The 72,089-nt window shown below is 43.2% G+C and overlaps 3 protein-coding genes across 4 annotated transcripts; 1 reads left to right on the top strand and 2 right to left on the bottom strand.

Annotated features, from left to right (window-relative positions):
* Positions 1–3,496: 3,496 nt before the first annotated feature.
* On the bottom strand, positions 3,497–4,069 carry LOC103061803 (olfactory receptor 2T35-like). The gene has a single exon (XM_007445337.2). It carries the CDS (start codon positions 4,067–4,069, stop codon positions 3,497–3,499), a length of 573 nt encoding a protein of 190 aa, XP_007445399.2.
* Positions 4,070–19,844: 15,775 nt separating this feature from the next.
* Positions 19,845–20,417, bottom strand: LOC148216777 (olfactory receptor 2T5-like). The gene has a single exon (XM_088134701.1). The coding sequence runs from the start codon at positions 20,415–20,417 to the stop codon at positions 19,845–19,847; it is 573 nt and encodes a 190-aa protein (XP_087990827.1).
* Positions 20,418–44,774: 24,357 nt separating this feature from the next.
* On the top strand, positions 44,775–61,995 carry LOC103060823 (uncharacterized). 2 transcript variants are annotated; one of them, XM_025174938.2, is made up of 6 exons: positions 44,775–45,345; positions 46,031–46,151; positions 47,849–47,986; positions 48,824–48,949; positions 50,561–51,514; positions 56,694–61,995. In XM_025174938.2, the coding sequence occupies exons 1-6, from the start codon at positions 44,803–44,805 to the stop codon at positions 56,801–56,803; spliced, it is 1,992 nt and encodes a 663-aa protein (XP_025030706.2). In that variant the 5' UTR covers positions 44,775–44,802; the 3' UTR covers positions 56,804–61,995. The 2 variants fall into 2 exon arrangements, with proteins under 2 accessions (XP_025030706.2, XP_087990683.1); XM_088134557.1 differs by having other exon boundaries at positions 50,561–61,986.
* Positions 61,996–72,089: the final 10,094 nt, after the last annotated feature.

Genomic DNA, 72,089 nt, shown 5'->3' with positions numbered 1-72,089 from the left:
CAATTAAGTTCCCTCTTTCCTAAAGAAGATGACAATCCTGATGCCTTTAGTGGCTACAGAATTCAAATGATTTTCTTTTCTGAGGCCAGAGACAGGATTCCAACCTTTGAGAAGATATTCTGACAATCCATTCCTCCTTTCCCCCTCTCTATCAGCCTCCCAGGCTGAACCTCTTTGAGGGAAGGGAATTCAAATCTAACCTTACAAAAGCGGTGGCGGGGGGAAGGTATCTTTGGGCACTCTAGCTCAGAAAAGGCTACATGCCCAAGATTTCAAGGATGCTAAGTGTTTCTCTTGTCTCCAGAATGTTAATCTAGGGTCCCATATGGCCCCAAAATCATTGTTTCAGCCTCTAAAAGCTCTTCTGACCACTAATGCTGAAAATCCATGGCAGAATTTCCTCCATTTTAAAACCACAAGTACCACAAAAACAATGTGGACTGCAGGGATAACCTCTGCCTGGGACAGAGGGGGCAAGCCTGAAGACCCCTCAGGTCTCCCAGGAAGGATGAGCCAGAGGTGCTCTCTGCCCACCTCCCTCTGGCACTAAATGGCCAAAACTCCAGAACAACAGGACCTGGGGAGCTCCCCTTCTGGTACCTGCTGCCAAAATGTGCTCTCCCAGAGGAGGGCTAACGTGTCCTCCTCTAGGATGTGCTGGCCAGAAGCTTTGGCTGCTATTTGTCAGAGGCGGTAGAGGTAGAGGAAGAAGACTTCCTGCCTACTCATCTCTTTCTAGTATGAGCTGTCCAAGAGCTTGGCTTCAGATGACAGGTAAGATACTGGTGGGAAGGTGGGAGATTCCTGCCTCCTTTGTAGCAGCAGCCAAAAGTCTCCTGGACTGGGTGGGAAACCCTGTTTCCCCTTTTGTACTTAGGTTTGTAGTAGCTTCAGACTGTTTTTCTCTCTCTCTGTTCTACTTACTGATAATAGCATTGGTAGGGGTGCTGAGAAACGGCAAAGAATAGGAAGAAAAGTCAAGATGGTAGCCATGATGGTGCCACTGAAGCTTCACCCTTCTTTTTTTTAAGGTGTGTGAGACTTTGCAGCATCTGTTTCCATTATTTAGACACAGTGGACACAAGAGCGCCCGTTGGAGGAACAAAGGAAGTAGATTAATAGGAAACTAAAGCGATCTTTTGAACCCATCTATCCAGCTCTCTTCTAATGGTCCCTGTGGCTTCCCAAGAATCACTTCGTGATCCCTTTAGCTCTCCGTTCCCATTGTATAATCTATATTTAAAGCAATTTCTTCCCCTCCAAGGGCAAACCCCAAATATAGTTTATTACAACATGCTTCCGCAAGGATCAGCTGTTCCAAATTTTGGAGTATTTTCTTGATGAAAGCCATTAATTATGTTGACAGCAGAACTCAAGATTTCCTACTTCATCGTCATTCACAGTTGTTTGCTGTTCATTTTTTTTATTCTGATAAGAAAGGTTTTCTGGTAACTTGTCCCTCTTTAAATATTTATTACTACCAAATATCATTTTATATTATTATTCTTATTACATTTAATAATTCAACACCTGTTTGAAGGATGAAACTAACTGATGCAGCTTATTGAATATAGATTTCAATAGATAAAAAAGCAATCTCCCCCTACAGAAGAATGTCAGTTTGAATTATTGTTTTAATAATAAAAAGGGTTGAACGTCCACAAAAATATGACACAAAGTACAGTATGAAGAGAGAGAATGCTAACCTTGCTCGACACGACTTCTGGCGTGGAGGACAGGAAGGCAGGTGGGGAGGCGGCTATTGCTTGGAGGGAGAGTCCCCCTCCCTACAGGAAACCACGACCACGTGTCATAGCAGGGAAAATGGCCATGGATCCTGTTCGTCACCCAATCCGGTGTTCGTGAACGGAAGCAAAATTTTGCGAACGGTGCTGTTCGTGACCCGAATTGGTTGTGAACAGAAGCGTTCATGACCAGAGGTACCACTGTATAAGTACAATTACAACATTATCTCTTACTCTATGATTACAAAAAAGCTCACTTTTTTCTGTGATCCAATTTTTTTTTCTAGCCATTGAAACCACAAGTCCTAAGGGCATTTGTTTTTTGTCTGTTTCATGCAAAAAGTCTATAAGGGGTTGCCAGTCAGATATTGCTTTTTCTCTAATCAAAGAAGTTAAGTTAGCCATCTCTGCAAGCTCCATCGTCTTCACCAACCATTCCTCCATTCTGGGTAGTGTTGCGGAATCACCCAGTTTCTGAATCGAAATCTAACCGAAGAGGTTAGATGTTTACAACATATTTTTAAAATACCAAAGTTGAAACAAAACAAAATAAAACCCCACATTTAGCATGTTATGTAATTATTAGCTATTATACATGACAAGGATAGCACCTGTAGAAAACATTTAGGCAATCAATTTTATTAAGATAAAAAGGAAAACATAAGGGAAGCTTGATTTAGTTTTGGCTGACTTTACTGGGCTCTCGGAAGAAAAATATACCTGTTCCATTGCAGATCCTTGTTGAGACAAGAGGTTCTAACATCTGAACTCTTCCTTGGAATTAATATTGTAACTGAAGTGCGAAACTCTGCCCTAGTCATTTTATTCAGGGATCATTATCTCGGCACTGGTTTGCAAATTAAATGCCTGGTTGTCACAATCCAAAGAAAAGACACTAGTACTGTAGGGATTCCCAAGGCTTTAACTGGGGTGGAGAAGCAACTTAACTTCGTACAGAAACAGACTCTGCATTTTTACAGATTCTTTTGTCTAAGAAGTTGGATTATCTTTCTCTAACATCTCAGGGTCAGGATCGCACATGGCCCGTGGCAGTCTTGCGTGAGCTCCCCCTCTGCCCAAAGCGGATTCTAACAAATCAGGGGATCTGCATCCTAGTTTGATTCCCAGACAGCGGAAGGAAGGAAGGAAGGAAGGAAGGAAGGAAGGAAGGAAGGAAGGAAGGAAGGAAGGAAGGAAGGAAGGAAGGAAGGAAGGAAGGAATGAATTTCCGTTATTCCTTGCCACTCCCTAAAAAGTACTGCTTTAGTAACCAAAACAAAGGACATATGCATACTGTTTCATTGCTATCAAACAAAAACATTTTATAATCGAAATATATTTGATTGTTTTATTTCCAAAACTGTTTTATTTATTTTTAAATCGATTCATATAGCCACCCATCTTAGTACTTGATGCTTACAACATTAAAACAAACGAAAACATATACGAATACAAAACAAACAAGAAATAAAACAAATAGCAGTTGGAGAATTTTAAAAAAGCCCTCAGTACAGCCAGGAAATGGGCTCCATCACACCTCCAGGGCCCCAGGCTTGGGCACATATTGTATGATGTTAGATCACCCAATAGTCCAAAGAAAGCGTCCTTGTTTGTCTATTTATAAAACTGGAGTTCAATTTAGTGCCCTCCTTAATTGCTTGAAGATTAAGCAAAATGAGCTATTTCAAAGGGGATTCCAGTCATTTTCATTTACTTTATAAATACATACATACATGTTATTTACCTTGGATCTATTTTGAAATGACTTTTCTCAATGCGGCCAAAACATCCCGGTTCCTCAGGCTATATATGAAAGGGTTAATCATGGCAGGGAAAACAGTTATAAACAGTGAGCTGATACTGGCCCTTTCTGCTGAATAGGAGGATGTGGGTATCATGAAGGTCGAAATAGCCGCTCCATAGAAGAACCCCACCACACACAAGTGGGACAAGCAGGTGCCCAAGGCTTTGTGGCTCCTTTCTGTGGACTTCATCCTCAGAACCTGCAAGAGAATGGCCAGATAGGAAGCAAGGATGACTGAGAGAGGGACGAGAAAAAATAGGAGATTCACAAAATACCTTGCCTTTTCTAATGCAGAATAGTCTGAACAAGACAATTGTATGAGGGCTGGAAGCTCACAAAGATAATGATTAATCACATTAGTCTTGCAGTAGGGAAGAGGCAGGACGTAGAAACAAGAAATCAGTGCCTGCACAGAAGTCCAAAACCAGACACCTACTGACATAATACAGCATAATTTGCTCCTTAGGAGGACTGGATACTGCAGAGGCCTACAGACAGCCACATATCTGTCATAGGCCATGATAGCCAGGATCAGGCATTCAGCTCCTCCCAGAGCCATGGTGACAAAAATTTGGACAACACACCCATAGAGTGAAATGGTGTACCTTTTGGTTGCAAAATTCACGGTCATCAGGGGAACAATGGCAAAAGTTTGGCAGAGGTCTATGACAGACAGCTGACTCAGGAAAAAGTACATTGGCATATGAAGACGAGGATCCACTTTAATAAGGAAAAGAAGAAGACTGTTTCCTACAAGAGCAATCACAAACATGGAATTAATCACGCCAACAAAAATGGTGGGTGATTTTTGATGGAGAAGTCCAGCAAGAACAAACTCTGTCCACAGCGTTATATTCTCTTCTCCCATCCTTCTTTCACTGTCTGGATTTCACCTAATAACAAAGAAATAGCTTGTGAAAATGGATTTTATATATTTTCCTCTTGGTTTATAGAATGAAGGAGGACACAGAAAAAAATGAAAGGAAGCTGGGTGGCCGAGGAGACACTACAAGACCAAAAAGAGGCTTACATATAATCTAGTAAAACATACAGCAGGAGGGTATACATGGCTGACTTTGCCTCTTCTCAAAAAGCTAAACAGATTTGGGCCGGCCAGTGGTTCAGTGAGGAAACACTTGGGAAGCCCTGGGCTGAAATAACGTGACATGGGTAGGAGGAGCACATGAAAGAGCCAGAGAAGGAGGACAGACTCCTGCAGCCAAATCAACTCCACTCCTGTTGCACTGCTGAAATGGCATTCTAACACTGACTGGGGATGTGATGAAGAGTCATTCCTTTTTCTTACGATGTGTTACATACCCAATAAGGGCTAATTTGGTACAGTGGCTGAAGACACTGGGCTAGAAACCAGAGAACTGTGAGTTCCAGTCAAGCCTCAGGTACGAAGTCAGCTTCCTCAGCCCTAGGAAGAAGGCACTGGCAAACCACTTCAGAGCATGTTGCCAAGAAAACTTCAAGGGCTTCTTCAGGAAGTCACCAGGTGTCAAGCATGACTTGGAGACAAAGCACACACACACACACACACACAGAAAGAGGACAGTGCTATCTGGCAAAAACTCAGAAGAGATACAATAGAGGTTGGGTAGGGGTTAGTAAATCACTTCCTTGTGACCCAAAATAGGTGTCAAGCGTTCCAATGCAGCAACTGAGAAAGGCCCTTTGTTGCAAGCCAGCTGCAGGATGGGAGAAGAGGCCTGCATGCATAACATCGGTTTGCCAGCAGCTCAGTAGCCAAAGCTCAGTCTACACTTCATAGGAAGCTTCTCTGTATTTGATTGCTGCTGAGGGTTTGCTTGTATTTTCAGTTCGATTGTTCAGTGAAAAGATTCTTTCTTCCTTGGAAAAATGCACTTCCATGCATTTAACCGAAAGACGACAAAGATGCTAGCTTACACATACAGTGTGATATATCTGTTATAGAAATGGCAGGGATGATTCCATATTGAATAGAAACATGATGTCTTGTATTCTGTGAATGATCCTAAAATACTTGTTCATCCATATTACATTTGAAAATGCCCCCAGAGCCAAGTACAGAATAAGATATAGCATTACCCTCAAAGGGATGAGATATCCCTTTACTTACCATTCAGTTGTTCTTTTCATTCTGTGAATCAACTAACAGGAGAAAAATCAAATTTCAGAGAAATATCCAATGCAAAACTTTAAAAAGTCATACCTGACTCTAAACCATATGCAGCAAAGCAATTTCAAAACATTTCCTTAATGCTTCTTTGCCCTTCAACAAGGTTATCCTGTAACTTCTACTTTCTTGAGATTTCTGGTCAAAGCAGTTCAAACATTGGGAAAGTTTGTATTTTGAAGAATAGTTCAAGATCTTATCTCATAAAAAGCAAAGCAGCTTTCTTCCCAAAGCAGCAGCCATCACACTGAAGGTGTGTATATGCAAGCGCACATGAATGTATTAACTTAGTGACAGTATCTTCATTCCTCCAAGGAGTATCCTTCACACCCTGGGGAAATTTTCTTTCAAGACTTTAATTAAGAAACCTCTTTCCTACTATCCTTTCTTTGGAGTGTTTAAAAGCAACTTCTCCCTGAAATAGAGCCTCAGGGCCATGGTGCATGGCTCAGACGTCTTCTCACCAGCTTCATCAGGTTCCTCCTCATGGTGACCTGCGAATCAGATCACTCACTCATTCTCTGATATGGAAGTCAGCTCCTGGGTTTTCATCACTTTGCTGAGTGCTGCTTAAGAGGATGGAGAAGCCCGCATTAGTTTTTCCTTATTAAATGTGACAAAAAGGGGAACAACACATGATTAATACAATATCTGGCCTTTCTGAAAGAAATATGGGGATGAGATTGGGGAAAAAGAATAAGCATTTCTGAGGTGGTAGTGAATGTCACTCTATCAGCTATGAAAAGAGAAATTGGGGGGAGAGTGAAAAAGAGAGAGAGAGAAAATCAATGTATCAATGGATTTAAGCCTAAAGCTGTCCTTGTAAACATGGTCGTATCACCAAAAAAGTGGACAAAATATTGCAATAAGTTGACAGTTACTAATTTATATCAATAACTGTAATATTTCAAATCATTTATCATGTAAATAAGAATGCAGTAAATCTCATCTGTAGAGTGGGGGGCTCTAAACAAGTGATCTATCTGACTATCCAATCTGCTGTCTACATGTTCACTGTGTGAGCTATTCCACACAAGCAGTGTTGTACACGTTCAGGGTCTTGGATTTAACAGTGTGAATGCAAGTAAGAAATGAAGGACACATCCAGACTAATTATTTTTAATATTTCTGTCCACTATCATAAACCATTTTGGCCAACAGTAGAGAAACAACATAACCCTATTATTTGAATATCAAGGAGGTTTCCCAATATAATCTTGTCTATTTTCCCTTGGAAGGATTCCCATTAAACAGTGGCAATTCTTTCAAGCAAATATTAACAGTTAAGTTCCCTCTTTCCTAAAGAAGAAGACAATCCTGATGCCTTTAGTGGCTACAGAATTCAAATGATTTTCTTTTCTGAGGCCAGAGACAAGATTCCAACCTTTGAGAAGATATGCTGACAATTCCTCCTTTCCTCCTCTCTATCAGCCTCCAAGGCTGACTCTCTTTGAGGGAAAGGAATTCAAATCTAACCTTACAAAGCCGGCGGGGGTGGGGGTGGGGGTGGGTGGGTGGGAGGTATCTTTGGGGCACTCTAGCTCAAAAAAGCCTACGTGCCCAGGATTTCAAGGATCCTAAGTGCTTTCTCTTTTCTCCAGAATGTGAATTTGGGGGCTCATGTAGCCCTAAGCCTGCTGTTTGAGCCTCTAAAAGCTCTTCTGACTACTAATGCTGAAAATCCAGGGCAGAGTTTCCTCCTTTTGAAAGCCACAAGCACCACAAAAACTGTGGTGCTGAGCCACTCATACTCTGGTTACTGAGACAATTGACATGACTTGATACCCAGATTATTTTTTCATTTAAACCCAAGCAAAGGGCCACAGACAGTCAAACAACTTGTGCTTTAATTATCCCTTGCTAGCAAAAACAGTCCAAGCAAGCTACGGTTGGTCCCCTTTCAGCCAGTTATTGGCAATTGCCATCAGAAAACAAGCTGACTGCCTGGTTTGTTTTTTGCTAGCAAGCAAGGGACAAGCTGCACTTCTGCAGTGTCTGAGCACATGCAGTGGCGTCGCTACGCCAGTCCCACCCCATGCAGTGTCACAACACAGGCCTGTGAAGAAGGAGTTTGCACAGTGATGTTGCTGCGGGGTGGGGCTTGCCATATCGCTTGTCCCCCTTTGTTGCACACACCCTTAGAAGGAGAGCTTGGTTTCAATGAAGTTTCAAAGGTAGCCCTGCTCTCACAGTGGTTTCAAAAGCAATAGAGCTCACCTGACTCCGAAGAAGAAAGTGATGCAACTGAAACATTCCATTTCAGTCTCCTTCAGAGATTTATTTTTTATTTATTTATCGTATTTATATAGCTGCTCATCTCATACGAGGTGACTCTGGGCAGTGTACAACAATTAAAAAAATAAATACATAAAGAAAATGTTGCAAACTGAATCAAGACACTGCTGCCATCGGTGGGAAGTCAGCAACAAGAGAGGAGCTTCCCTTATTGCTCCAGCATGAAAAACCAGAGTTTGATGGGCAGCCCCGCCAGGAAGGGTCACAGTTGCCATGTGGTGTCAGTGGCTTAGTTTATTTATAAGGGGCTAGTTTGAAGAGAAGGCCGGTGGTTGCAATGAACACTCCCATAATTTGGGTGTTCTAAAGGAATTCAGAGCTGACCTTGGGGATAAGGAAGAAACAAACAAGCCATTAAAGAAGGCCTTGCAGAAAAGATTACAAGTCCTGAGAAAGAAACTCAGAATAATCCCAGCTTAATTTTGTTTTGCCGTGGATGTTGAAAAATGGAGGGCAGCTCTGAGGAGGAAGATCACACAACTTTATTGAAGCAACAATCATTGGGTTCCAGCATACAGAAGAGGAATGGAACACAAAAGGAAGGTAAAAACCTTTTTAGGAATTTTGAACTGTGCAGGGGAAAAACCTCAGGGCTCTGATTCCTTGGCAGGAATTTGGGACTGCAGAAGGAAAACCAGATAAGTTCCGTCTATGAAAGGAGAGCCACTTTATTGTTAAGGAGGGAGGGAGGGAGGGAAGGAAGGGGAGGCAGGGAGGAAGACTTCTGCCAGCTTCCCACAAGCCAGGTCGCTCACACTCCCACTGCTTTTTTGCCCTTGGTCATTCTGTCTCTTTGTTTAGGTAAAGAAGTATCACTAAAACAATCCATTCCCACTGTATAATCTAGATTTCAAGCAATTTCCTCTCCTCCAAGGGCAAACCCCAAACATAGTTTACTACAAAATGCTTCCACAAGGATCAGCTGTTCCAAATTTTGGAGTATTTTCTTGATGAAAGCCATTACGTATGCTGACAACAGAACTCAAGATTTCTTACTTCATATTTATTCACACTTGTTTGCTCTTTATTTTTTTTATCCTGAGAAGAAAGGTTTTGTAGTAACTTGTCCCTTTTTAAAAATTTCTTACTAGCAAATATCATCATCATCATCATCATTATTATTACTATTATTATTATTATTCCATTCAATAATTCAACACTTGTTTGAAGAATGAACTGATTGATGCAGCTCCTAGTGTTGAGGATAGTTCATTAATGGGCTATTGTTGGATCACTCTCAGGATTCGGAAAAAAACTGTTAGCCACTCCTGACGAGAGAGAGCATAATAGCTCAGCAGCCCAGGATGAATGGCTGTGCAGGGCATGGATCAGCTGCTGGAAGGAGCTGAGCCGCTATGGAACGAAGAGCTGGAGTCTACCTGCTGTGGCCGATGGAGCTGGAAAACAACCATTTTGAACCAAAGGTGAAAAACCACAGGCACAGGGTGCATTTGCAATGGCCTGGGAGTTGGAAGAGGACAACGTCATCCACTCCGGAAGGAGTGGGTGGCCTGTACTGGCAATGGGCAAAGCACAGAGTCTTGATCTGCCCTTAGAAAAATCAACTTAGATTAGAACTGGGAAAACAGGAATCCTATTCCCTCCTGTATTTGCACCCAATCCTCCACAGCAGATTAGGGGAAATGCTGTAGGCTGTTCTGGGAGGGGTGGAAAAGCTATTCCAATTTGTTTTGCCTTTTGTAATGCCTTTAAAGTCATTGGCTGCATTCACATAACTTGTTTAACTAATTACTAGAATTGTCCATTTTTTAAAAATAAATCTTATTAAAAGTTTTCCAAAGAACAGAAAAACTAACACAAACTAATACAAGGTAGAGAGAATGGAAGAAGAAAGAAAAAATGGGGAAAAAGTACAGAAAGAAAGAATGAAAAAAAAATGGAAAGAAGGAGCTTCGAATTTCTTCTGCAACAAATATAAGTACAATTACAAAATTATCTCTTACTCTATCATTATAAAAAAAGCTCACTTTTTTCTATGATCCAATTTTTTTTTCTAGCCATTGAAACCACAAGTCCTAAGGGCATTTTTTTTTCTGTTTCATGCAAAAAGTCTGTAAGGGGTTTACAGTCAGCCATAAGATTGAACGTCGACATCGTGGGAATCAGCGAATTGAAATGGACGGGAATGGGTGAATTTAATTCAGGTGACCATTATATCTACTACTGTGGCCAAGAAACCCTTAGAAGAAATGGAGTTGCACTCATAGTCAATAAGAGAGTGGGAAAGGCAGTAATGGGGTACAACCTCAAAAATGACAGAATGATCTCAGTGCGTATCCAAGGCAAACCATTCAACATCACAGTAATCCAAGTCTATGCCCCAACCACTGATGCCGAAGAAGCTGAAGTTGACCGGTTCTATGAAGACCTACAACACCTTCTAGAACTAGCACCAAAAAAAGATGTCCTTTTCATCATAGGGGATTGGAATGCTAAAGTAGGAAGTCAAGGAGTAATCGGAATAACAGGCAAGTTTGGCCTTGGAGTACAAAATGAAGCAGGGCAAAGGCTAATAGAGTTCTGTCAAGAGAACAAGCTAGTCATAGCAAACACTCTTTTCCAACAACACAAGAGACGACTCTACACATGGACATCACAAGATGGTCAATACCGAAACCAGATTGATTATATGCTTTGCAGCCAAAGATGGAGAAGCTCTATACAGACAGCAAAAACAAGACCAGGAGCTGACTCTGGCTCAGATCATGAGCGTCTTACTGCAAAATTTAGGCTTAAATTGAAAAATGTAGGGAAAACCACTAGACCACTCAGGTCTGACTTAGACCATATTCCTTGTGAGTACACAGTGAAGGTGATGAATAGATTTAGAGGATTAGATTTGGTAGACAGAGTGCCTGAAGAACTATGGATGGAGGTCTGTAACATTGTACAGGAGGCAGCAACTAAAACCATCCCAAGGAAAAAGAAATGCAAGAAAGCAAAATGGCTGTCAGATGAGGCTTTACAAATAGCTGTGGAAAGAAGGAATGTGAAAAGCAAGGGTGAAAGGGAAGGATATAAGTAATTGAATGCAGATTTCCAGAGAATAGCAAGGAGAGATAAGAAGGCCTTCTTAAATGAACAATGCAAAGAAATCGAGGAAAACAATAGAATGGGGAAGACTAGAGATCTCTTCAAGAAAATTGGAGATATCAAAGGAACGTTTAGTGCAAAGATGGGCATGATAAAGGACAAAAAAGGCAGGAACCTAACAGAAGCAGAAGAGATTAAGAAGAGGTGGCAAGAATACACAGAAGAACTATACAAGAAAGATCTTAATGACCCTGATGTCCATGCTGGTGTGATCACTGACCTTGAGCCGGACATCCTAGAGAGTGAAGTCAAGTGGGCCTTTGGAAGCAGTACTAACAACAAAACTAGTGGAGATGACAGTATTCCAGCTGAGTTATTTAAAATACTAAAAGATGATGCTGTTAAAGTGCTGCACTCAATATGTCAGCAAGTTTGGAAAACGCAACAGTGGCCACCGGATTGGAAAAGGTCAGTTTACGTTCCAATTCCAAAGAAGGGCAATGCCAAAGAATGCTCAAACTATCGCACAATTGCACTCATTTCACATGCTAGCAAGGTTATGCTCAAAATCCTACAAGCTAGGCTTCAGCAGTACGTGAACTGAGAACTACCGGATGTACAAGCTGGGTTTTGAAGAGGCAGAGGAACTAGAGATCAAATTGCCAACATTCGCTGGATCATGGAGAAAGCATGAGAGTTCCAGAAAAACATCTACTTCTGCTTAACTGATTATGCAAAAGCCTTTGATTGTGTGGATCACAACAAACTGTGGCAAATTCTTAAAGAGATGGGGGTACCAGACCACCTTACCTGTCTCCTGAGAAATCTGTATGTGGGCCAAGAAGCAACAGTTAGAACCAGTCACGGAACAACTGATTGGTTCAAAATAGGGAAAGGAGTACGACAAGGCTGTATACTGTCACACTGCTTATTTTAACCTATATGCAGAGTACATCATGAGAAATGCCAGGCTGGAAGAATCACAAGCCGGAATTAAGATTGCAGGGAGAATCATCAATAACCTCAGATATGCAGACGATACCACCCTAATGGCAGAAAGTGAAGAAGAACTAAAGGGGCTCTTGATGAGGGTGAAAGAGGAGAGTGCGAAAGCTGGCTTGAAACTCAACATTAAAAAAACTAAGATCATGGCATCTGGACCCATCAATTCCTGGCAAATAGAAGGGGTAGAAATGGAAGCAGTAACAGACTTCATTTGTTGGGGCTCCAAGATCAACACAGATGGAGACTGCAGCCATGAAATTAAAAGATGCTTGCTCCTTGGGAGGAAAGCTATGGCAAACCTAGACAGCATATTAAAAAGCAGAGACATCACCTTGCTGACAAAGATCCACATAATCAAAGCTATAGTTTTCCCAGTGGTAATGTATGGCTGTGAGAGCTGGACCATAAAGAAGGCTGAGTGCCAAAGAATTGATGCCTTTGAGCTGTGATGCTGGAGAAGACTCTTAAGAGTCCCCTGGACTGCTAGGATGTCAAACCAGTCAATCTTAAAGGAAATCAACCCTGACTGCTCATTGGAAGGATTGATACTGAAGCTCAAGCTCAGATACTTTGGTCAGCTAATGCAAAGAGAAGACTCTTTGGAAAAGACCCTGATGCTGGGAAAAATTGAAGGAAAAAGGAGAAGGGGACGGCAGAGGATGAGATGGTTAGATAGCATCACTGAAGCAATGAGTGTGAAACTGAGCCAACTCAGGGAGGCAGTGAAGGACAGGAAGGCCTGGCACAATATGGTTCATGGGGTCACAAAGAGTTGGACACGACTTAACGACTGAACAACAACAACAACATTCTGTCAATGACCCTAAAATGTCTGGTGATCCAGATTACATTTGAAAATGCTTCCAGAGCCAAATACAGAATAAGATAGCATTACTCTCAAAGGGATAAGATATCCCTTTGCTTACCATTCAGTTGTTCTTTTCATTCTGTGAATCAACTAACAGTAGAAAAATCAGATTTCAGAAAAGTATCCAATGCAAAATTTTAAAAAGACATACCTGACGTTGAATTGGATGCTGCAAAGCAGTTACAAAGCATTTTCTTAATGCTTCTTTGCCCTTTAACAGGTTCATCCTATAACTCCGATTTTCTTCAGATTTCTAGTCAACACAGTTCAAACTTTGGGGAACTTAGCATTATGAAGAATTTAAAAACTTACCTCTTAAAAAGAAAAGCAGCTTCTTCCCAAAGCAGCAGCCATCCCACTGAAGGTGTGTCTATGCAAGCACAGATGAATGTATTAATGTAGTGACAGTATCTTCATTCCTCCAAGGAGTATCCTTCACACCCTGGGGAAATTTTCTTTCAAGACTTTAATTAAGATACCTCTTTCCTACTATCCTTTCTTTGGAGTGTTTACAAGCAGCTTCTGCCTGAAGTAGAGCCTCAGGGCCATGGTGCATGGCTCAGACGTCTTCTCACCAGCTTCATCAGGTTCCTCCTCATGGTGACCTCCGAATCAGATCACTCACTCATCCTTTGATATGAAAGTCCGCTCCTGGGTTTTCATCACTTTGCTGAGTGCTGCTTAAGAGGATGGAGAGACCCGCTATTAGATGTTGACATGGCATTGGTTTTTTCTTATTAAATGTGACAAAAAGGGGAACTACACATGATTAATACAATATCTGGCCTTTGTGAAAGAAATATGGGGATGAGATTGGGGAAAAAGAATAAGCACTTCTGAATTGGTAGTGAATGTCATCCTATCAGCTATGAAAAGAGAGGTTGGGGCAGAGAGAGACGGAAAAAATCAATGAATCAATGGATTTAAGCCTACAGCTGTCCTTGTAAACATGGTCATATCACCAAAAAATTGTTGCAATAAGTTGACAGTTACTAATTTATATCAATACCTGTAATTTTTGAAATCTTTTCTCATGTAAATCAGAATGCAGTACATCTCATCTGCAGAGCAGGGGGCTGTAAACAATGAATCTATCTGAGTGTCCAATCTGCTGTCTACATGTTCACTATATGTGAGCAATTCTACACTAGCTGTGTTGTATCATTTTAGAGTCTTTTGGATTTAACAGTGTGAATGCAACTGAGAAAACAAGGACACATCCAGACTAATTATTTTTAATATTTCTGTCCAGTATCAGCAACCATTTTGATCAACAGTAGAGAAGCAACACAGCCGTATTATTTGAATATCAAGCAGGTTTCCCAACATAATCTTATATATTTTCCCTTGGAAGGATTCCCATTAAACAGTGGCAATTCTTTCAAGCAAATATTACCAGTTAAGTTCCCTCTTTCCTAAAGAAGATGACAATCCTGATGCCTTTAGTGGCTACAGAATTCAAATGATTTTCTTTTCTGAGGCCAGAGACAGGATTCCAACCTTTGAGAAGATATGCTGACAATCAGTTCCTCCTTTCCTCCTCTCTATCAGCCTCCAAGGCTGACCCTCTTTGAGGGAAGGGAATTAAAATCTAACATTGCAAAGGCGGCAGGAGGGGGGGAGGTATCTTTGGGGCACTCTAGGTCAGAAAAGGCTACGTGCCCAGGATTTCAAGGATCATAACTGCTTTCTCTTCTCCTCACAAGGTGAATCTGGGGGCCCATGTGCCCCAAATCTGCTGTTTGAGCCTCTAAAAGCTCTTCTGACCACTAATATTGAAAATCCATGGCAGAGTTTCCTCCTTTTGAAAGCCACAAGCACCACAAAAACTGTGGTGCTGGGCCACTCATACTCTGCTTACTGAGACAATTGACATGACTTGATACCCAGATTATTTTTTCATTTAAACCCAAGCGGAGGGCCACAGACAGTCAAACAAGTTGTGCTTCCCTTGCTAGCAAAAACAGTCCAACCAAGCTACGGCTGGTCCCCTTTCAGCCAGTTATTGGCAATTGCCATCAGAAAACAAAGTTTCAAAGGTAGCCCTGCCCTCACAGTGGTTTCAAAAGTAAGAAATAGAGCTCACTTGACTTCTAACAAGAAAGTGACGCAACTGAAGCATTCCATTTCAGTCTCCTTCAGAGATTTATTTTTTATTTACTTATTTATCATATTTATACAGCTGCCCATCTCATATGAGATGACTCTGGATGGCATACAACAATTAAAAAAATAAATACATAAAAACAGCTGCATACATACATACATACATACATGCATGCATGCATACCCTTGGCCTTCTCTTGCACCACTTGCACTATGAAGGAAGGTGGCCAAGGGATCTCCTAAGCTAGGCTGTCCAGTGTGGACTGCAGGAATAACCTCTGCCTGGGCCAGAGAGGGCAAGCCTGAAGACCCCTCAGTTCTCCCTCAGTTCTCCCAGGAAGGATGAGCCAGAGGTGTTCTCTGCCCACCTCCCTCTGGCACTAATGGCCAAAACTCCTAACCAACGGGACCTGGAGATTTCCCCCTCTGGCACCTGCTGCCAAAATGTGTCCTCCCTTAGGATGTCTCATGTGTCCTCCTGTAGGATGTGCTGGCCAGGAGCTTTGGCTGGTGTTTGTCAGAGGAGGTAATGGGGTGGCACTGCTAGTCAGCATGTCCGGAAGAGTTCCTAGCCAACACTTCCTGCCTACTCATCTCTTTCGTGTATGAGCTCTCCAAGAGCTTGGCTTCAGATGACAGGTAAGATATTGATGAGAAGGGAGAGATTCCTGCCTCCATTGTAGCAGCAGCCAAAAGTCTCCTGGACTGGGTGGGAAACCCTGTTTCCTCTTTTGTACTTAGGTTTGTAGTAGCTTCAGACTGTTTTTCTCTGTCTCTGTTCTACGTAATGATAATAGCATTGGTAGGGGTGCTGAGAAATGGCAAAGAATAGGAAGAAAAGTCAAGATATTAGCCATGACGGTGCCATTGAAGCTTCACCCCTTTTTTTTTTTTTAAGGTGTGTGAGACTTTGCAGCATCTGTTTCTGTTATTTAGACACAGTGGACACAATCAACACAAGAGCGCCCGTTGGAGGAACAAAGGAAGCAAATTAATAGGAAACTAAAGTGATCTTTTGAACCCATCTATACCAGCTCTCTTCCAATGGTCCCTGTGGCTTCCCAAAAGTCACTTCGTGATCCCTTTAGCTCTCCGTTCCCATTGTATAATCTAGATTTCAAGCAATTTCCTCCCCTCCAAGGGCAAACCCCCAACATAGTTTATTACACAATGCTTCCACAAGGATCTGCTCTTCCAAATTTTGGAATATTTTCTTGATGAAAGCCATTAAGTATCTTGACAGCAGAACTCAAGATTTCTTACTTCATAGTAATTCACATTTGTTTGCGCTTTAATTTTTTTATCCTGAGAAGATTTTGTAGTAACTTGTCCCTTTTTAAATATTTATTACTAGCAAATATCATTTTGTATTATTATTACTGTTATTATTGTTATTATTATTCCATTTAATAATTCAACACTTGTTTGTTGGATGAAACTAATTGATGCAGCTTATTGAATATAGATGTCAATAGATAAAAAAGCAATCCCCCCTACAGAAGAATGTCAGTTTGGATTATTGTTTTAATAATAAAAAGGGTTGAACGTGCATGAACTCCTTAGGGTTGAGGATAGTTCATTAATGGGCTTGATTGTTGGATCACTCTCAGGATTCGGAAAAAAAACTGTTACCCCCTGCTGACCAGGGAGAGCATAATAGCTCAGCAGCCCAGGATGAATGGCTGTGCAGGGCATGGACCAGCTGCTTGAAGGAAAGGGGCCTTCAGCCATCTGGAGCCGAGCTGCTACAGAACAAAGAGCTGGAGTCTACCTGCTCTGACCGATGGAGCTGGAAAACAAACATTTTGAACCAAAGGTGAAAAACCACAGGCACAGGGTGCATTTGCAATGGCCTGGGACTTGGAAGTGGACAACGTCATCCACTCCGGAAGAAGTGGGTGGCCTGTACTGGCAATGGGCATAGCACAGAGTGTTGATCTGCCCTTAGAGAAATCAATTTAGACTAGAACTGGGAAAACAGAAATCCTATTCCCTCCTGTATTTGCACCCAATCCTCCACAGCAGATTAGGGAAAATGCTGTAGGCTGTTCTGGGAGGGGTGGAAAAGCTATTCCAATTTGGCTGGTGTGGGTCTTCCGGGCTGTGTGGTCGTGTTCTGGAAGTTTTGTTTCCTAACGTTTCGCCAGCACCTGTGACCGGCATCTTCAGAGTGCAGGAGCACAAATAGGAGCAGTTCTCTCTGTGCCCAGGGTGATGTGACCCTTTTTGTGGGTATTTATAGAGATCTGGGGGGAAGGGGGGGATTGGGGGTGTGGGGGGGTTAGGTTACTGAGTGGCTGCTTGTTTTGGTGTCAGAATCTGTGTGTATCTTCCTGGGGATTAGGAAGGGTTTTTTCTTCTATTGGATTGTTAACGAGGGGCTGCTGGGGGTGATTAGCAAGTTCATTGTGTGAACTGTTCACACGTCCTGGTGGTTGAGCTGAGTTCGTTGACCTTTTGCAGGCTGTATTTTTCAGGATTGGTAGCCAGGTTTTGTTGATTTTTAGACTCTCCTCTTTTTTATTGAAACTGTACTGGTGTTTGTGAATCTCAATGGCTTCCCAGTATAGCCTGGTATAGTGGCTGTTGGTGTTGTCCAGTATCTCTGTGTCTTCAAATAGGATTTTGTGTCCAGTGTGCTTGAGAGCATGTTCAGCTACTGCAGATTTTTCTGGTTGCTGTAGTCTGCAGTGTCTTTCGTGTTCTTTTATCCTGGTCTGGATGCTGCGTTTTGTGGTCCCGATGTATACTTGCCCACAACTGCATGGTATGCGGTATACTCCTGCGGCGGTGAGGGGATCCCTTTTGTCTTTTGCTGATTTTAGCACTTCTTGTACTTTTCTGGTGGGTCTGAAGATTGTTTGGAAATTGTGTTTTTCCATCAGTTTTCCCTTGCGGTCTGTGACCCCTTTGATATAGGGCAGAAATACTTTGTGGGTGGGTGGCTGTTTTTCTCCTTCAGTCGCATGTTGTTTTCTTGAAATGAAATAAAAAGAGCCATCAAACCAAGATTGATAATACATGGCTGTGAGAGCTGGAGCATAAAGAAGGCTGAGCGCCGAAGAATTGATACCTTTGGTGCTAGAAAAGACTCTTAAGAGTCCCCTGGACTGCTAGGACGTCAAACCAGTCAATCATAAAGGAAATCAACCCTGATTGCTCATTGGAAGGATTGATAATTAAGCTCAGGCTCAGATATGTTGGTCACCTACTGCGAAGAGAGGACTCTGGAAAAGACCCTGATGCTGGGAAAGATTGAAGGCAAAAGGAGAAGAGGACGGCAGAGGATGAGATGGTTAGATAGCATCACTGAAGCAATGAACATGAAACTGAGCAAACTCAGGGAGGCAGTGAAGGACAGGAAGGCCTGGTGCAATATGGTTCATGGGTTCACGAAGAGTCGGACACGACTTAACGACTGAACAACAAGAAATAAACGCAGATATTGCTTTTTCTCTAATCAAAGAAGTTAATTTAGCCATCTCTGCAAGCTCTATCTTCTTCACCAACCATTCCTCCATTCTGGGTAGTGTTGCGGAATCACCCAGTTTCTGAATCGAAATCTAACCGAAGAGGCTAGATGTTTACAACATATCTTTAAAAAAACAAAGTTAAAACAAAACAAAATAAAACCTCACATTTAGCATGCTATGTCATTATTAGCTATTATACATGATAAGGATTGCACTGGTAGAAAAAATTTAGGCAACCAATTTTATTAAGATAAAACAAAAGGGAAAACATAAGTGAAGCTTGATGTTGTTATGGCTGAGTTTACTGGGCTCTTGGAATAAAAATATACCTGTTCCATTGCAGATCCTTGTTGAGACAAGAGGTTCTAACATCTGAACTCTTCCTTGGAATTAATATTCTAACTCAACTGTGAAACTCTGCCCTAGTCATTTTATTCAGGGATCATTATCTCGGCACTGGTTTGCAAATTAAATGCCTGGTTGTCACAATCCAAAGAAAAGACACTAGTACTGTAGGGATTCCCAAGGCTTTAACTGGGGTGGAGAAGCAACTTAACTTCATACAGAAACAGACTCTGCATTTTTACAGATTCTTTTGTCTAAGAAGTTGGATTATCTTTCTCTAACATCTCAGGGTCAGGATCACACATGGCCCTCGGCAGTCTTGTGTGAGCTCCCCCTCTGCCCAAAGCGAATTCTAACAAATCAAGGGATCTGCATCCTAGTTTGATTCCGAGACAGGTGAAGGATGGGAGGGAGGGAGGGAGGGAGGGAGGGAGGGAGGGAGGAAGGAAGGAATCTCAGTTATTCCTTGCCACTCCCTAAAAAGTACTGCTTTAGTAACCAAAACAAGGGACATTTGCATACTGTTTCATTGCTATCAAACAAAAACATCTTATAATCGAAAAATACTTGATTGTTTTATTTTTCAAAATGTTTTTATTTATTTATTTTTAAATCAATTCAAGTAGCCACCCATCTCAGTAGCTGATGCTCACAACATTAAAACAAATAAAAACATATACAAATACAAATCGAACAAGAAACAAAACAAACAGCAGTTGGAGAATAAAAAAAAAAGCCCTCAGCACAGCCAGGAAACGGGCTGCATCACATGCCCAGGGCCCCAGGCTTCGGCCCATATTGTATGATGTTAGATCACCCAATAGTCCAAAGAAAGCGTCGTTATTTGTCTATTTATACAACTGGAGTTCAGGTTAGTGCCCTCCTTAATTGCTTGAAGATTAAGCAAAATGAGCTATTTCAAAGGGGATTCCAGTCATTTTCATTTACTTTATAAATACATACATACATATTATTTACCTTGGATCTATTTTGAAATGACTTTTCTGAATGCGGCGAAAACATCCCGGTTCCTCAGGCTATATATGAAAGGGTTAATCATGGCAGGGAAAACAGTTATAAACAGTGAGCTGATACTAGCCCTTTCTGCTGAATAGGAGGATGTGGGTATCATGAAGGTCGAAATAGCCGCTCCGTAGAAGAACCCCACCACGCACAAGTGGGACAAGCAGGTGCCCAAGGCTTTGTGGCTCCTTTCTGTGGACTTCATCCTCAGAACCTGCAAGAGAATGGCCAGATAGGAAGCAAGGATGACTGAGACAGGGATGAGAAAATATAGCAGATTGAGAAAATATCTTGTCTTTTCCAATGCAGAATAGTCTGAACAAGACAATTGTATGAGGGCTGGAAGCTCACAATCATAATGAATAATCACATTAGTCTTGCAGTAGGGAAGAGGCAGGACGTAGAGACAAGAAATCAATGCCTGTACAAAAGTCCAAAACCAGACACCTACTGACATAATACAGCATACTTTGCTCCTCATGAGGATGGGATACTGCAGAGGCCTACAGACAGCCACATATCTGTCATAGGCCATGATAGCCAGGATCAGGCATTCCGCTCCTCCCAGAGCCATGGTGACAAAAATTTGGAGAGCACACCCATAGAGTGAAATGGTGTACCTTTTGGTTGCAAAATTCACGGTCATCAGGGGAACAATGGCAAAAGTTTGGCAGAGGTCTATGACAGACAGCTGACTCAGAAAAAAGTACATTGGCCTATGAAGACGAGGATCCACTTTAATAAGGAAAAGAAGAAGACTGTTTCCTACCAGAGCAATCACAAACATGGAATTAATCACACCAACAAAAATGGTGGGTGATTTTTGATGGAGGAGTCCAGCAAGAACAAACTCTGTCCATAGAGTTATATTCTCTTCTCCCATCCCTGTTTCACTGTCTGGATTTCACCTAATAACAAAGGAACCGCTTGTGAGAATGGATTTTATATATTTTCCCCTTGGTTACAGAATGATAGGCAAGTTTCTCTCCCTCAAGAGATCAAAGCAGATGAAACAAATATAGCTATTTCTTGTGTCTTATACTAAATAAAACCATCTGTCTACTAGCTGCTAAAACCAAAACCCCGTGATCATTATTGGATTATGGCTTTAGTCTTCATGATGCAAGGTTAGCCTGGAAGCAAAAAAGAGAGGAGGTTTTGACCATATGGAATGAAATGCAGCAGGTCCACGGTGGTAGAGCCACAACTTATTTTTAGTCCTGAGCATGTGATACAGGTATATAAGTGCACAGATGTGATTGCTTGAGTTCTGTGAATGACACTTTAACCGGTTCACGCTGTAACTTCTACTTTCTGCAGATTTCTGGTCAACACGCTTCAAACTTTGGGGAAGTTAGCATTTTGAAGAATAATTTTAAAATTTACCTCTTAAAAACCAAAGCAGCTTCTTCCCAAAGCAGCAGCCATCCCACTTAAGGTGTGTATGTGCAAGTGCAGATGAATGTATTAATGTAGTGATAGTATCTTCATTCCTCCAAGGAGTATCCTTCACACCCTGGGGAAATTTTCTTTCAAGACTTTAATTAAGATACCTCTTTCCTACCATCCTTTCTTTAGAGTGTTTACAAGCAACTTCTGCCTGAAGTAGAGCCTTAGGGCCATATTGCATTGTTCAGATGTCCTCTCCCCAGCTTCATTAGGATCCTCCTCATGGTGACCTGCGAATCAGATCACTCACTCATTCTCTGAAATGGAAGTCCACTCCTGGGTTTTCATCTCTTTGCTGAGTACTGCTTAAGAGGATGGAGAAGCCCGCCATTTGATGTTGACATGGTACAGGCTTTTCTTTATTGAATATGACAAAAAAGGGAGCAACACATGATTGATTGACTGATTGATTGATTGATTATGTGCCATCAAGTCATTGTCAACTCTTAGCAACCACAAAGATAGATTTTCTCAATGACAATCTGTCCTTAACCTGGTCTTTCAGATCTTCCAACAGTGTACCCATCACCACTGTAACTGAGTCCATCCACCTTGCTGCTGGTCATCCTGTTCTTCTCTGTCCTTCTACCTTTCCCAACATTAGGGACTTTTCCAGAGACCAAGGTCTTGGCATAATGTGCCCACAGTAGGGTAATTTAAGCCTGGCCATCTGTGCCTGGAGTGAGAACTTTGGGTTGATTTATTTGATTATCCATTTGTTTGTTTTCTTGGCTGTCCATGGTATTTGCAGAAGTCTTCCCCAACACCAAAGTTCAGAAGTGTCAATACTCTTCCTATCCAGCTTCTCCAAAGTTCAACTTCTGCTTCCACAGAGTGTCCTAGGGAATACCATGGCTTGCACAATTCTGTAAGTATAGACATATCAAAGCATTTGAATATCTTTTCCAAGGCCTTCATGGCTGCTCTACCAGTGCTAGTCTGCAGCAGATTTCTTGACTGCTTATTCCTTTGCTGTTCATGGTTGATCCTAAAAGGCAGAAGGTATCCACCACTTCAATATCTTCATTGCCAGTTCTAAGGCTGGTTGTTCTACCTGTTGTCATTCATCTGGTTTTCTTTAATTTTAGTCCCATTTTTCACTGTACTCCTTGACTTTGATTACTAGAGCTTGCAGATCCCTTGCATTTTCAGCTATCAGGGTAGTGTCATCAGCATAATGCAGGTGACAGGTAATCCTCATTTAGCAACTGCCTTATTTAGCAAACATTTGCAGTTATGACAGTAATGAAAAAGTAACTTTACAACCAATCCTTATGTTTATGTCCTTTTCAGGTCTGTAAAACAAAGGAAAGCTGAAGTAAGATCACAAGTACAGGCACGGTTTTACTTAGCAACCACTTTGCTTAATGACCAAGTTGCTGGTCCAATTATGGTCACTAAACAAGGACTACCTGTATTGATATCTCTTCCTCCAATTTTAAAACCATGCTCATCTTCTTCCAATCCAGCTTCCTTTAATATATATTCAGCACACAAGTAGTCCTCTTAGCAACCACAATTGGGACCAACAACTCAGTCATTAGACAAACTGATCACTAAATGAAACATCATGATTGTATAATCTTACTTCAGCTTTCCTTTGCTTTACAGACCTGCAAAGGTTGTAAATGCAAGGACTGGTCGCAAAGTTACTTTTTCATTACTGTCATAACTGCAAATAGTCACTAAACGAGGCAGTCACTAAATGAGGACTACCTATATAGATTGAAAAAATAAGGAGAGAGTATTCAGCCTCATTGCACACATTTGCCAACCTGAAGCAATTTGCTTCATCATGTTTTGTCTGTACTGTGGCTTTGTGACCTATATATAAGTTTCTCATGAGGATAATGAGATGTTCTAGGATTCCCATTTTTCTAAACATATTCTACATCTTGACGTGATACACACAATTGAAGGCCTTTCTATAATTAGTGAAGCACATACTGATTTCTTCTGGTATTCTTTGGCTTTCTCAATTATCCAACTTGCATCAGAAATGATGTCTTATGTTCCTCGGCCTTTTCTAAAGCCAGCTTGGATATCTGGCATCTTTTTTTCCATGTAAAGCTCTAATCTGTGTTGCATGATCCTAAGCATTATTTTGCTAGCATGTAAAATTAAGGATATTGCACAATAGTTTGCACACTCTGTTAAGTCTCCTTTTTTTTGGTATTGGAATGTAGATTGACCTCTTCCAATTAGCTGGCCGCTTTGTTGTTCTCCAGATATGCTGGTATAGCTTGGTTACAACCTTGACTGATTCTTCTTCTGTTGTTTGCCATATTTCAGTGGATATTCCATCAGTTCCTATGGCCTTTCGAGGTCTTTTGAAAGACTTTCCTTGTTTTTCCATGCTTGTTTCCATCTTCAGTGTCTTTACAGATGATGTAATACTCCTTCTTGTCTCTTCTAACAGCGGTCTGAAACTCTTTGTTAAGTCCCTTTCTGAGATTTTTGTCTTTCTTGGCTTTGGCTTCTCTTCTCTTCTTGGCAATTTCCATGGTTTGTTCTGACATCTAGTTTGCTTTCTTCTATTACTTCATTTTTGGCAGCATCTTTTCACATTCATCCTTAACAACTTTTTAAAGTTCATTCCATAATTCCATTGGTTCTCTATCAATGAAGTTCAGGACTTCAAAGTGATTCCTGATGTCCTCCTTGTAAATAGTGGGTATATGTACAAGATCATATCATGGAAGCTGACTGGCTTCCTCCTTCTTCTTTAGCTTAATTTGGAGCTTGTACATGAGCAGAACATCCCAAAGAAAAAGAAATGCAAGAAAGCAAAATGGCTGTCAGATGAGGCTTTACAAATAGCTGTGGAAAGAAGGAATGCGAAAAGCAAGGGTGAAAGGGAAAGATATAAGCAACTGAATGCAGATTTCCAGAGAATAGCCAGGAGAGGCCTTCTTAAATGAACAATGCAAAGAAATCGAGGAAAACAATAAAATGGGGAAGACTAGAGATCTCTTCAAGAAAGTTGGATATACCGTATTTTTCCATCAATAAGACGCCCCCATGTACAAGACGACCCCCACTTTTCCAACCCAAAATTAAGAAATCAATATTTTAAAGATAGTGCAGAACACATTTTTATTTAGTAATTAGTTAACATTTACCTGATACACTCAGTGGGAGGAGGTCCAAACCGTCTCTCTGCAGCTCTATTTCCATGCTCCTTTGCATAACTGATTACATCCAATCACGAGTGAAACTGCCAATAGCTTGTCTCTGCAAACAGACTTCCTCTAATTGGTTTGTTCAGCATCAGCTGACGTCAGTTACATAAGGCTCGTGATTGGAGGAAGTCTGTTTGGGAGACAAGCTATTTCACTCGTGATTGGAGGCTAGCAATAGGAGGAAGCCTGACTGCAGAGACAAAGTATGGGCAGTTTTGCAACCGCACGGTTCTCTCCTTGGCTGACTTCCTTGAATAAGACGCACTTCAATTTTTAGCGTAAGGATTTTAGAAAAAAGTATTGTCTTATAGTCGGAAAAATACGGTATCAAAGGAATGTTTAGTGCAAAGATGGGCATGATAAAGGACAAAAAAGGCAGGGATCTAACAGAAGCAGAAGAGATTAAGAAGAGGTGGCAAGAATACACAGAAGAACTATACAAGAAAGATCTTAATGTCCCTGATGTCCACGCTGGTGTGATCACTGACCTTGAGCCGGACATCCCAGAGAGCAAAGTCAAGTGGGCCTTAGGAAGCAGTACTAACAACAAAGCTAGCGGAGATGACAGTATTCCAGCTGAGTTATTTAAAATACTAAAAGATGATGCTGTTAAAGTGCTGCACTCAATATGCCAGCAAGTTTGGAAAATGCAACAGTGGCCACCGGATTGGAAAAGGTCAGTTTATGTTCCAATTCCAAAGAAGGGCAATGCCAAAGAATACTTTGGTCACCTAATGCAAAGAGAGGATTCTTTGGAAAAGACCCTGATGCTGGGAAAGATTGAAGGCAAAAGGAGAAGAGGACGGCAGAGGATGAGATGGTTAGATAGCATCACTGAAGCAATGAGCATGAAACTGAGCCAACTCAGGGAGGCAGTGAAGGACAGGAAGGCCTGGCGCAATATGGTTCATGGGGTCACGAAGAGTCGGACATGACTTAACGACTGAACAACAACAACATGAGCAGTTTGTGATCTGTTCCACAGTCAGCACCTGTCCATGTCTGATGCTATAATTGAGCTCCCTTTAGCAACAATATAGTCAATTTGATTCCTATATACTCCATCTGGTGATGTCTATGCATAGAGGTGTCATTTTGGTTTTATGAAGAAATAATTGGAGTGGTAGAAATAGGTAAGTTAGTCTTCTGCTTCATTTCAGTTTCCTAAGCCATACAATCCAACTACATTTTCCTCTTTAATATGTCCAACTTTGGCATTCCAATCTGCAATCACAAGCAGCACATCTTGCTTGCACGTTCTGTTGATTTCAAATTGAACTTGATCATAGAACTCATCAACCTTCTCTTCTTCTGCATTAGTGATTGGATCATAAATTTCAATGATCATCATATTAACAGATTGCCCACAAAGTCTAATTGATGGTATCTGGTCATTGACTGCATTGCAGCCAAGTACGGTTCTTGCTATACCCTTCCTAACTATAAAAGCGACATCATTTCTTGTTTTTCATGTCCTGAGTAATAAACAGTGCGATCTTCTGACTGAAAGCGTCTGATCCCAGTCCATCTCAATTTGCTGATGCCTAAGACATCAATTTGTAGTAGTTTCATTTCATCTTTCACTGTGTTGAGTTTTCCCGTGTTCATGCTTCTTACATTCCATATTCCCATTGTAATTGTCTTTGTAGCTTTAGATTTTCTTTTTTCTGTATGGCAACATCAACAACTAGACAACCTGAAGGCTTTACTCTAACTAGGTCATAAACATTAGTACTCTGAAAGATCCTCAGGTCTTCCTTGAGTGCCAGCTGACCTGAGGGGCCCATCATCTGGCACTATATCGTCAATTATTTTATATTTTCTATCCATGTGTTTTTCTTGGTAAAAATATAGGAGTGGTTTACCATTATCTTCTCCCATGCAGTATGAATTGATGCCTTTGTCATTATCACTAAAGTGATCATCTGCCTTCAGCATCTTCTTATATTGCTGCTGCCCAAAATAGGTCCCTGCTTGCTTTAGCTGGGCAGCTGGGATGACTTTCATGCTTTGGCTGAGAATATATACTTTTGGCACACATTCCCAATGTTCCCTCCCAGGAACACACACACACACACACATCACAATGAGGCAGCACAGCAGGACTTGGTGGTGGTGGTGGTGGTGGTGGTATTGAGTTAGGACCTAAAATATGCAAGGATCTGAGCCTTCACCTGAGCATAGCTGGCACTGCTCAGCAAATTTTTAGTTGTAGGCTATTCCCATGTAGACTTGACTGTGCCAGATAATTCCCTGGGCAGCTGAGCATCTCTTCCTTGCTCTCTGCCTCTCACATAGCAATGGTGCTCTTCCCATGGAGTGGGGTGGCTGGATAGTTCAAAATCTGAAGCACAACCACCAAGAACGGGCATGGAATGATGGGATTGATACTACCTCTCTAGTGTTGTTTCATCCAGGATCACTATAGCTACTTGCCTGCAGCCTTATCTTGGCCCTCCTTCTCTTCTGAGGAAGATTGTTTAATCACAGGCATTGACAGCCTAGTTGATATGTAGAGGTAGTCTTGGTAATGAAAGCAAAGTTCATCTATCTGCTTGGAGCCATGTATGGTTTTTTTTTTTCCAGATACACACATTACCTTTCCAGGAGTGAAATTATTGTTAGGAAGAATCGATGGATGTGCCACCTATGAGAGGAATTTACTATTAAAAAGGACACAGCTTTGATGGATGGAACTTGATATATTTGAACATTTATCTATTGCAGGTTCTAACTTAGATCTGTATAAAGTATGGGCCACAAGCTGATCATTGCATCCATCTTTTTCACTATCCTTAGTCTACTGTAGAAATTCCACATGTTGCTTCTTGTCTTCCCTCATTTCAGGAGATACAGCCTCTGCTCACTGCATTCCAAATAAACTGAAGTTGTTGGGAAGCATAATTATAGTCACATTATTGTTCTGGATTCTAAACAAAGGACAATGTGTAAGAGTTCAGTGTTGTCACTGACAATAAATTATGCTTCATAATCAATCCCCATCCAAGTGTTTAAATTGCTGGGAAAATTGAAGCCATATGTGCAGCTGTCACCAAACATTGGGTGTTTTTAGATTGACAGCTCTTAACTCGATCAGTCAAAAGGTCTTACACAGCTATTCTGTCTTTCCCTTCTTAAAATGTGTATGTGTGAGTGTGCAGTGCAGCCAAACAAATTGGAAATGGCAATGGAAAAATATACAATGTCCACAAGTGGACAATGGCACTGTTCTCTTCCTTATGAATTGGGAATACACCGTGTGCACAATTATTAGGCAAGTGAGTATTTTGACCATATCATCATTTTTATGCATATTTTCCACCTCCAAGCTGTAGAAACCTGAATGCTTATTGGATATAAGCATATCAGGTGATGTGTATTTGTGTAACGAGGGAGGGTGTGGCCTAAGGAGATCAACACCCTATATCAAGGTGTGCATAATTATTAGGTAGCTTCTTTTCCTCAGGCAAAATGGGCCAAAAAGGAGGTTTAACTGATTCTGAAAAGTCAAAAATTGTAAAAAGTCTTTCAGAGGGATGCAGCACTCCTGAAATTGCTAAGATATTGGGGCGTGACCACAGAACCATCAAACGTTTTGTTGCAAATAGTCAACAGGGTCGCAAGAAACGTGTTGAGAAAAAAAGACGCAAATTAACTGCCAAAGATTTGAGAAGAATCAAACATGAAGCTACCAGGAACCCATTATCCTCCAGTGCCATCATATTCCAGAACTGCAACCTACCTGGAGTTGTTACACACACTGCTCCCAGGTTCAGCTTATGGTCACTCACTCACACACTCACAGCCTGTCGAGGCACGTGGATCTCGTCAGCCCCCCTTGCTTTCTACCTTGGTTTTGTAAGGTTTGCCCCGTTCGACAGAGAAACTCTCGTGACACGTGTGGTTCACAAAGAGGGTTTACTCATGCGTAACGTAGTAGTCACAAGCAAAGCCAGGACTGGCTTGGTACAATTGCATCACTTGTTATATTCCCCCCTTCCCGCGCTTTTTTCCCGCCCCGCGATCACGTTGCAGCTGCGGATTATTGGCCCCCAATAATCCCCCTTGATTGTTCATGATGGCAGGATCGGTCAGGGTCTATTGTCCTTGATTGCCAGTCCCCCTCCGGCTGGGTTGGTTCCTCCCCGTTACGTGCAAGCCCGCGGGTTCTGTGCTGCGTTGCAATCTTGTTTCGCTGCCTGCGGCCCCGTTCATTGCTGGCTCGCGCCGTTATCAGTTTATAGTTAAAAGCTTCCGCTGCGGTTTTCCTGTTTGGCTGGGCGCAGGTGGCCCGTTAATTAGCGGCGCTTTCAGTTCCTCTTTTCCCCGCTAGCTACCGCCGGTGGAATCCGCGTGGTCTGGCTGCGAGCTTCCCTGAAGCCCCGTGCTACCCTGAAACCCCGTGCTGACCGAACCTGACATACCGCCCCCCTGAAGACAATTCCCCCCCCCGGCTCTATTTCGGCTTCCCGGGGTATTTCTTGTAAAAGTCCCGCACTAGGTCCGGTGCCCTTATGTGGGTTTTACTCACCCATTCGCTGTGGGACTTGGGAAAATGTTTCCATTGCACTAGGAGCTGGGTCTGCCCCTTGTGCCTCCGGGCGTCCAGTATCTGGTTGATCTCGAAATGCTGCTCCCCCCCGACCATGATGGGCGGTGGCACTCCCTCTGTCTTGTGCCAGGCGTTCCCCGGCTGGTGCAGCTTTAGCAGGCTGCAATGGAACACCGGGTGGATCTTCCCGAGGCTTTTCGGGAGCGTCAGCCGGACAGTTACTGGATTGATGACCTCTGCAATGGGGAACGGCCCCACAAACCTCGGGCTGAGTTTTTTCGATGCCTGGTGCGTCTTTAGGTTTTTGGTTGACAGATACACCTGGTCCCCCACTTTCCACTGCTCCTCGGGGAGCCTCTTGCGGTCCGCGTGTTTCTTGTAGTCGGCTTTGGCTCTTTGCAATGCCGCGTGCGCCGCTCGCCGGGTCGCGTCGATTTGGGCGAACCAGGCGTCCAGGGAGTTGATCTGGGATTCCGGCTGAGGCAACTCTGGCATGGGGACGAAGTCTCTCCCGGTGGCTACTTTGAACGGAGAGAACCCGGTACTCTTGTGGACGGCGTTGTTGTATGCCACTTCCGCGAATGGTAGTAGCTCCGCCCAATCGTCCTGTTGGTGCCCCACGTAGCAGCGCAGGTACTGTTCGAGCCCCCCGTTCAGGCGTTCCGTGGCTCCGTCCGTCTGCGGATGCGTCGCGGAAGAAAGGGCTTGTTTCGTCCCCACCCGCTTCAGGAACTCCCTCCAGAACCGCGCGATGAAGTTGCCACCCCGATCGCTGACGACCCGTCGGGGCGCGCCATGGAGCCGGTAAACATGTTGCACGAACAGTTTCGCCAACCCCTCTGCCGTGGGGACTCGCCGGCACGCTACAAAGTGCGCTTGTTTAGAGAATAAGTCCGTAACCACCCAAATGGCGGTCTTCCCCTTACTCTCCGGGAGCTCTACTATGAAGTCCATGGCGACCTCTTGCCATGGGCCGTCGGGTTCCGCTACCGACTGGAGTAGCCCTCTAGGTTTGCCTTTGGCCCCTTTCGCCGTCGCGCACACTGGGCAACCCCCCGAGTACGCCTCCACGTCCTTACGGAGCGTGGGCCACCAAAACTGCCGCCGGATTAAGTGGAGCGTCTTTACGAAGCCGTAATGCCCCGCGCTCCGGCTGTCGTGGGCTCTTTCCATGACCTCCCGTCGGCAACCCTCGGGCACGTACAGCTTTCCTTCGTGCCACAACCCCTCTTGGCTGGTTAGCGCCTCTCGGTTCTGCTTGAGCCAAGCGTCCCACTCCGCCGCCTCCGCGAACCCTTGCCTTACTTCAGGCGCCGCATCCCGTCGCTCCCCCTTGGTCTGGCTTCGGGTCACCGCCTTTGCAGCCAGTCTGCTGGCAGGGATGATGGAGTCCACGATCTCCTCCCGTAGGCTGGCGTGCTGGGGCATGCGAGACAGTCCATCTGCTAGGAAGTTGCGCTTCCCGGGGATGTGTTTTAGGGTGAACCTGAACCTCCCGAAGTATTGGGACCACCGCGCCTGTTTGGGGGATAGCTTACGCGGGGTCTTCAGGGCCTCGAGGTTCTTATGGTCCGTCCACACCTCGAACGGTTCAGCTACCCCCTCCAGTAGATGCCTCCACGTCGCCAGTGCCCACTTGACTGCGTACGCCTCTTTCTCCCACACCATCCACCTTCTCTCCGTCTCGGTGAATTTGCGGGAGGCGTAGGCGCATGGGTGGATGGCCCCTTCCGGGCTGGGCTGGAGCAGGACTGCCCCCGTTGCCACGTCTGACGCATCTACTTGGATTATAAACCGCCGATCTGGGTCGGGATGGCGCAGGATCGGCTCCGCGGTGAACCGCCGTTTTAGCTCCTCAAACGCCCCCTGGCATTCTGCAGTCCACGCAAGTGCCATGCTGGGCTTGGGGGGTTTCCCAGTGCCCTTGGTCTTTAGCAGGTCGGTTAGGGGAAGGGCGATTTGGGCGAAGTTCGGGATAAACTGTCTATAGAAGTTCGCAAACCCTAGGAAGCTTTGGAGTTGCCTCCGGGTTCGCGGTGCTTCCCAGCCCAGGACATCCTTTACTTTCGCCGGGTCCATCTCAATTCCCCGGCTGGATATTCGGTAGCCGAGGTAGTCTAGTTGCTCTCGATGGAACTCGCATTTCGATAGCTTCGCGTACAGCTGTGCCTTCAGCAGTCTCTGGAGCACCGTGCGCACCAGGCTCACGTGCTCCGCCAGGGTTTCGGTGTAGATGAGGATGTCGTCCAGGTAGACCAGGATGCCCCGGTAGAGTAGGTCATGCAGCACCTCATTTATTAGCTGCATAAATACCCCCGGGGCCCCTTTTAATCCGAACGGCATCACGGAAAACTGGTAGCTTCCGAGCGGCGTGTTGAACGCCGTCTTCCACTCATCTTTTCCGTGGATCCTGACTCTGAAGTAAGCTTCGCGCAAGTCCAGTTTTGTGAACACCCTCCCCTTAGACAGATGCGACATCAAGTCCTTCATCAGGGGGAGGGGGTATTTGTACTCCGTGCTGATTGCGTTCAGCCCCCAGTAGTCCATGCACATTCGAAGCGAGCCATCCTTCTTCTCCCGGAATAGTACCGGGGCCGCTAATGGTGACTTCGCGGGTTGGATGAATCCCCGCGCCAGGTTCTTGTCTATGAACTCCCGCAGAGCCCCCATCTCTCTCCTTGACAGGGAGTACATTTTCGGCTTAGGCAGGGTCGCCCCTGGCTCTAACCCGATGGCGCAATCACTGGGCCGGTGTGGTGGGAGCTGGTCGGACTCCTTCTCCCCGAACGCTGCCGCCAGGTCTCGATACTGCCTCGGGATTCTGCCGCCTGTTGTGGGTTCCCCGGGCCCGGCCTCTCTCTTTGCGGTTGTCTTGCCAGTCGCCGCTGCCTCCCCATGCCTCGGGATCGTTGCGGGTCTCCGGGGTCCCGGCGCTGCTGCTGCTGCTGTTGCCGGCCGGGTCTCAGGCTCCGTCTGCTCTCGCCCCGTCTCCCGGTGTCCCGGACCCTCCACTTGCCCGTCTGTGGTTGCGGTCGCACCCGTCTCCACGGCTCGGTCCCCTCTGCTTTCGCACTTCGCCGGCCTGTCGACCCCGAACCGCACTGCCTCCGCCGTCCAGTCGACCCGTGGGTTCCGTCGTCGCAGCCACGCCAAGCCGAGTACCACCGCATAGTCGGCCACCGGGACCACCACAAATCTCAGTTCTTCCCGGTGACTCCCGATCGTCATCTGGACCGGCTCGGTGTAATACTGAGCTGCCCCCCCCCTGCCAGCGTGCCGTCTAGCTGGCTGAATGCAATGGGCTCCCGGAGGCGCCTCAGCTGTAGTCCGAGCCCCGAGACCACAGCTGGGTGCATCAAGCAGTGGGTGCAGCCTGAATCCAGTAGCGCCCGCAGCTGTGCCTCCCCTCCGGATCTCACCCCCCGGATGTGTATTCTCACCCGGAACGGAGGGCAGTCCTCATTTCCTATTGGGTCCGCGCGCCTCGACTCCCCTGCTCGCACTGGGATGCCGTTCAGTGAGAGCGCGCCTCGTTTCCCGCCGGCTCCGAGTCCTCTCCGGAGGACGCCGTCTCCGGGGTCGACCGCCCCCCGCGTCCTTTCTCGGTCACCGCCGCCACTGCCCCCTTCCGCGGTCGGTCGCCGGCCCTTTTCCCGGTCGCACGCGGGGGCTTGACTTCAGGCCGTGGTGAGGCTCCTTCCCGCTCCGTCGGGCACTGCGCCGCTCGGTGGCCTCTGCCTCCGCACCGGAAGCACAGGTTCGGGGCTCTGGTCACCTCTCGCACCCTGGTGGACTGCCGCCGACTGCTCCGCCTTTCCTCGGGGGTTCTCTCCCTCGGCTGGTCCCTCGTCTGGTCCCGTCGCCTCGCGCTCTGTTGGATCTGCCGCCATGCCGATTCCGCCGTTCCGGCCAGCCAGATCCAATCTTTCACTGTGGACGGGTCGTCCCGCCCCAGTGCCCGCTCCAGGATCTCTGGATTGAGCCCCCTCTTAAAATACTTTACCCTCAGGGACTCCGGCCAGTCCGTGAGCTTCTCTGCCAACCTCCGGAACTCCAGGGCGTTCTCTGATACCAACTTGCCCCGCTGTCTGAACTGCAGGATGTCGTCCTCCGCCCGCTTGGCGCTCAATGTGTCCTCGAATCTGTCCCGGAGCCCCTGCATGAAGTCCGGGAAACTCCGTAGTTCCGCCGCGTTGGCATCGTATAGTCCGATCACCCAGCTAGCTGCTTGACCATCTAGCAGCTCGGCCACATAGGATACTCTATCCTTGTCCCTAGCGAATAGGTGACCACCCCTCTGCATGAACCCCCTAACTTGCGTCAAAAAGTGCGGCAGCTGTTCAGGGTCCCCTGAGAACTTCCCAGTGATACCTCGAAGTCTCAGGGCGTCTGCCGCCCGTCGGTCCACCGACCGGGGCATCGTGGGCGGTGCCGGCTGAGGTGCCGGACCGCCACCCCTGTTGCTCGCCCCCTCGCTCACCGCCGGTGGTCCCACTCTCTGTAGCAGGGTCTGGAGCATCGCCTCCATGGCGTCTAGGCGCCGCTCGACTCTCTCCTCTAGTCGGGCGAACTTCTCGTCCCACTCGCGGTTCCGGGACCCTGAACCTCGGGTCATCGTGACGCCTGAACCGTCTGGCCCTTGGTTCACGCCCATCGACCACCGCTCAGCTGGAGGGCGCCCGGTCCTGGCCGCTGTCCCGTCGCTCCCGGGTGGCTCCGACCGTCCCTCCTCGAACCTGGGTTCCTCGTGCTCCAGCTGACCCACGGATTCCTCGTCGCTGGTCATGCCTGTATTGGAAAAGGAAACGCTCCTCGGTGGTACCGGGTAGTGCTAACGGTGAGTCCTGGCTTTATGTAAGGTTTGCCCCGTTCGACAGAGAAACTCTCGTGACACGTGTGGTTCACAAAGAAGGTTTACTCATGCGTAACGTAGTAGTCACAAGCAAAGCCAGGACTGGCTTGGTACAATTGCATCACTTGTTATATTCCCCCCTTCCCGCGCTTTTTTCCCGCCCCGCGATCACGTTGCAGCTGCGGATTATTGGCCCCCAATAATCCCCCTTGATTGTTCATGATGGCAGGATCGGTCAGGGTCTATTGTCCTTGATTGCCAGTCCCCCTCCGGCTGGGTTGGTTCCTCCCCGTTACGTGCAAGCCCGCGGGTTCTGTGCTGCGTTGTGATCTTGTTTCGCTGCCTGCGGCCCCGTTCATTGCTGGCTCGCGCCATTATCAGTTTATAGTGAAAAGCTTCCGCTGCGGTTTTCCTGTTTGGCTGGGCGCAGGTGGCCCGTTAATTAGCGGCGCTTTCAGTTCCTCTTTTCCCCGCTAGCTACCGCCGGTGGAATCCGCGTGGTCTGGCTGCGAGCTTCCCTGAAGCCCCGTGCTACCCTGAAACCCCGTGCTGACCGAACCTGACAGGTTTTCCAGACAGACACACAGCCCTGGTCAACAGCGGGGAAATAATTTAGGATACACACAAATCACTTCCAACCGAACACTGAGGCACAAGAGGTTCTTTGTAATACATGGAGACCCAGCGAATTTAAAGTAACAGCAAAACTTTACTGGTTGCAAGGTACATTTGCTCTCTCATACACACACACACACACACACATGCTCATCCACACTTATCCACGTCCTTCCCAACTAGGCTGCCAGGCACTAGCTAGAGGGATGGAAGCCACCAAGTCTGGATCCAAAGGTAGCTCAGATGACTCAGCTCAGACAACTCAGAAGACTCAGAGTGGGCAGGCTTTGGGACCCCTTTTATCCCCAAAAGTCCTTGCTGGGTTGATTTACAAGTTGATGGGATTGGAGTGAGGGCTTCCATGTGCTCAGGCCCAACTTCCTCTTTCTGGTTCAGGTCCTTTGTTTTTTCCTTAACAACTTGCTTCCTTCTTATCTACCTCCCTGAAGGGATCTCATAGACAAGATTCCTGGCTTTTGTCCTCTCTGCTTACGTGCCTGCTTCATCTTTAGGTTATGGCAGCTTCAGCCTAGTCTCACAGAGTGCCCAGAAGCACAAGGTGCTCAGAGTGCTCAGTGCTCAGAGATGTGCTGAGATGTGCTCAGAGTGCTGAGTGCTCAGTGCTCAGAGATGTGGCCAAGGTAAGGAAGGCTGAAACTCCACCACCACTGAACAAGACGCATAAGTTGAAACGGCAAGACTGGGCCAAGAAATATCTGAAGACAGATTTTTCAAGGGTTTTACGGACTGATGAGATGAGAGTGACTCTTGACGGACCAGATGGATGGGCCCGTGGCTGGATCAGTAACGGGCATAGAGCTCCACTTCGACTCAGACGCCAGCAAGGTGGAGGCAGGGTACTGGTATGGGCTGGTATTATTACAGATGAGCTAGTTGGACCTTTTCGGGTTGAAGATAGACTCAAAATCAACTCCCAAACCTACTACCAGTTTTTAGAAGACACTTCCTTCAAGCAGTGGTACAGGAAAAAGTCTGCATCTTTCAAGAAGACCATGATGTTTATGCAGGACAATGCTTCATCGCATGCTTCGAAGTACTCCACTGCGTGGCTAGCCAGTAAAGGCCAAAAGGTGAAAGAATAATGACATGGCCTTCCTCACCTGACCTAAACCTTATTGAGAACTTGTGGGCCCTTCTCAAACGGGAGATTTACAGTGAAGGAAAACAGTACACCTCTCTGAACAGTGTCTGGGAGGCTGTGGTTGCTGCTGCACAAAAAGTTGATCGTCAACAGATCAAGAAAATGACAGACTCCATGAATGGAAGGCTTATGACTATTATTGCAAAGAAGGGGGCTATATTGGTTACTGATTTTTTGTTTGAAATGTCAGAAATCTTTATTTGTAAATTTTGAGTTGTTTGTTGATTATTCTCACTTCAACAGATGAATATAAACGAGATGGGGGAATTTTCATTTTTCATTTAGTTGCATAATAATTCTGCACACTAATAGTTGCCTAATAATTGTGCACATATAGATATGCTCCTAAGAAAGCCAAAACCTAACTTTTACTTTCTTAAATATTGTTTGAGGTTTATTAACATTTTGGATTGACCGAGAGCACTGTAGTTGTTCAATAATGAAATTCATCCTCAAAAATACAACTTGCCTAATAATTGTGCACGCATCACTATTTATAGTGATTACACTATAAGCTCCTTATTTGGCAGCATCTTCAGTGTTGGAGAGTTAAGAAGTAATACAGAAAGGACTTCTGGGGGAGGTATGGTGAACTGAAAATGGCTCTGCAAAAGTGGAACTGACAACCATGGCAAAGACCAAGGACCCGCTGAGTAGACCAGTTCTTGGAACCTCTCTGGATAAGGAGAGGATGGGAGATCACTCACATGTGCTCCAGATGATTGCTCCTGCAAGGAGAATGCAGGACGGTGGTTTTCCATGGATTTGAATGCTGGTAACATTAGCCATCTTGCTCACAACTGTGACGCAGACTTTTAAAGGACATTAAGTTTGCAAACCTCACTTTCTAATCACTTTTGGAAATTGCTCATTAACTATTTCTAAGCTATAGACACCTTCGGACTGACAAGTCTGAAAATGCCTGGTGAGTCTGCCTTCAATCCTGAATGAAAGAAAATGTTGATCATAAGCTTAAGAATGTAAAGAATCTGAAATAAACAGCAAAAAGCTAAGATTTTGATCTTATAAAGTTATACATGGACTAAGGGTCCAGATAAAATTGGAATATTAAAACTTTTACAATAAGATTTTGGAATTAATTATCAAGAACAGCTTCTTGTGGGAAATAGATTCTGTTTTGGTTTTAACAAGACAAAACAAAGACAAGCAATTTCATGATTTCAAAAACTGGACCCTAGAGGGGACTAAAGTTTTCAGGTAGAGGAAAGATTTACAAACCTACAAAATGTTGCAAAACATTCTAACAATGAAAATACTGAAGATTTTTGAAGAATGGAATCAAAAAATCATAACCACAATATCATCAATGTCAGTAATGGTGTTCTATGGACAGACTATGTCCCATAGATGTTATTGAAGAAATGACAGATGTAGAACAAATTTTGGCTAACAAGATAGAGGTGGTATTGAAAGTGGATTTACAACTGACAGACCAAGAGTATGACTTAGAAAAGGATGTTTCACTGGATCTACAAAAGAAATTGGCTGAGACTTTAAAACAAAAAGACAAAATGACAAACCAAAAGAGTGACCAGGATAATTTTTTCCTACTGGATTTACAAAAGAGGCTTGTTAAACTCTTGAAGAATAGTGTGCGATGAGACAAAGAAGAAATGAAATCAAATCCTATGACAATATTTGAATGAACTGAAGATTAAGACTGTTAGAAGTAAAAGGAAGGAATATAAAGTTGGTTTATTTGATCAAGGTTAAAACAAGGTACTGTATGTTGTTACCTCTGGCAATCCTTTACGGAGTTTCTGCTGACACTAGGACTGAAAAGATATGTTTTATGGATTTGTTTATAGATAAGAAATGGGATATGGGATGAAAAGATTTGTAACCTCACAGGGGGTGAAGAGTCACTAAATTTGTTTATACTTGTGATGAAGGTTGGAAGTCACTTCTTTATATATTTTTCTCTTTCCTTGTTATATTCTTTTCTCTTTCTTCTTGTGCTTTTTACTCCTTTCTATTTTCTTTTCTTTCTTTACGTTTAGTTTGTATTAGATTTTACTATAATCAAAATGTTTAATAAAAATTATATAGATAGACGTAGACATAGACATAAATAAAGAGGTAACACAGAGAGATAGGCTATAGAGCAAAATAAAGAGACCAAGGACAAGTGAGACATAGTAAGGGCAAAAGACTATGGTGATAGTCTTGTTCTTCCCATCTGCATTTGGTTGGCAACTGCAAGAACAGTTAGGTAGACTAGAAAGTTGTAAAATCCAACATGAGTTTATTAAGTTTGCAAAGTTTTATAAAATTTGAACATTAAGATTTTTCTTTCCATAAGTTTATAAACCCCCAGTTTCTGCCTACAAATGGCTGGGTGAACAGATAAGAACCTTTGAATTCAGTCTCAGGAGAGACAGTAACACAAGTTAGAAAAAATTCTGCCCACGCATTCCCTCCTCAGCACCCTGTCTCTTCAGACAGGGCCTATTTTACTACACCATTAATCTGGCAGTCTCCAGGTGTGCTGTGGGGACTAAACTCTCAGAATTCTCAACCACCCTAACCATGGGCCACACTGAATTGAAATCAAGAAAGCTGCTGTCCTCAAACTTTTGGAGGAGAGCAGGTCATGGTTTCTGAGTGTTGCTGATGGCATTAGGAGTATATTTCAAATACCCTACATTCCAGTATAATGAAAGCTAGCTTTGCTTTGTGAGCTCAGGTACATCAGTTAATATGACAACGCATTTCTCCTTAGAATTGTAGCAGATGCTATGAGAGCATCCCAGGAAGCACATCTTTTCCTTGAATCCAAAGCATTACACAGCCCTTATGTTTAGTAAGATCTTTCACAGATGACCGTGCCTTCATTTTATTGCATACATATTCAGGATATTTATTTTTACCAGGAGAAATTTGTCTGAGGTTTTACATTACTATAGGACTGTAATTAGAAAGAGATAGACAATGCCCAGGGTAGCATACTTCTAATTAGTAACATTTAGGCTTCAGTACAAGAATTTGGCCAAGACTCAAGTCAACAGAATAGAAACTAATTGCATCAGCTGTGAGTTTCATCTCTTTAATTTTCTGCAGTGCCTGAACTTCTCAAAATTAAGTAATTCTCCAAGGCCAAAACGTCAAATAAATAAAGTTAACAGTTAATTGTGTCTCCTTTAAATCAGAAGTGGCCAATCTGCCTGTCCCCTGAAACAGGTGTGTGCATGTGTGTGTGTGTCCCAGAGCCACCACTGACTACAGTTGCTGAAAACTGGTGCCACAATGTCCATGTACCATTCTGAGGTGGGAAACCCTCCAGTCATGTTTTAGATGCATTCTGCTGAATCCTAATCCTATTTCGACCCGCCCTAAGTACTCTTAAAGGAGGCCTGCACAATGAGATTCCCCAGTAGTACATTTTTAATGCCTTCAAGTCAGTCTTAACTCCTGGCAACTGCAATTGTCTTCTTGGCAACATTTTTTCCCAGAAGTGGTTTGCCACTGCCTCCTTTCTAGGGCTGACTGGCCCAAAGTCCCCCGGATGGTTTTGTGGCTGGGGCAGGCCAGGTATTCACATTCCTAGTTGCTAACCCAGAGTCTCTAACCACTACATCAAACTGGCTTTCAGAGGTATATTAACCTAACCCTAATCCACTGAAATCTTGGAGGAAACAAAACAATTTGTTTGACTTAGTACAATGCACCTTGCCTAGAGAGGGAAAGTCAGCAGCCCTGCCACACCAGAAAGTCTTGAGCCAAGCCAGCCCTCTGCTTTTACCCATTGTCAAAACCACAGTCAGTAAGAAAGAGTATTACAAAACAAAAGAGTGAGTCCAGGTTCAAACTTTAACTCCCACTTTTGCATCTACACTTTAATTAAACTCACGGGACCATTTCCCTAAAGATGAAGAGGACCAAGTCCAAGATGCTTCCCTAAGAGACTTTAGCTACTGGGATGTCCAGGCAAGGAAAGTGAGATTCTTAAATTGATTGAATAAAAGGAAAATTAAAAGAAGCATTGTTATTGTTCTGCCAAAAACAGTGAGCCAAGGAAGTTGAGTATAGATTTCAGAGTTAGAAATGGTTTTGGATAGCTAGGGAAGTCTTTTTTTTCAACAAGTGACCTCAAATTAAAAAGCTTAGACTTTCTCATTCAAAATACTTTACTTTCAAAAGGAATCGATCAAATCATGTTTTGTTCCCTCCGTCCCATCTACCCAACATTGATCACAATATATATACTGAGTATTACTAAGAAAAAGTTCCATTCAGTCAAAATGTAATTATTTTTCATTAGCTCTGAATGACAGATCTCTGGCTTTGTTTTGTTTTTAAGCTAACCATTTTTTGCATTAGAAAGCAGGGTTTCAAAGCCTGCTAACAATTAGAGCGGACTGCTCAGTTGGGAAGCTAAAACAGAAGATGTGGAGATTTAATCAGATTAGTAGAAGCAGCTACAAGCTTTTTGATAGAGAATTTGCACCCCAAACCTATGCAGATTTTTGGCCACAAATCATAAGGGGTTCACTATAGCTTGCTACTCTGATTTCCAATCCTGCCTTTTTGCCGGGGGGGGGGGGGGGGAGAAGGAAGGAGGGCAGGATTTCATGCCTCTTCTTTTCATTTTCTTAAACATAAATCTCCCCAAACCTTGGATTTTAAAAATTATCATTGACTTTGGATACTCATGGATCACATTTCAGCTTTTTGAGTGGACCAGAAATGCCTTTGGATATATTTCTTCTTTTCTGTTCCTACAAACAAGGGATTCAACGTGACAGAAATTGTACATCTCAACACTAAAATTGAATGTTTTATGTCAGTATGCATGGGAGGCTTTAGAAAGTCCCACAGGCCCTGAAGTCCAAAGCAGTGAAGGTCAACCTTCTGTTTGTGATACCTGGTATAATATTTAAGAGGTTCTCATGGGCATTCGGTCTTGATTTGACCCATTACATATCCCTACTGGTTTCCATTCAGAAATAGATAAACCATGCCCAGCAATTTGATTTCCAGTTATGGCTGCAACTGGTCTTGTGCTCTTAATACTGCATGGAAACCAACCCTCTTGCTCCCTGTTTCCACAGACAAGGATTTTAACATGCTTGATTCTGGGATTCAGTGAAATCATTATATAGCTTGACACTGAATATTCTGCATCAATACATGCAGTGTGCTTTGGAGAATAAAGAAAAGACTGGATTCAAATGTAAAGAAGGCTAACACTGAATTTGAGATCGCTGGTAGAAAATTCAAGAGGTTCTCTTTGTGGTGAATTTGGTCTTGATTTTATTGCTTACGTAATCATGTTATTAATATCATTTGGAAAAATAATCTGAAAATTAATATTAGGTTCTAAGGAAAAGAATAGACAAAGCATATCTAGGATACAAGTAGTCCTTGATTTATTGCCATTCGTTTAACGACTGTTCAAAGTTATGACAGCACTGAAAAAGTGACTTAAAACTGGTCCTCACACTTATGGCTGTGGCAGCATCCCCACAGTCAAATAAAAATTTGGGCCCGTGGCAACTGGCATGTATTTACAACAGTTGCAGCATCCCAGGGTCATGTGATTGCCATTTGCAACCTTCCTGGGGGGCTTCCAACAAGCAAAGTCAATGGGGGAAGCTGGATTCACTTAATGACTGTGCGATTCACTTAACAACCATGGCAAAAAAATGTCATAAAATGGGGCATGACTCGCTTAACAACCTCATCACTTAACAACAGAAGTTCCGGTCCCAATTGTGGTGTCAAGGTACATAAGTCAAGGACTACCTGTATTTTATTTCTAATTAGTAAGACTACTGTTTTAGTGAAAGAATGTTGTTGGAGCTAAAGTCAACAGAATGAAAACTAACTGCTGTTTTGTTCTTAATTCACTTAGGTACATGAACTTTTCAAAGTTAAACAACTTTCTGAGCTTAATTACTATACTAAATGACGTTAGCACTTAGTTGTCATGACTTGAAATAAGGGTAGATTGGCCAACATGTGATCCTTGCCTAATTTCAAAAGTTTCTTTTCTCCCAGCCTAGCAGCTGCCAAGGCAGGGGCAAATCATGCTTCCTTGCAGAGATAGAGTCCAGCAGAGATAGACTTGGTGCCCATGATGTCAGCTGATAAAGGCCTCTTCTTTACCTAAGCTCTAGATGCATACCTAAGCATCCACACACTCTAAAAACTCTTTCAACACAGTGCAGAGATTTAGCCCTGGGGCAATAATGCAATGGTCGTTGCATTGGTTACCAGTCTGCTTCTGAGTTCAGTTCAGTTAGAAATTCCTACATGGCTCAGCTCCTGGATACCTACAGTACTGTCTCTCCTGGCAAGATTTGGCTTGCCCTGTGTATTCTTTTAGGGAGGGTGTGTAAAATGTGCTCATCCTGTGACTGCCCCACACTTTGGAACTGTTGCAGAATTACTGTAATTTCCCATTTAGTTTGGCCCCGGCACCCTCCCAGTCAATTCCTGTATCCAGATCAGAACAAGCACAAGTGTTCTCAGATCAGCTAGCAGAAGAATAGTTTGATGTTTAACAAGCATCAGTAAACACCCAAACTGTTAACTGGTGAAATAGGATAACAGGCAGGCAAAACCAGGCAAGAATTAACATTATATTCAGCAAAAAGTACAAAACTTTCCAAAACCCCTAGAAACAATATTGCGAGTAATTAGCATGGCCAGTCCCCAAGGGAGGGGCCTTTGGTTACTCCAGTTTTACTCTCTTCTGTAATAAGAGGCATAACAATGGAGATGGAAAACAGACTGCCAGGTGATTCCCTCCTTTATTCCACACCTGGAAGGAAAGAATTTAGTGGGTAGAGATAAGGTATCCAACGGGAACCACTTGCATCCCTGAAATACAGGGTCTACAGGCTTTGATGCATTCATGAAAATGACCAGACCAGCACCACACCATAAGCTCTGGTTTTTCTTAGGGGCACGTGACTCCCAACAAAGGTACAGAAGGGGCGAAGCTTCGGTGGGGACACTGCTTTTCTCATCTACCTCCATCTGACACACAAACACCCTGGAGCATAGATGGCCACAAGATTGAACAGTTCTCCTGTTCCAAATATCTGGGGTTAGTCCTTCACTTTGCCAGCAGCAGGAAAGCCCACAGGGACTACGTTGCTAAAAATACAGAGGAGCTCATCTGCCATCCTTAAATTCCTTAAGACAAGAGGTGGCCACTATATACATGCAGCACTCAAATTATTTGAAGCCAAACCAATAACATAACTTCTCTGTGATACCTAGTTGAGCCCCTTCTCCAATTTTCCACCATTAGAACTTAACTTGTATGATCCAGATTTCTAAGATCAGCCCCTCAAGTCCCTAACTGTGTCTCTAATGCCACCCTGAGAGGGGCCTCATGAAAATGGAGGCTAGAGTGTGGTGACCACTCAACTATTGGCTGTTTTCCCCCTTGGCCCTGCCCCCTTAATAATGCTGCCCGACTTCCAGCAACTCTGGGCAGTTTACAATTGTTAAAAACATTTAAAAACAAAGAACAATACAAAAAACACAAAAACAGCACAAGACAAAGGAACAACAATGGCAAAGAAACAAACCCAGAAGGGAAGAAAAAGGAAGAAAGGGTCCTGCTCTCCCTCACCAAAGGCCTGGGTGAAGAGCCAGATCTTCAGAGCTCTTCGAAGTATCAGTAGGGTGGGAGCCGCTCAAATCTCGGGGGGAACCTCATTCCAGAGGGCAGGCACTGCTACAGAGAAGGTGTGCTTCAGGGATCCCTATAGGGATTATTTAATTGATTGTTTAATCAATGGAACCTGGAGTGCCAAATTCTTCCAAATCGAACTGGCTGGGCAGATGCTATGGGAGACAGGCGGTCCCTCAAGGAACCAGGCCTATGCCATGTAGGGATTTATAGGTGGTGATCAGCACCTTGAATAGCACCTGGAAGCAAACTGGCAACCAGGGCAACTCACAAAGCAGAGGTGTTACATGGGCATACCAAGGCATGCCCATCGTGGTCTGTGCTGCTGCATTCTGGACAGCTGAAGCTTCTGGATGGTCTTCCAGGTCAGCTCCACGTAGAGTGTGTGCCAGTAGCCAAGCCACGAAGTGACCAGGGCATGTGACTGTCTGAAGGGCCCCCGATCCAGGAAAGGGTGCAACTGGCGCACAAGATGAAGCTGTGCAAAACCCTTCCTGGCCACAGCGGCCACCTATGAATGATGATTATCAATCCACACGGAAACAGGCACATCCTGTTTTCAATCCACATGGAAACTCAGAAAGGCAACACGAGGAAACGCTTTTCTTTCCTTCGCCCACGAGAGGGCTCTCGGGTTTTTCTTTGCTAGGCCCGAGGAAGCTGCCAGCTCTCCTCTTCGCTGCCAACGGCGTGCAAGATTCCTGCTTCGTTTTCCGGGTTACGGGGAGGCTGCTGCGGCTGCTCCACCACGTGGCCGTCCCATTTCGATGCAAGGAGGTCTAGCGGGGAAAAGACCTTCCTCGCTCCTTTCGGGCTTGCCCGCAAAGTGGGAACGCTGTTCCTTCTCCATTCGGCCCAGAGGGCTTCTTGACGCACGGCTGAACCTGGGCAGGTAGAAAGCGCGGGGGGGGGGGTCCCCGTCCGCCCATCCAGCTGCACTTCCCGCTGCGTCCAGGCACTCCTCAACCCCGGGAAGTCTCTCCCGGGGAGAACAGAGGAAGCGGAAGAGGGTTGCGAGGGCTCGCGCACGCGCGCACGCCGGTCGCTCGTGGGAGCCGCGGCTTCGCAGCGTCGCTCTTTTCTCCACCTGCCAGGAGGGAACCGGACGAAGGCTGTTTCGGAGCACAGGGAGAAAAGACCTTCTGCTCTGCGAAGTCGGTTCCCTCCTCTCTGCAGGACAAGTCCTAAGGGCGTTTGAGCAGCAGGCAGCCTCGGATGGCACGCCAGCGGGTCTTCTGCTAGGCAGGGAAAGCGACTGCGTAGAGCCGAAGTTAGAAGCAGCCGGTGGCGCCGTTTGTCTTGGGTCAGGGGCGGAACAGGCAGAGCAAGCAGCGTCCCACCCCCCTCTGCCACACGGAAAGTGTTTTAGATGGTTCGTATGCGGCTTTCGCTCTTCTTAGGTGCAGTTTTTATTTCGTTCTGCCATTTTTGTTTCCAGTATGGCTCGTTGCCCAATAACTAAGATGTATTTTCCCTTTCCTCCTGAAATTAGTCGCAAGGTTTTCTTAGCGATGGCGTCCCACAAGTTTCTGCTTTCCCGAGTCCAAGCAGAAGCAGCGATCGGTTGGGCCCCAGGGGATCAGCTCGGGGCCTGGTCTAGAAGAAGGTGTGTTTGGTCAGCCTCCATGAAAGTTCCAGAAGACTATCGCTTTGGAAAAGAGGAGCGGGCCGGCACCCGTGGGGAGGTCATGGCGGACATGAACACCCTGTTCCAAGACATGGAGGAGTACAACAGAGAGAGGTTTCGCTCCGATGCTCTCCCTTTGGGAGAAACTCCCTGGCAGACTCTGTTCCGGCTGGGAGAGACAGCTCAGAGATGGCTAAGGCCGCAGGACCGCACCAAAGGACAGATTGTGGATGTGGTCATCCTGGAGCAGTTTCTGCATGTGCTTCCTTTGGGAATGCAGGCCTGGGTGAGAGCCAGGAAACCAAGTAGCAGCCAGGAGGCAGCTCAGCTGGCTGAAGCTTACCTGGAGCAACAGGTATTCTTGCTAATAAGAAATGGAAATCCTGATTCCTGGCCTAATGCTAGGAAAGTTGCTGTTCCGCTGGCCGCAAGCCCTGACCAAGCCAGATTGGATGTTGGGCCCTATTGGATCTGTCCTACAATAGGGTACAAAGGGAGTGGGCAGTGGAAAGAAGAAGGCTAAAAACTGCATCTCCCTTGATAACAGTTCCCATCTTTCTAGGAAAGCCTGTTCTTACTTGGAGAGCTACAGAACTAACATGAAGACATACAACCCAGTAGAGCTAGGTTCACACAACTTGCTAATTACAAATCCCAGTTTGGTGTCCCAGGTTCACCTAACATCTAATACCCAAACCATATTGTCACTTAACCCAATGGCCTAGTTCACATAAGTCAGTGGCTGGGCCAACAACAGACCACAACCACAAGTCAAAATTGTGAGTTGTATTCCGACTCTGGTTATACGGTTAAGCCTCTAGTCTCCATCCTTCTGCCTTAACCTAAGTTAGGAAAGGCCCTTCTTCAACATTATGTTTACCATTCTACCATCAGGGAGCTTTATATAAACTTGAATAAAGAATTACCAATTCAAGATTCAGCAGGCTTCATTATATTTTTGGTAAATGGCATGGTTCACAGTTATCAGAATAGTGGCCAGATCAAATGCATTAATTTATTCAATTTTCTTCCTCTTCTAGTGCCCTGTGTCTTTCCAGGAAGTGGCTGTATATTTCACCCAAGAGGAGTGGGACCTTCTAGATGAGGAACAAAGAGTCTTGTATTACACTGTTATGCAAGAAAATTCTGAGAACATGACAGGTAAGATTGCCCTTCCTGCAAGACCATGCAAACCTTTCAGAAGGTGTCAGCCCCACTCAGTAGACCAGACCAGAATAATAAGTGTCCTTGCCTATTTCTGCAAAAGGTCATCTCCCTTACTCTCTACAAAAGGGCTTTTAGGCAAGTTCTGTTGAAATCTCTCCATATCCCAAAGGGCTGTTTCTACCTCATGCTACGTGAAACTCATCATATTTCTAAAAATTAGGACTGCCGTTGACTACCCAATATCAGTGAAGGAGGCCAGCAGTTGAAAACTAGAATGCCCAGGACTAGCTCAACCAACAGTGGCTGGAAATTAGCATAGGCTGGTTGAAAAGGGTGGATGTCAGGAACACAAGGAGTGGATTAAATAGCCTGGAAATGAAAGTGTCTGTTATATCAGATTTCAGGCCTGTTTCCAAATAGTGGTATTTTTTCCACAGTGAATATTAAGGAATAATTCTAAGGTTTGGGGAAAGGAAACCTGGCTTGAGTTAGATCCTTGAAGTAGACCTTAGGTTCAGCCTCTGGCATCTCAGTTAAAAAAAATTATTCAGCAGCAGAGAATGGGAAAGACCTCTGTTGGAGAATCTGGAATGCCTTCCACCAATCAGAGTACTTTTTAATTTGTGGTTTGTTAGATTTCTGTCCCAGGACCAAAAGACAGCTTACTTGGGAATCTCCATTTTATCTCTACAACAGCAACAACCCTGTGTGGTGTATTGAGCTGAGAGAGGGGTCTGATGCAGGGTCACCCAGAGTTTCCATGGCTTAGGGTGGACTTTAACCTGATTCTCCCCAAGTCTAGTCCAGCACTTCAACTACTACTACACCAATAGACAGTTCTAAGCTGTTTGGTCCTTGGTGTTCTCTGAGCTTGGTTGTTTTCCTGCAAACATTTCTGAGACGATCAACAGGCTTGGTATCACTGTTGCGCACTGCAGGAAACAGCACCTGGTAAACAATTAAGAAAGACCATTATCAAGAACTATCAAGAAAGAAACTGACCCCTAATCAATCATTTATAAACAACCAGCAGACTTCACACTTCCATGCACTGATGATGTTATCTTGCCTGGTAAATGAAATATCTTGCAGACAAACAACTAAGTTAAGAGAACTCCAAGAAATCAACAGTTCAACCCTGAGCTACATATATTTTCTACTACAGGTTGTCCTCACTTAGCAACCAGCAATTCTGTCACTAAGCAGCACAATCACTAAGCAAAACATCATATGACTGCAACAGACTTAGTATGTCAATTCCCATTTGGTTATTAAGCAAGTCACCACAGGTCATTAAGTGAGACATCATATGGCTGTGACTTGTGGTTTTACTGCTGGCTTCTCCATTGACTCTGCTTGTTGGAAGCCAGTTGTGAAGTGCACAAATAGTGATCACGTGACTGTGGACACTGTGATGGTTGTAAACAGCCGCTGGTTGCAGTGTGCCCAAATATCAGTCATATGACCACAGGGACACTGCGGTCGTAATACGAGGACTGGTCGTAAAGTTACTTTTTTAGTGCCATCGTAACTTCGAATGGTTGCTGAACTTGGCAGTTGTTAAGTGAGGCCTGCCTGTACTAGAATTCTGAGCTAGCTAAGTAACCAGCTTGGCCCAGGATAAAACACTTTACTGTGTTAGATAGCCACAATCTTCTTCCCTTTTATTGTGTTTCTTTCTCTTGATCTAGAGCTCTTGATTTCCAAATCTGACCCAAGTCTCCAGCCCAAGTGGGAAGAAGAGCCACAAGTGGCTGATCTCCAGACATTCAAAGGAAAAGACTCTATCGTTCAAGGGGTTGTGAATTGTGAGGACATAGCTATGTTTGGTGAGAAGATATTTCTTTTTGTGAGAAAAAAATCCTATTTTATGTTTTATTGGGTTATGTAGTTTACTTTTTTTAATTCAAGCACTTTTGAATCACCTGTGTGCCATCCAAATGCAAGGCAGTTAGAAGATACAACATTTAGTTGATCAGAACGTCCACAATGTTAGGTTGTATTCCTTTAGTACGCAGGTGACGTATTCTTTTTCTTCTGTTAACATAGCTATACCTACTGCCCTAATGATTTCATTACCTCCACTGTCAGGGAGCTGGCTTGGCTGTAGTAAATAAGAGACATCTTTCAGAGGCTCACATTAACCACTCAGCCATTCCAGCAGATAGCCCAGCCCTCAGCATGATCAGGGGAACATCCAGTAAGAGCCATTCCAATCCATCAGCCCTCTGGCAATGACTGTTTTAATTGGCCCACTGCAGCTGCAGTAACTCTTAAGTCCCAGTAAGTCTAAACCCCACCCAATAATGTAGTCTCTTCGTGCCTGCAGAACCACAGAATGTTCCACATCTTTGGATCACTCACCAAAAATGTATTTGAGGTGCGCCTGCTAATCAATGAGGAAACATCTCAATTGGACAGACCATTGAGAGTATGATGGACAGCACAACCATCCATGGGGACTTGGGTGTTGCCCCTAAGCCCACTTTAGCCAGTTCCGGCATGGTAATATTTTGAATTAAAGCCTACCAAAAACTTTCTGGCTGGTCACCACTCAAGGTAGAGCTTTAGATCTTGAAGGCTTTTAGAAAGGGCTTATAGAAAAGGGCTATTTTCCTGCATTGTTTCTGATATTTCTTCTGGCTTCACTTCTTTCCTTAATCCAGAATTACCACTCCAATATGCATATGACAGTTCTCATAACGGTGAACCTGACATGATCTTCCAGATCGGAGCAGAGGGAAAGGTTCAGGAGTCTGAAGAAAGGAATAATCTGAGGCATTCTTCTCCAGGTGAGGTGTTAGATCAGCTCTTTTTGAAGCAAACCTGTGAAGATAGGAGTGGGAAGACTGTTCCAAGAAGGAAGAGGAAAGGTGAGGCTGTAAAGACAGGTCCAGCTTCCTTCTCCATTATGAATGAGCAAAACATAACCCTTCTTGGAACAGAGCATTCCAAGGAACACCAGAACATCCCGTTTTCTTCCAGACCATGCCAATTTGGCCTTCCTGGAAGTAGTCCAGCAGTTTTCCAGTGTTCTTCAGAATATTCCAGTGCCAGAACAGTACATTTTTCTCACCCATTCTTCCTTCTTGTTATTACTTCTGCATCAAGAATGTCAGAAGAAGTGAGGTGCTTCAAGATTCTGTTGGTCTATCAGATGTGTTGTGAGGCAGGTCCCTATGCTTTCATTTTTGTTAGTTCTCTTGTGAGAAGGGAAAATAAAAAGTAGTGAGGAAAGAATGGTGGTTTAGCTGAGTTAGCCAAGCCTTTCAGGCCAAACATTTAGAAAGATGTGCTTCAGATCAGATCCACCAAAATGTTGTTCCCCTTCTAATATGTCTCCTGCCTTGGTATGGTTTTGCCTCTTATCTACTGAGCTGAGGAGGAAGCAGTAATGTCACCAGGATGATCTAGGACGGATGAATCTCTGCTTTTCCAGATATTCCTGAAGTACAGATTGTTGCATCCTTCAGCATGGACTAGATTGACTGAGATAGCATTCCTCACTATTGACTCAGACCTCCCACCTCGAGAACTTGTCTGGTTCTGGGTACCACTCTTAGGAACTATTCCGATAAATTGGAATATGTTAAATGAAGGCCAGTTGGATTGATCAGATTAGATGTCAGGCAGAAGATCTGTTTCTCTATTAGACTGTCCTTGGGACTGTTATCCCAACAGCCTCCTTGTCCCTCTTCACTGGTTAAAGCAACCTGGGAGGTGACATGCAGTTTGGTCCGTGCAGTACTTTAGCCTGCTTGAGGGAAAGGGTGGTGCGTGCCATTCTGAAGAGGCCACCTCTGTACTGAACTGTTTTGGATCATTTTCATCCAATCTCCAGCCTCCCCTTTTTAGGGAAAGTTGTTGGTTACAGCTGAAGCTGCAGGCTTACATGGGAAGAAACAGCATTAAGCTCAACCTTAGCAAGACTGAGTGGCTTTAGGTTCTTCAACCACCTGTAGTTCTACCATAGCCATTACATGTCCTCCCACAGATGAATAGCAGATCATTAGAACTTCCTGAAACAGTTTGAAACCACTACTAGCCAGCCTTTCCCATTCTTGGCTCCTTAGATATTTTTCAACTACAACTCCCAACCTCCCATGCACCCATGGCCACTGGTCTGGAGTGATCTGGGAACTCAAGTTAGGAAAGGCTATCTCAGTTCATATGTTGGCAGCTCCTGCAGGCCTTGCTTTTTCTTCATGATTGCCCAAAACAATGTTCTGTGCCAATGCTGCTTATGCTGCTGGCAAGGATAATTTTGCATAGAAGATTAAGGACCAGAACTTTCCTGTTGAAACTGAGACTATATTTTTTCCTTGTTCTTGTTTTGCTGGCCACTTCCTTGTTACTACTTTTGCCTCTGTCTTCAAAACAGAATATCTTTGTTGTTCTTGCAGAACTTCTGTATATGAGAAAGGATCCTCATCAAGAAGAGCCTGGAGCAGAGCAAGTTCATGAGCCATCGCGGTGGGATGTGTTCTTTGATCCCAAAAGATCTGAAGAAGCAGTGGAGATCAAATCAATAAGACAGCAGGGGCTATTACCAGAGCTGACACACGCTTCTAAAGCTGACAAGAAAATGCCCAGGAGTAGCTCCCAAACAGGTACCACTGTATCAAAAAGAAATTATGCCTGTTCTGAGTGTGGGAGAAGTTTTGATCGCCGTTCCAACTTAATTAAACACCAGAGGATCCACACAGGAGAAAAGCCATATCCGTGTATTGAATGCGGGAAATGCTTTGACCAGCAGTCCAATCTAAACGTCCACCTGAGGGTTCATACCGGAGAGAAACCATATGGCTGCCCTGATTGTGGCAAAAGATTTAGTGTCAAATCTCATTTACATGGACATTACAGGATACACACAGGAGAGAAGCCTTATGAATGTGAAGGCTGTGGGAAGAGATTCCGTGTGAAATCTTCCCTAAATAAGCACCAGCGAACCCATACAGGAGATCCCAAGCTGACCAAACCAACTGAGATCAAATCAGAAGGCCCCCAGGTAATATTACCAGAGCTGACACGGGTGTATGCAGCTCCTGAAACAGAAAATTTCATTAAAATTATGAGTAGCAAGCCCCCAGTAGGAATCACAGTGTCAGACAGAAATTATGCCTGTTCTGAGTGTGGGAAGAGTTTTGATCGGCCTTCACACCTTATTAAACACCAGAGGATCCACACAGGAGAAAAGCCATATCCATGTACTGAATGCGGGAAACGTTTTCATCAGCAATCTAACCTTAATGTCCATTTACGTCTCCATACTGGGGAGAAACCTTATGGCTGTCCCGATTGTGGCAAAAGATTCAACATCAAATCCCACCTACATGGACATTACAGGATCCACACAGGTGAGAAACCGTATGAGTGCGAAGACTGTGGGAAGAGCTTTCGTGTGAAATCTTGTCTAAATAAGCATCAGCAAGTCCATACAGGAGAAAAGCCATATAAATGCCTCTCCTGAGAAAAAACATTCACCTACACCTCTAACCTAATTAAACACACAGTCATTCACTGGAGAGAAAGGTTACATATATTCTGAATCTAAGAAAAAACTGCCAACAGATCAGATCTTATTAAGCATGAAAGAATTCACACAGGAAAAAATCCTTGTCCGTGTTCCTTTTACCAGAAATATCTGAAAATCCACACAGAAGAAAGGCCTTATGGCGGCCCCATCTGTGGGAAAATGTTCAGGAATGACTCATATGTATGTATGTATGTATGTATATATGTGTATATATACATATATATATATCACAGCTGATAATAATCCATACAAGCTATAAGCACTGGAAATGCAACATCACTGAGAAATGTTTCCATGCAGTTTTTATTTGGCTATTGTTCATTGAATTCCTTAAGGAACTCAACTGTCGCAAATGCTTTTATGAGGTCAGAGGGAAGCAGTATGTACAGGTAGTCCTCACTTAACAACCATTTGTTTAACGACAGGTTGAAGTTATGTCAGCCTCAAAAAAAGTGCTCTATGACCAGTACTCGCACTTATGACCATTGCAAACCATTGTACCACCCCCCCATGGTCACGTGATTGCAATTTGGGCACTTGACAACCAGCTCACATTTATGATCAGTTGCAGTGTCCTGCAATCATGTAATTGTGATTTGCAACCTTTTTTGCTGATTTCTGGCAAAAAAAGTCCATTAGGAAGCTGGATTCGCTTAACGACCACATGATTCGCTTTAAAACCATGTGATTCACTTTATGGCCATCATAAAAATGGTCATGAAATTAGGACCGGTCATGTGGTGACTTGCTTAATGTTCGTCCTGTTTAATGACCAATTTTCTGGTTTCTATTGTTGTTAAGTGAGCACTACCTTTATTTGGAAATTTCATGCCCTGAGATTATGGAAATGACCATGCTCTACAGCCCTGAAGTCCCCTGCTGCTTAAAATGCCTTCTTGATGGTTGGCCTGAAGGAGCTTAGTAAACAATAGTCATTCTGTGAGAAGGGACTTAATGCCACAATGGCTGGTTTTGATTTTCCTGGGAACTGGAACAAGTGGCATTACCTTCCAGATAGATAGTTCTGGACTTCAGTTTAACCTGAAACTAAGTAATAGTTATTACTGTTCTTTAAGAAAATCTCAGTTGGGACATGGCTATTTTACTGAAGCTTGTCTGGAAATGACATGAGATACTTCAGAAAAAAATGTCCTCAATCCAGTAGCTGTAAGGCAGAAGCAGATAAGACTTTCCTTTTAGGCCCAGTGGGATTCCAAATGAGGTAGATGAAATATGTGCAGGTTGGAAAAATCAAAAGCTGACAGATAAGGAATGTAGCTTCCACTTCATGGTACTGCTTTCTTCAGAAACAGCAGTCAAAAAAGAATGTGCTTTTCCCCCTCCTCATGAGTTTTGATTTTGGTTCCAACCTATTTATGCAGCCAGATGACTCCATAACTGCCTGGTTTGCTTAACTGAGTCATAAGGGGTAGTGTGTGACATGAGCAGAAAAACTGGGTTGATGGACCTCGCCAGTTAACTGTAAGAGTTCATTTTTAAACTAAACAGCCCCAGGTTTCTGGAGATAAAGTAGCATGTGTTGGAGTGCACACATGTACAACTTCTAAACTCTATTGTCTAGACAGCTGACCTGGAGGTTAAGTCCTACCTCTGCCTTCCATGGCCACATCTTAGACCCAACTTACAAGAAATGGACATTCTAGGCATTTGGTCTTTGTGGCCACATAGAAGCAATGAAAAAGGGATAGAAATTAGTGGATGAATGGGTCCAGTCCCCTAATGTTGTCCATGATGGATTAGTGGTGATTAAGGCAGTGCAGGATGTCCCTCCAGCAAAACAGAAGCTCAGGAAGTCCTGGCCTGTTCACCTTGTTGGCAGCAGGTGGGAGGATGGTTGGTGCTGCTGCCAGGCGGTTGGTGTACCCCCAGCAGCACATGGAATGAAGTAACTGGGGGAGAATGCTGGGTTTGTATGAAAATGATCACTGGGTCTTACCAAACCTCGCCCTGTTGAGGCTTGCTTGCTTTCGTAGAAATCCAGCAGGGAGCATTCACAACTATTTCCATGTTCTTGTTAGTTCTACAGCCCTCATCAGTGTAACAATGTGCTTCCCCATTCTGATTTATTTGAATGCCAACTTTTCAAGATTGGGTTAAATTGTAAGAAACAACTTGCCCAAGAATAATCAACCACCATTTTTTTAATGCACAACAAAGCCAGTTAAACCTGGGTTTTCCACTATCTCCTGCAATACTGTGGGCTTCTGATGTGAAGACCCCTTAAGGTATCTCTTGTATTGAAAGGGGATCTTGTTGGCATATAGCTGTAACTTTTATGCTGTGTGGAAATCTAATTGGTTACCATGTTGTTTTTTGAGTCCCTCGCTACTCGGTTCGAGTTTGTTTTTGTCTAGGAGATTGTGTTAAACTCTAGAGCCATCCCATAAAAAGAGAAAAGAACACATTTAATTTCCTGAAGGAGAAATGGCTGAATTCCCTCCATTCCACAAGCTTCTTCTGCTGACTCAGGCAACAGTAGAAGGCTGAGCATAGGCTTTACAATTACTTAAGCATTAGGAGGCAGCAGACTCCTGTAGGGCTTTGCAGAATGAATCAAGACAGCTGTGCAAATGCACACACATGCAGAGAAATCTGGGAATAGCTTCAGGCTTTTGAAGCACCTGCGTGAGCTGTTGTATTTTAAAGGTGAAAGTATTGGGCAAGGACTTCAGGGACTCAAGTTTTGGTTCCTCCTCAGCCGTGACAACTCATCTGGAAATTTTGGGCTAGTTATTCACTCTCAGCCCAACCTATCCCACAGGAGTGTTGTGGTAGGAAAAAATATGTGCAGTATATACCGGGTTTAGTTCCTGGAGGAAATTCATAGAAAGCACAGCTGCTTTCATCATTCAAGAAGAGATGTTTGGTTTGTTCTCCTGGGCATTGTGAAGGATCTTGCATGACTGCCTTGTTCAGCCCTAGAGTCTCCAAGGGTTGATCCAAGAGCAGTGACAGCCATAGGTGACTGCCAACAGCTTGATAGTTGCAGGCATGCGGGAGATGCCCCTTGAAACATTAGAAGAGCTGCAATTTTTACTTGATTAAAAAAAACCCTAAAGTTGATTAGTTCAGAAAATAAACAGAAAATAGGCCCTTTTTGCAGTTCAGCCCTAATCGCACCCACTTAGAAAAACATCCCATTTAGTTCAGTCCAAGTGTGTATAGGATGGTGGCTTGAATTAGTCCCATGGACTTTATAAAAAGCATAATATAAGTACGGGTAGTCCCCAGTTTAAGAACGAATTCTGTTCCCAAGGTCTGTCCTTAAGTTGAATTTGTGTGTAAGCCGGAACAGTATTATTGCATAATACTGTACAAGTAATATTGTGTAATGAACTCAAACCATTGTGTATTTAACTTGAATCAATGTGTATTTAACTCAAATTTTGCTACAGTAGGCTCTGTTCTTAACTATAGGTCATCCTTAAACCGGGCGTTCTTAACCCAGGGACTGCTTGTACTTATGAAAACTGTCGGACTCAAATATTTTAAAATAATACTTCTCTCTTAGGTATGAAAGAGGAACGGGCCGATCATTAAAAATGCTAAGTGTTGTGAAAAATCTACTCACTTAAATTAAATTAGAAACCCGAAAGGCTTCTACAGATTATATACACCTGGTCCTTTGAAACCTTTGAAACAGATAAGAGAAATAATGCAATTACATTGTGACTCTCTAGCTGGAATGCTTTGATAAGCTATTAGAATGACTTCCCCATCATATTTCACATGGGTTTCCTTCCGATATTATCAACGTGTACAATAAACAACATTGTTTACCTTTTACACCATTCCACCCCCTAGGAAGGGCAGCTGTGTACTTTCTGTTAGCCGCCTCCAGTCCCGGGTCACAGTACTAGGCTAAGCTATACCAAAATCATGTTCTCAGTTAGCTACGTGAAGGCTTATACCTAAATATATCTGTGTATCTTTGTTAATGTACGTTTCATTCTGTGAGATCCCCACATTAGAAATAGGCTTCCCCCTTTAAAATTATTTTTCATATAGATGGTAATATGCAATGTCATTGATTAATCTATCATTGCTTTACTTGGGTGACTGATCTATTATTTGCACTATTTAGCATTTATATATACCACTAATTGATTCTAGTTCCTTACCTGTAATTCCTCTTAACCCACATATGGGGACTGAAGCTGAGAAAGTGCCTAGCAATGGTAAGACTAGGATGATATTTGAACCCAGATTTTTCAGACTTTGGCAGCAACGCTGCAGGATGCCATTACATCATTCTTTCCATATGCCATAGATAAGCAGCTTGGCCTGCACTTCATCCATTTTTCCTGTTTTGGATTTTGACTATATTAACTTTTAAACTTCATTTTTCTGAGTATGAGAACAACCGTTTCTTTTACTCTCGTGCCTCCAAAGGAACCTGTGAGTTCCAAATGTTGCCAAGGAGGAGACATAGCCTAGATGTCCTCCTGGGGAGAAGTGATGAAATATGCATCTGACATCAGAATGCAAACCCCACGATTTACACTCTTCCGTCTGGTGCCAGGACGCAGGTATGTAAACGTGCGGTTTGCATGAGGACATCGCTGCGGATATTATTTTTACATCATCGTGGTTAGCTGCAGTGGCCCATGAGACATGGCTTATGTATGTTTGCATGTGATTCCATCAAATCAACTGTTTTTCATCTTTGTCATCTAAGATTGCAAAAACAGAAATCTAATGCTCCATGTATTTCTAAGACAATATGCAGAGGATTGACTGATGCAATATACTAAAAGTAAGGCGTGTTTGTGTTAGTGGGGCCTACTTCTGAAAACAACATGTTTGGACTTAGGCTTTTATCTTCATTCCATCACCACTACATAGAACCAGAACAACCTTTTAGAAAGTTACATATTGATCTCAGCAGGACACCTAAGTAAACACAGTTTGGATAACACTGTCCAAAAGATAATAAAATATAACGTTGGTGTTCTCTGAGCTTGGTTTTCTTCTTGCAGACATTTCATTGCTAGACCAGGTAACATCTGCAAGAACATCTAGCAAAAAACATCTGCAACTTCTAGGAAACACCTGCAATATCAAGGCCAAACAACAAGAAGAATCTTAACAATTTAGCCCGAGCTACATATATTCTGCACTATTGGGATAACGTCCTTCATATCTTCATATTCCCAAGGATTCAGGGTTCCAGTAAGCGTTCCATTGTCTGAGTTAATGACCTAAAAGTTAATAATTTTAATATTTTAATTACTGTTCTTTAAAGCAAGATGGTGAATGGAATACCAGCTGAACGTTGTGTTTTTAACTAGCTATCTCTGTATAATTTTAGTTCTTTTTGCATTGTCTGTTTTAGCCATTGCTACTTTTAACTGGTTGTTTTAATATGTAGCTTTTTAATTAGATTTATATGGATTTTAAATGTATTTGCATTTTTACTGTGCATTGCCCAAATCTTAGAAATAAATAAATAGTCTTCTCAAAAATACAATTACCAAGCAACATTGTACTGATTTTCTTTTTGCTATGCTGATTTTCTTTTTAAAAAACAATCTGATGCCTTTTAGATTGCTTATTTGATGTATTTGATCATAGAAATGCACTTTTTATACACTTTTTAAATGGCAGTGACCCAAAGAGAAGATTAATTTTATCTACTTTTAAGACTGGCAAATGTGAATTTGCTGTAGTACACCCTACATAAGATTAATTGAGGGAAAGTCAATTAACATTAACATGGCTAAGATAACATTCTGATGTTTCTTCCCTTGCTTGTTAACTATTAGATACCTAAATATCCCCCAAAAGAGAGATAGTACGTCACTCGAGGGATTTCTTGACTAGTTTTTCTGTTTTGGTTCATTGTGCATTTCTGCCATGGGGATTATTTTGTTTTGTTTTATTTTTTATTATTATTATTTTCTGTATGAACTCCATAACATTGCTTGAAGAGGAGGAGGTGTATTAGAGTGAAGTCAGCAAATATGAAGAATGAGGAAGGATAATAACCACAAGTTCAAAACAAGGAAACAGCATAGGAAGAGCTGAAGAATGTTGAAGATGCAGAACAAAATAAAAGATCTGTGATGACGGGATGTAATTAGAGGATGGGAAGGGTGCCTTCTCTGTGGTCACCTCTGCCCTGGGGGATAGTATTCCCTCTGAAGTCTGTACAGCCTGCTCTCGCTGGCCTTCAAAGACCCATGAAGACCTGTCTTTCCAACAGACCCTTGCAACGTGGTTTGTAACCCTTCTAACATGGTCTGACACCTGCTGCTTTGAATTATTGTACTTTCAGTCTCTGTGCCTTGCATGCTGCCTAGAATTGCTTCCGCAACCAAAGTGGCTGATTGCATGGTGGGAGAACTGAACCTCCTTGCCCTCATCCTGATACTGATCAGTGGCCTAAAATGATGTGTTGACTTTTTCAATATACCATCAACTCCTGGCAGCTAAAAGTAAAATGCATGAGCACTGGCTCTTTTCTGAGAAATATGTTACAGGATCACAAGAAAGAATTTGGAAAGAGAAAATACTGATGTGCTGTATGAATAAGCAGTACAAAAATGCTTGATTTAAAATAAAATTGCAATGATGTAAAGGTGATTTGACTGAAAGGCAACAGAGACAGAGAAAGGAACGTGGAGGGAAAGACTGGAAAAAAGAGCTCTAAAGACGCACCTATGATGCTTCTATTTCCTGGCTTGAGCATAAAACCCTTGAAAGTTGAATCAATGCTCTTCTATTGCAACAAAGAATTATGCATTGCTGCACATAGGATGGATGGCATAATATAAAAAGAATCATACCCTCTCCCACCCAGCTCCTATGATGTCAGGTTTATCAAAGTGATCTGATCGAAACTGAGTGACTCCCACACTGGCTATTACACTGGAAACTTGTAACACTTAAATGCCTCAATCTGCCTTCATTGATTATATCGATTGTAAGGATTTTTTTGGAAGAAGTTACCAATTATTCCTGCACAGGTTATGAAAGATGTTGAGAGTCCCTTTCGGGCATTGTTGATTCATGTCTGTGTGCTTCCAATAAGTTGATCCTCACAGCTTAGGAATTTATGGTCTGAACTGGAAGCCTGTTATCAGATCTTTTGTCTGTTTTCCTGGATGCCTGCACATTTCATACTAGAATACAACCTGATCATGATTTCCTATATGCTGGATGTTATCCTGCCTCTAAAATGAGTATGTTCCGTCTATCAAACCATTCATTCATTCATTCATTTGTATAAGAGTTTGTGTGTGTACATAAAGGTCCAGATGGTTAATTCATTTAATTTCTATTTCCTAAATGATGCTATCGACAATTATTGTCTAGCAGAATCTAACCCTGGACGGTCTCTAAAAGATTTGCATCATTGTCCTGGTAACTTGTTCTGCTATGCAAATAACTTTGAAGCTATCCCAAAATTCCAAGTGTCCTTTATCTAATTTTACTGCATTTTAAATTCTGCATAAGGCAAATATATGTGGAATAGCATTATCAGCCCCATGCTCCCCTTTAAAGAAAGCCTTATCATATTAAATGGTCCCTGGAGTTAGAACAAATAATGAAGCAACACTGTGCAACAGATCAATGTCAGGATATACTTCTTCCTTGTATTGGCAGAATAAGGTAGTTTAATCCTTGAGGATAATGGCATATTACTGCAGGAATTACAGAAATTATTAATTTATATGAACAATGATTGCTGCAACCATCACGAGCTCTGATCAAAGCCATGCTTTGACTCATTATGTAAGAGCCAGAAAAAGCACTGACTGAGAATTGTAAGCTACATAAAATCAATGACAATTTAATAATATTACAGGAACTTACAGATCAGAAACAGCCTTATAATCAATTGCTCAAATATAAGAAAAATGCCTCAATGAAAGAAAGTTGGGTCTGCCTGATTCAAGGAGTCAGAAATAAGGATTTTGCCCTTTGAGGACATATCGCAGCAGAACATCTTTTGAAAGGTCTTTTTTTTATGGGTAGTTATATCTCCACTGAGGTCTGAGAGAAAGATTATGAGGAAGTATAGTAAGATGCATTCACAGAGCAAAACCCATATTGGGTCTCTAATGAGGACCTTCCAGACCAGACATTAGTAATGACAGTGATTGATTGATTGATTGATTGATTGATTGATTGATTGATTATGTGCCATCAAGTCATTGTCAACTCTTGGCAACCACACAGATAAGATGTTCTCCATGACGATCCATCCCTCACCTGTTCTTTCAGGTCTCCCAATGGTGCACCCATGGCCACTGTAACTGAGTCCATCCAATCATTGGAATAAAAGTGTTAACATCTTATTGTATGCCAATGACGGAATAATTATTTCCAGAAAGGCTTGCTGGACTTGATTTAAAGAGCTCTGGCAATACAATATTATATACAATATTATAAGGAGGAGGACTTGGACATTAACTATCAAAACCCAAATAATGTGAGAAGACCTAAGGTCAGAAAACCTAAGATACCTGTCTGACCACTAGATGAACACCTAACTGAGCAAGTAAGATGCTTTGCACATTGAGATGACTAAGCATGTCCTTCTGTGATGCCTGCTATATGAAGGCATAGTTTTAGGTAGTTCCCCAATATGGAACATCATCTTTCCTGAAATTAGATTCGCCTGGGTCCCAAAAGTGTCTCTAATGCCACCCTGAGACTAGAGACAAGCCTCATGCAAGCGGCGGCTAGAGGGTGGGTGACCATGCTCAACTACTGGCTCAGACTCTCCTTTTTTCCCCTTGGCCCTGCCCCATTAACTCTGAGGGATGATTTTCAGTCCACATGGAAACAGGCTGTGGCAACTAAAATCTCATCCAGGTCTTCTGCCCAGCATGGGATATGATCAGCCCAAAGCACTCATCCAACAGCGTGCAGCAGACACAGAGCGCCAACTGAATCTAGCCAGGTCCCCAAACTTTACTGCCAGTGAATCCAACAGGTACTCTGCCTCCCCTACGGCATAGTTAACTCAAGGGACCTAAACACCGGAGGGGCTTTACTCTGGCACCATGCCATGCCCTCCTCTCAGTTGTCCTTGAAGGCCGGTACAGGAAGGTCCCTTGCCTGGAGGGAGGATGCCCTGTGACTCTGGACACAGAAACAACAGAGCAGGTGCTTCCCCAGGGCCTGTGTTACGGAGGCATCCGTACCAGCCTCATCTCACCATGACTGCGTAAATACCCAGGGCGCACAGGACAATTCTACACCTCCCTGCTGCTTTCAGATACCAACCCTGCTACAGCATATAATGTTGCCAGGTTCTGTGCAGCAGCAATTAAAATTCATCAGATGATGACCTGTGCCGTAAACTAGTCTTAATCTAGTTCATCACACAAGAGTACTCTGTAATTAATACAGTCTGCCACATACTAACCTTTATTCTCCCCCACACCCATCTAATGCTCCTATCCCCACATTTTAGATCCTTTTAGATCCTTTTAGATTCTTTGTTTTTTATATACACTTTCTGTTTTGTATCTCTTAGCTTTTCAAAAAATTTTGTATAAACACCAATATATTGTTTATGCTTTTTAATTGACTGTACCCCATCTTCCTTATGCTGGTCTATGACCGTAATAAAGATTTGATTTGAGATTGGCCTGGGGCCCTGGATGTAGAATAGAGGCGATCTCCTGGCTGGATGGTTGATTGCTCAGGTAATGCCTAGATGCTGTCTGTTTTTATTTTTGATATTGTTTATTTTATATATTTTATTTACTTTATCATAAGCCGCCTAGGGTTACATGAAAGTGAGATGGGCAGCTGTATACATTGAATGAATGAATGAATGAATGAATGAATGAATGAATGAATGAATGAATGAATGAATGGGCAAGGCTAGCAGGTCATGCTGATCAGACATACTTGCAAGTTGGATTGATGGACTATATTTCCTCAGTAACATGCAAAATGCTTCTTTTTGTGCTCCAGTTGATAAAACCTATCCAGAATTGATTAGGAAAAAAGATTTAACAACTTTTGTAAATTTTCAAATTCTATTGTATAGATGGCTGGTGTGGGTCTATTGTATAGACTTTCATTTATTATAATCTACCCCTAAAATGATAGAGAATCTCTTATTAGTTTTAGATGTGTAGTTTATTAATTTCTACTAACACTATTTTATATCATTGTATAATACCATTTATATTTATATTTTCTCACTCACATAGTTTGTGTTAGTATTATTCCTTTATTCATATAAGTTGGAGCTGTAATGTTTTACAATATTAAGCTACCAATATTAAACTACAGTTATTGTTCAAATGGTTGTAATTTTTATATCCTTGCAGTTTTATGTTATCTTATGCTGACCTATGACCAAAATAAAGACTCGTGTCATTGTTACATGATTACTTAAAAATTAATCTAGCACAGCCTTCCTGATGATCTGTATTCATCTAGAGCATGAAGAATTTGTTTAAACCTGGTTTAGGAAATTGATTTAGTTCATGTTAACTTAATGGAACAAAGTAGCCAGTTCAGTTCATAGCAAAAGGATAGCCAATAGCCATTACTGGCATACCTTGGTTCAGAACTTCCTAAATCAGATTTCCCCAACTGGATTCCTCTGGATGTATACATAATTCCCATCACTGTCTGTCTGGGAAGAAATTGTAGTGCAACATATCAGGAGGGCAAACATGTGAGATGGCTGCTAGTCCTCTGCATTTCTCATTTCTCATAGAACTGAATGGGTCTCATTTTGCATGTCTACTTTCATCTGCACAAAATATTTTATACATTATGTTTCTTGTTCATGACAAGCAAAGAGATAAGAAATAGAAACTTCCATATGTAACTATATGCTACTAAAACTCTGGTGTCTGTAACCTTCAACTGGGTGAAATGGTGCATCATAGGGCAACAATTTTTGAACCAAGGTACCTCAAATGGGCTAACTTACAGAATGCACCCAAAATCCAGGACCCATTACCCCCATGGGTTTGAAATTTGGGATATTTGTAGTTGCTTCAGCACTGTTGTGCTGCTGTGCCACCATGGACAGCCCAGGTCACGTGATCATCATGGGTGTATCCCCAATCTTTTTCCCACCTCCTTCTGACCCCTGCGCCCAATTGGCTGGCAGCAAGGCCCGACGGGCGAGCAGCAATTGGCTGCTTTGGAAACAAGGCAGAAATGTGAAATCTCTTAATGGCGGTGGGCGTTGAGAAAAGGATGAGTGAGCAACTTGGATGCCTGATGGTGAGGTAAGGCTGCCTGGGGAGCACTGGCAGTCAGTGGGTGAGCCTTCTTCCTCCCTTGAGGGAGGGGACCCTTTGGGACATGCCAGAATGGGGAGCAGGGGTGCAGTTTTCCTCACGGTCCACAGCTCCCTTTCTTCCACCTCCCCCCAGCAAAGTGGCAAAGTTCCACAGTTCAGTTGAGGAGAAAGAGGAGGAGGAGGAGGTGGCGGTGGCTTCACCAGGACTCTCCTGAGGGTCATGAGGGGAGGGCTAATGGCGCAAGCCTATATTAATATTTATGATTATATATAAGAGGGAGGGAGGGAGGGAGGAAGGAAGGAAGGAAGGAAGGAAGGAAGGAAGGAAGGAAGGAAGGAAGGAAGGAAGGAAGGAAGGAAGGAAGGAAGGAAGGAAGGAAGGAAGGAAGGAAAAGGGAGAAGGACAGAAGATTTCTGATGCTCTGCCAGCTTCCCATAAGTCGCTCCCACTCCCACTGCTTCTTTGCCCTTAGTCATTCTGTTTCTCTGTTTAGGTAAGGAAATATCTCTGAAATGATGACCCAACCAGTCACAGGTTGTCTAGTTTTTATATTACTAAATTAATAATTCCTGTTATATTTAGTAAGAATGTTAAATAGAAGTAGGGCTACTAGATAACACTATAAACCTTTTTTTCAAAATCCTGTTTGTTCTATCCTTCTTTCCGATTGGTCAATGGGCATGTTTGATGTCACAGCCCTCTTTATTCTCTTGTGGGGGAGAGGAAGAGCTCACAACACTTATTATGAAGTGTTGGACTCTTCAGGTACTACAGTTCCCTCTCAAGGTAAAGCATTGTTCTAGCTGACCAATCAAAGGACAAAGAGCTGCTCCCTCATTTGAATACAAATCAGTATATGACAGCAAAGGGGGAGACATTACTGAGGCATTTATCACTACAAACTACAGGTGAGCATAGGCACAGAAGATTGAAACAATGGCCATTGCCCAAGCTCAGAGGAAGGTACAGCCTCAGAAGAGAATGAGACAGAAACAGAAGAGGAAACAGCGAAGAAATCGGCAACGAAGGAACTTGGCAATCAGTCAAATGAGGAAGTGTGACCATCCATCTGACAGTTTTGGGCCTAGGATTTTGCCACCTCTTTTCCTTTCCCAAGGAAAGATGCCTCTATCAATGAAGGGGAATAAAAAGGCAGTCTTTGCACAGCGATATCTCCTTGCAGCACAAGATGGCGAGCAGCAGTGCTTCCTCAGGAACTACACGTCCTCCCAAGCCACCGTGGGCACCGAGATATATCCAGCAATTGTGTGGCCATGCAAGCCACCTGTGGTGAGATGGCCAATGACAATGAGTCATCAGCAACAGAGTGCCCGCACCAGCCACTTGTACCTAGATGGCCAGCAACGATATGTCTTCAGCGGTGCCATACCCTCACCAGTTATCTGTGGCAAGGTGGGCAGCAATGTCTGCACTCTCACCACTAAAGATCTTCAGTATGAAGTGAATGAGATGATATCCAGGCAGTTGATACCATGCTTGTTTGCCAGTGATCCCAGCACTTTTCCTTATTAGCAGAATCATCACGCCCTTTCGCCCTGGCTGGCCCGGACTAGTCTCTGCAGGGGAGAAGAAGGAAGAGCACAAGCAGCCAGCCTGAGAAAAATCCCACCTTCCACCTGATGGAAGACCTATTGTTGCCAGCTAAGGTACCCCCCAAGCCCAGCCATCTTAAGACAACAACCTTGCCAGCCCACAACAATCAAGGGACATAACACATCTTTACAGAGAAAGGCCTTGAGAAGAACAATCAGCCAAGCAAAGAACCTAATTTTCATTAGAAAAAGATCATCTTCTCCTCAGGATGTTGTTGTATTTCCATACATTCAGACGGTGTGCGAAGAGCTTCCCTTCAGAAGCAGCAAAAGCAACTAGTTATTGACATACAAATAAAACGGGATTTTAGAATGAGTGCCATCAGTTTAACAGTGTTACATATCTTGGCCATGGTTATTGCAGAATTGGGGGGTTGTATACATTGTGTATGATTCTAGCACCTTTTCCTGAACTCACATCTTCTCAAGCATTGTAGATGACTGAGGCATGGGAGTGTTGTCCTTAAATTTGCAAACCGACAGTATACAGTGCCATACTGTAAATTTCTGCCAGGAATTAATTCCTTGCTAGTGGAGATTGGTTCTGATTACAGTCAGCAAAGGTGAGAAGGGGGTAATAGTCTCTTTTTTCTTTTTGATACTGGCAGGTATAACAAGCCAGGAAAAATAAATACATTATTCCAAGATGACAGACACACGTACTGAAGACAAAAATGTGTTTTATTGCACATAAAAAATACATGCTCTTAGCAAGAAAGATCCAGGTTGCTTGCCAAAGCAGGCTACGTGGGCATCACATTCCACTCTGGAGTCCACGGGTGAATCATTTGATTAGGATTTTGTAGGTTAAAAATATTAAGACTACATGATCCAGCACTATCTTAAGTCATTATTTAAAAGACACACTTACACATATAAATTCTGTAATGGCCATTCACTCTTTGCACCCAATATATGAATAGCCGGCTTCCAATCACCCCAGAATTAGCTATAATTTCCCCTCTGAATGACAGGATTTAGACAAGACTTCCTAGTGAATTTTTAATCCTAAGTGATGTAATGACTTCCAGGTGAACAAGTTCTCCCTTTGCATCCAGGTGAACATTTAATCCCAAATGATGCAATCATTTCCAAGTGAACTTTCAATCCCAATTACACAAGATCACTAGCTGATTTTTGCATGACAATGTCTTCTGGAAAATTCCCTCATATGCATTCCATACCTTGATCTAGATTAGCATGGCATACAGGTTATAGACTATAGCATATAGGCAACACAATTAAACAACAACAAAAAAATAACGTGCTATAAAAATTACAATTAAGAAGATACAAAATAATAATAATGGCCTAGAGTCCAGAAGTCAATGAGAAAAAGTTCTGGAGCCCAGAGTGTCATGGAAAATTCAGAAGTACAGAGCACAACCCTGAGAAGAAGAACCATGTTTATTGCAACAATAGTTGGGTTCGTGCTTTACAAAAAAATGGGATTCTGAGCAATGAGAAAGCAAAGATTTTTATAGTCAAGGGCTACAAGGCGGGAAATTCTAGAGGTATGATTGGCTGGCCAGTTTTGGGGAAGGTAGGCAGGTCCTTGTCAGTGTATCTGAGTTATTTCTATTATTAGGCAAAATGGGCCTTTCAGGAGGGCAGCAGAGCTGAAGAAACCCATTGTGAAGGAGATGGAGTTTTGAGGCCCTCAGGCTGATTGAGGATGGAAGGTTGGGGTTCCTCTAGGTTGCAACTCCTTTGTAAGGACTGTCCTTGAGCTGTCCTGTGAGCAGGTGAGGGAGCTTCTATTTTTTTGATGGGATTGCAGTGGGGCTTTGTCTGGGAGCAGGAAAGGTCAATTTGGATCTGATAGGATTAGGCAAAAAGAGGAGCTGAGTTTGACCCTGGTCATGTCCAAAAGACAGGGAGGAAAAAGGGTGCAGCCTCCATGTTACTTGCTCCACTTATTTTCTCCAACACACAGTGATAGTGCATTGAGTTCAGAGAGGGCAGAGGAAAGTTTTAGGTATAACAGAAGGTTGAACAGTCACGCATATATCATTTGCTATATCAGTCATGGTTTTACCAAGGCCCAGCAAGCAGGAGGAGTTTAGAGGGGATTAGGAAGAATTTAGAGGAGATGCCTGCAAAACCCTAGTTTGGAAATGTCAGCCCTGGGTCCTCTGAATATTATCTCTACCCCTTGTTGCTACTAGAATTGCTGTAGGCAGGGGACCCCCACTTTCCTTCAAATTGGAGCACTTTTCCCAACTAGATGGGCCTGCCAGAGTCCTCCTAGTACAGCAGGCCTTTGGATTTACCACAGAAGGGAACTGTTCCCTACAATCAACATTTTTTTAACTTTTAGCTCTGTAAAACCTCAAACTCCGGTGCTAAAGGAATAATAGGAAGGCTTTGAGAAATGGAGTGGTAAAGAGTCACCTAGTGCACAGTGCATCCGAGGAAAGATTTGCCCTCTCAAGGACACAGTGGGAAAAAAATTCCAAACAGTCGAATTGAATATTACAATAATGTGTGATTGATTGATTGATTGATTGATTGATTGATTGATTGATTGATTGATTGATTATGGGTCATCAAGTCAGTGCCGACTCTTAGTGAGCACTTAGGTTTTCTCCATGACAATGTACCTAACTTGGTCCTTCAGGTCTTCCAATGGTGCACACATCACTACTATAATTGAGTTGATCCACCTTGCTGCTGATCATCCTCTTCTTCTCTTTCCTTCCACCATTCTCAGCATTAGAGCCTTCTCTAGAGAGCTGGGTCTACACATCATGTGTCTGAAGTAGGATAATTGGAGCCCGGTCATTTGTACCTCAAGTGAGAACTCTGGGTTGATTTGTTCTATGAATCATTTGTTTGTTTTCTTGGCTTTCCAACACCAAAGTTCAAAATCATCAATAATCTTCCTATCCTGCTCCTTCAAAGTCAAACTTTTGCTTTCGTAGAGTGTCATAGGGAATACCACAGCTTGCACGACTCTGATCTGTATAGTAGAGTGACATCATAGGTTTTAATAAAAAATCTTTAGCAATCAAACTGTCCATCAGTTTACACCAGTTTTGCAGTAAAGATCAGTGCAGAAGACTTGAGAAAATAACAAGAGCCTTTATTGCTGAAGGAATCTGTCCAATGTCTAAAGATTCCTACTTCCCAACTTCAGGTGAGATGCATCTCTTGAAGCTGAAAGTGCAACAGTAGTGAAAGAACAATTTCCAGGGTCATCCAGAATTGGAATATGCACAAGCCAGTTGTTGACACATTCTCCAGTTTGTCAGTAGCAATTATCCTGCTTAAGCTCTGCAACAGATGGTAGGAGCCATGAAGATCTACACTGGGGGATTCACAAAGCATCCTGTGCAATTTAGGAAGAGAGGGGGAGAAAGAGTGGGAAGGAAAGATGGAACATTCTGCACATACTTTATGTTGTGGTGATGGACCTAAAGTCAGTCCAGTTGACTTCAATCCTATATTAGTTTGGATCTGGAAGCAGGCCCTTCCATGCCTTTAGCTTTGGCACATAGAGAGATTTCTTCCATGGCTTTTGCTACTTCTTGGAGGTGAAGCTTCTCAGCCAGAAGTAGGGTGAGAAATTTTCCATCCTAGCCTTTGCCACTGGTCTTGATTTCTGGGACCTTTTCCTGTTCTAGGACATGAAATTGGGACTTCTTCCCCATTTAAAAAGGGAAGAAAGGTTGTTTCTTTGATGGAGTGTTGTCTCCTCCTTGTCTGGATTTCCTTTGCTGCTACTTTGAGAAAAAGGAATGTTGGGGAAATTACTACAATAAACAGGCCCTAGACAACAAGCTTGCTGCCCTTGGGCACTAACGGAGTTTGTAGTTTTTAGGAGTAAAATGAGAGAAAGTTACCAACACTTATAAGATTTATAAGCAGAGGAGGTATGAAGTTTTCTGCCTGAAGATTCTTTTCATAATGTGCTTTCAGCTAAACCATATCAGCTGTTGAAAGTTCTGTTTTCTGAGTGCCTCCATCATCGAAAGATAGTTTATCAACCACTAATGTTAAATCAGGATTGGCAAACACTTTTCGCCACATCCTACTGTTTGTACTTTTCTGTTCCTCATAACTTTCTTCTTTCCTAATAGGGGCCTCTAGAGACAGGAGACCACTAGAGGGTTTAGCAACCTTTTCAGCAACCTTTATTTCCATTTTCTGAGCTACTACAACTAATTAGCTTGTGCTAAGGATCTGAATATTCAAGGAGGCAAATATATGGACTGGGGAATTCTGGGAGTTAAAGTCCATGCATCTTAATGTTGCTGAGGTTGGGAAACACTGCTGAGGACTTGAGCTATTATTTTTCCTTCTGCCTTATTTGTGGTTCACAGTGGAGCAAATTATTCATTTTTATTTATATATCAGATTTGTCACTGCCCATTTCGAAGATAAAATTAATTAAAAATACAATATAAAAGTAATCTCAAGTAAATAATAAATAAATTCCAAGAATTGATGGCAATTAGCAAGTAACTCAGAGAGCGTAATCAGGGTGCCAGCCACACCCAGGATGGACTAAAACTCTTATCCTACCTTAATGAGATTGCTGAACATTTACTTTCTGTAAATTGGTGAACATTCATATTTTCAGGGGAGGGGGCAAAAAAGCCACTCTGCAAAGGTTAATGTTTTCTCTCCCACATTCAGGGAACAGGTTCCTCCAGCTCCATGCAAAACTCAGTGCCTGAGTTTCAAGGCAACCCCCATACCATGCTTCTCTCTTATAGTCACTAATTGCAAGCCAAGACTGCCTGTCTTACCCCTGTAAAATCTGTGACGTCCAGTCACTATTGTGCCAGTGTTTCAGTGCATTGCTTCCAATCACCCCAGAATTAGCAGCCATTTCCCCTCCCAATGAAGGGGATTAAACTGAGTACTAGGTGAGCTTTTAACCCTGAATGACCCAATCAAGTTGGTTAACTGAGCTTTGCATGACAGCGTCTTCTGGAAAATTCCCTCATACTGTAGCAGGGAAGTCCAATAATAATTGCTTGTGGAGGGTAAGGAAGATGTCCTTGATGGAAATATGCCTAGGCAAAAGGAGCTGAAACATTTTTAAGTCCAGAGCAATGGACTTCACTGAACTATAAGCAGGAGGAGGAGATACAACACAATCAGGCTTGCAAGATTCTGTTATTACAGCCCATTTCAATAAAAGAAGTTTTAGCCTTCCTGTGGAGTTGAATTCCTGATCTGGTCTACCTGGTGGGGCTGACAGTGCTTCTTCAAGCTGTTGGTGTTCTCCAAATATGTAACTCATAGCATTTTATGATCCAGGTAAAAAGTATTCTATGAACAAAGAAGCTTCCATCCCATTTCCTAGTTCCCAAATCCTGCAGAAATTAGACCTAATACAGGGGGATTGACGTCCACCAGGATCAACAATGCCGTGCAGAGACTGGGATCTGCTTTCTTCCAGTTAATGCAAAACAAGAAAGAAGAAAAAAAGATTTTTGATGTAGAAAGACCATAATGGTTTAATAGCAGTTACATTTCTGGAACAGCATAATATCAGCCTCTAATTGATTCTTCCTGCTTTAATCCAGATCTGATGTCACCACCTCCTCTATTCACAAGTTGGAGAGAGAAATAGCTCACAGAGGCATATTATGAAGAGTTGCTGTCTGTTCAGGTACTATGGTTACATCTCAAAATAGAGTATTGGCCAACCAATCAGAAGACCAAGAGCTAGTCCCTCATTTGAATACAAGCCAGTATATGATAACAAATGTACGGGAGATACAGGGCATTCATCACCAAGACACAGGAGTGAACACAGACCCTTGAAACCATGGCTGCTGCCCAGAATCCAAAGAAGAAGCAGCCTCAGCAAAGAAAGAAACAGAAGCAAAAGAAGACACAAAGGAAGCAACGTCAGAGCAACGTGAATGCAAAGCAAGTGAAATATCCTTCCAAAACCTTTGTGCCAAAGATGCTGCAAAACCTATGCCAAGGAAAGACATCCCAGATGGCTAAGGCCAAGGAGAATGCGGTCTTTACCCAACGCTGTGTCCTCACAACCCAAGATGGGCAGAAACAGTGTTTCCTCAGCAATTATATGTCCTCCCAAGCCACAGTGGGCCCCAGCACTGGGTCCCCGGCAGTTATATGGCCTGGCAAGGCACCCATGGCAAGTTGGCCAGCAACAGTGTGTACTCAACAACCCAGTTCCCTCAACAACCAGTTGTGGCAGGCTGGGCAGCAATGCATCCTCAGCAACACAGTGCCCTCGCCAGCTCTCTGCAGCAAGATGGGTAGCAATGTCTGTACTCTCAGCTCCAAGGATCTCCAGTACGAAGGAAATGAGATGATTCCCCGGCAGTTGATACCATGCGTGTTTGCCAATGATCCCAGTACCTCTCCTTTTTAACATCATGTGACTCCCTGGCTGGTCTAAATAAGAGAAGAATTGGCCAGCCTGATCTTCCCATCTTCCACCTGATGGAGAACATCACCACATCCAGGGGACCAAGAAGTCTAGCATCTGAAAAAAAATAACTCTACCCACTTCTTAGAGCCACACAACATAGCCGGTCTTTAGGGTGAAGGGATTTTACAAACTGCTCGATCACCAGAAGAACCCTAGTTTTCACTAGAAGAAAAGATCTTATTGTTTCAAATGATGTTGGATTTCTAAATATGCAGCTTATAAGAGAGTTTCCATCAAGGGAAGATAAAACAATTAGACTAATAAAGTGGGATTTTAGAACCAATACCTTCAATATCTTAGCAGTTTCTTCTGCATTTGTCATTCTGTATGTAATGCAAAAGCATTGAGTGTCTGCATGTATGATTTACAATTTTGATACATTATATTTATTTATTTCCCACCTTTCTGTGCATGGAGCATATACGGCAGCTAACAATTATATATATAATATAATAATATAATATAATATAATATAATATAATATAATATAATATAATATAATATAATATAATATAATATAATAAAAATTATAAATTATAATTGGATATATATCTATTTAAAGTTTATGAATACAATTAACATTGCTATTACATTATCTAAAATTTGAAAAGACTTTTTTCTTATCCTCTGTTCAGCTAAAGCATTTTTTGCTAAATACATCTAAAAGTTGGATCTAAAGTTCTAAGAAACGAATGATTCTTACTGATATGATAATACATTTTAGGAAGTACTAGTCTTATTCTCCTTGTAGGATGCAGGTAACTAAAGGGTTTATAATCCATTCCTTAAACTATTATTCTTGGGCATAATTGTTCTGTATATTATCACTGTGCAATAGTGATTGTGAAAAAAGATAATCCAAATTAATTTGTGTAACTGCATTATACATTTTTAAATATTTGTCACAGGTTGAGATCCAGCATAAATTTCCTTGCAATGAAAAAACTTCTTCCCTCTTCATCTGATCCAGTACAGGAAGCCAAGAGGTGAAAAGGAGGAGGCAGGAATTTTATTAGTAATACCCCTCGTGATACCCATCTTTCACTGCATTTCCCTACCCAGACCTCCTTCCCCATGTATTCTGGAGAACCAGAGAGCTATCCAGTG

This window comes from Python bivittatus, unplaced genomic scaffold, assembly GCF_059951505.1.
Source record: "Python bivittatus isolate LINGU-HERP-01145 unplaced genomic scaffold, Pbiv_v1 ctg000080_np1212, whole genome shotgun sequence".
NCBI classification, from domain to species: domain Eukaryota; kingdom Metazoa; phylum Chordata; class Lepidosauria; order Squamata; family Pythonidae; genus Python; species Python bivittatus.
The sequence above is the reverse complement of the archived record's forward strand: the minus strand, read 5'-3'. Positions and strand labels throughout refer to the sequence as shown.

Coding starts and splice junctions, on each gene's coding strand:
- LOC103060823 (XM_088134557.1), top strand. CDS start 44,803: ATGGCTCGTTGCCCAATAACTAAGATGTATTTTCCCTTTCCTCCTGAA. Junction 45,346..46,030: donor AAGCTTACCTGGAGCAACAG/GTATTCTTGCTA, acceptor TTCCTCTTCTAG/TGCCCTGTGTCTTTCCAGGA. Junction 47,987..48,823: donor TGAGGACATAGCTATGTTTG/GTGAGAAGATAT, acceptor TCCTTAATCCAG/AATTACCACTCCAATATGCA.
- LOC148216777 (XM_088134701.1), bottom strand. CDS start 20,417: ATGGCCTATGACAGATATGTGGCTGTCTGTAGGCCTCTGCAGTATCCC.
- LOC103061803 (XM_007445337.2), bottom strand. CDS start 4,069: ATGGCCTATGACAGATATGTGGCTGTCTGTAGGCCTCTGCAGTATCCA.